The 68,686-nt window shown below is 57.7% G+C and overlaps 2 protein-coding genes and 1 non-coding gene across 11 annotated transcripts in view; all 3 read left to right on the top strand.

Annotated features, from left to right (window-relative positions):
* Nucleotides 1-22,896: 22,896 nt before the first annotated feature.
* On the top strand, nt 22,897-48,090 carry SH3BP2 (SH3 domain binding protein 2). The gene is made up of 13 exons (XM_039232106.1): nt 22,897-23,089; nt 24,779-24,891; nt 37,434-37,573; nt 38,756-38,858; nt 39,808-39,925; nt 40,216-40,286; nt 41,290-41,378; nt 41,678-41,746; nt 43,104-43,752; nt 45,059-45,170; nt 45,411-45,466; nt 45,798-46,152; nt 47,471-48,090. The coding sequence occupies exons 1-13, from the start codon at nt 22,937-22,939 to the stop codon at nt 47,606-47,608; spliced, it is 2,166 nt and encodes a 721-aa protein (XP_039088037.1). The 5' UTR covers nt 22,897-22,936; the 3' UTR covers nt 47,609-48,090.
* TRNAE-UUC lies at nt 26,273-26,357 on the top strand. Its single transcript has one exon. It is a non-coding gene; the product is annotated as a tRNA-Glu (tRNA).
* Nucleotides 48,091-59,907: 11,817 nt separating the features above from the next.
* ADD1 (adducin 1) overlaps nt 59,908-68,686 on the top strand; it is an 87,877-nt gene continuing 79,098 nt past the window's right edge. For 8 of the 9 annotated variants that reach the window (XR_005528428.1, XM_039232061.1, XM_039232060.1 and 5 more), the window contains exon 1: nt 59,908-60,053. The gene's annotated coding sequence lies outside the window, so the exon portion shown is untranslated. Of the gene's footprint in view, nt 60,054-60,715; nt 60,896-68,686 lie in introns of all 9 variants that reach the window. The other variant, XM_039232058.1, reaches the window with a different exon arrangement.

Raw genomic sequence — 68,686 nt, forward strand, 5'->3', positions numbered from 1 at the left:
CCAGAGCCTCACTCAGGACCCAGAGTATGTGTGAACCTCACCCCTTCCCTGCGCCTGAGCTCTGGGTGCCCCAAGGTCTCTTGGCTGAGCCAGCTCCTGACTGTCCCTGCGTGTGCAGCCCGCTCCTGCTGGGCCAGAAGCCCCCTGTCCATCATTCAACAATCTTGTTCATCTCCAGGTTCATCTCCGAGGTAGAGACACCAACTGCTCTCTTGTAGGCCGCTGTGTGTTAGGGGGAGAATTTGACTTCAGCCCCGTTGGTCTAAAGTGTGGTTACATCCGGAAGCTTCCATGGCCCCGAAGGAGGTGTTTGTTCAGACTTTGTTAGGAAACACGCCCTGGCGCACTGCTTCCTTTCTCTGCTTCTCTCCCTAAGACGGTGTCCGCGTGGATTGAGAGAGGGAACTCATGGGACACAGGGCTTTGGGGAAGGGGGTGGCTAGCCACAGGGTGGTCCTTGGGTGAGCTTGTTGATGTTGCCTGGTCTCCATGGCGATGACCCTCATCTCCCAACTGCAGGTATCTTCCTGCCCCGGACCCTCCTCTGCCTTCCTCCACCCAGGCCTCCCCATTCATGAGGAGCCTGCGCCCCACTACTAGACCACGCTTCGAGGGCCAGGGCCTGAAATTCCCCAGGCAGATGGCCCTGGCAGCATTCGTCTCCAGCTCGGTCCTGCTGAGGATAGATTGTCCTGCTGGGGTGCATGGCCCCAGGGACGTGTAGATAAGAGTTTGGTTGTGAGCTGAGCAAACCCCTCGAGGAGGTACATACTGGGGACTCTGAAGGTCTCAGAACAGGGGCCCACCTGACATTCCCTCTATGTTGACCGTTCATGCAAAGAACTCAGGGGAACCCAGACGGTGAACCCAGACCTAGCCTTCCAGGATGCCGCAGGGGGTGTTTGCCACGAACAAGGAGAGAGCAGGTCTGTTTCATGGCTTAGCGCACTACGCGCAGCCCTGACATTTAAACACGTGGATGTAGCTCTTCCCCGGGGAGATGGGGTGGAGATGTGCCTGACACTTCCTCGTCTCAGCCGTCCCTCCTCCCGCGGTCCACCACCTACCTCCCTGTCGCTCTGCCCTTGAGGCATCGGAGCCACGGAGCCACGGGTGGGAGAAGCCTTTGATCTGAGCTCTGAGCGCACTAGCTGGGCGGTGGCCGGAGCCAAGGGCAGGAAGCGAGAGTGAGGTAGGACGACCCGGGGCCTTGACGGGCCAGTGCTGTTGTCTGGCCGCATGACCTCCTTGGGGAGGGCTTGCTCCTTCCCCAGCGGGCTCAGGCCGGCGTCCGCACTGCGACAGGGCCGGGTGGTAGCGCTCAGTTAGGCTTCTGAGCAAGGACCTGCAGGAGGTGAAGAGTGAGAGATGCAGATCTCGGAGGGAAGAGCCCTCCAGGCAGAGGGAACAGCTGGGGAAAGGCCCAGAGACTGAGCCTGCGGCCGGGGCTTGGAGCGTGCAGGAAGAGGCTGGGTCCCCAGGAGAAGGGAAAGGCAAGCAAAGACGGTCTGCCCCAAGAGCCTGCAGAAGGAACGCACCCCTGCAGACGACTTGAGTGTAGCCCAGTGAGGCCCATGTCAGACTTCTGATGTCCAGAACTGTAAGAGAATCCACGTGGGCTGTTTTAAACCTCTGGGTTTGCTGTACTTGTTACCGTAGCTCTAGGAAATGCACACAGACTGGGGAGGGGTGTGAGAGGAAGTCAAGGAGTATCCATCTGAGGTCACGGGCCTGAGCAACGAGGGGGTGGCACTGCCCTCACCTCGCATGCGTGCAGAGGCGAAATGACCCGCCAGCCTGCTCACCGTGGCGTCCCCGCCCCAGGCACCGCGCTGCGCGTGGGATGCCCTTGGCCGAGGTTTGCAAAATGAGTGAATGTTTAGGTGCTCGGTAAATATATGTGGCAAGCAGGGGTGAATAATGACTTGAGCTGGGACCTTCCCCCCCCCGCCCCCAGTGTCAGGGGTGGCTGGGGATGGGGGGCCAGGAGAAGGCTTGCACAGCCATGTTCCTTGCCGGTGTCTGGAGCTCAAGCAAGTGCGCGTGGCCCTCCGGGGTTGGGGCCTCCTCTCCAGGGTACTCCCCAGCTCAGCTTGCCCCTCCCGCTGCCTTCCTCCCAGCAGCCTTTGAGTACGGTCCTGCGGCCCCTCCGGGCCCCCCACAGATGCTACATCCCCAGAAGCCCTTCTGGAAACATAGCTTTTTCTCCATCTTGCTCCATTTCCCAGGCATAGTCAGTGCCAGGACACCTTTCCAGACTCTTTGGTCCCAGAGAGTGAATTGAGGAAGGTTCTGATCCTTCTTATGGAAGTGGGGGGAGGGGGGGCAGATAGCCCTGCTTTGGGCCAAGAAGCCAATTCTTGGGATCCTCAAGGTCCTCTTCCAGACCTGGGTGGCAGGAGTCTTCTAAGGGGCTCAGTAAGGCAGGGCTCTCTTAGCCAGAGTCCCAGGGTTTAGGAAGAAGCATTTAGAGGCTGGGCACCTTTGGCAATATCCAGGGCTAGGTGGGCATGGGCGACCGCAGCTGAGGACAGGCAGGGCAGGAAGCCAGTGCAGTCCTGGCAGGCAGCCTTGACAAATGTCTCCTCTCTCTGGTGCCAGCGTGTGCGTCTGTTCCACGGAGAGAAGCCGTGCTCAGCCTGCTCTTATTACATATTAAACACATTTGTATCGGGGCGCCTGGGGGGCTCAGTCGGTTAAGCAGCTGACTTCAGCTCAGGTCGCCATCTCACGGTTCGTGAGTTTGAGCCCCGCGTCGGGCTCTGTGCTGACCGCTCGGAGCCTGGAGCCTGCTTCGGAGTCTGCGTCTTCTCTCTCTGCCTCTCCCCCTGCTTACACTCTGTCTCTCTGTCTCTCAAAAATAAATAAACGTTAAAAAAATGTAAATACATTTGTATTGCGTGCCCACCGTGTGGCTAGCGTGTGCCATGGGCCCTGCCCCTGGGGAAGCCACCCTATTTGGATAAGGGTGATGTGGAAGTGACCTCGCCTGTGAAGGTGGTGCCCATGGAGCCCCAGCCTGTGCCTTAGGTTATGGGTCTTGGCTCTTCCATTCCTTGTGGGAGTGTTTTCCTCCTTCCAAGGACCACCCTCCACCCCTACCCCACCCTCCACCCTCCACCCCTAACCCCACCCCTGCCCCCAACAGGGGAATGTCTGTGTTTCATCCTGAGACAGAGCCTTCTTCTTGGCGACCAGTAGGGGTATTGGCTGATATGTGAGGTGTAGGGCGATAACCAAGCTGCTACCTGTCCATGGAAGTGTTGTCTGTGAGTTAAGATGTTCAGCGTGAAAGCTTAATGCTGATTAGGGTTATTTTTAACAAAGATTTTTGGAAACAGACTGCTGAAGACAGACAAACCATGAGTGAAGACCTTGGAGTGTAAGTCAGGTCCCCAGCAGCCAGCGGGGCTCCTCAGGTGTTTGCTGGAGCTGTGGGAAAGCTTCTTCTTTGGTGTAAAGTCCCTTCAGGTGGGGAGAGCCCAAGGAAGATGTGGTCCTTCCCCAGCGCATGGGGAAGTTGGGTTTCAGAGGGAGGGACTGACTCCAGCCTTCGTAGCCCCAGAACTGAGACGGGGCTCCCTGTGTCCTCCTGACACCAGTACCTCACACTTCCTTCTAAAAGGCTGAGATGGGGCGCCTGGGTGGCTTAGTCGGTTAAGCGTCCGACTTTCGCTTAGGTCATGATCTCGTGGTTCGTGGGTTCGAGCCCCACGTCGGGCTCTGTGCTGACTGCCAGCTCAGAGCCTGGAGCCTGTTTCAGTCTGGGACTCCCTCTCTCTCTGACCCTCCCTGCTCACGCTGTCTCTCTCTCTCTCTCTCTCTCCTAGAAATAAATAAAAAATAAAACTTCAAAAAAAAAAGTAAAAATAAAAAAATAAAAGGCTGAGAAATTCATGGCCCACGGGACTTCTAGAAGTGTGAGTACAGTGGAGTTAGAATCAGGGCTGGCTGGAGAAATGGTAGAGAACCAGATATGTTTACAGGGCCCACCCACACCGGGGCCCCTGGACCTCCCCCACCGGGCCACACACTGCAGGCTTCTCTGCTGGACTGGGCTGGACAGAGGGTCCCTGGACTGGGGGCCACCAGACAGGAGGGGTAGAGGGTGCAGCACACATATGCACAATGCTGAACCCCCAGGCCTGCCCCCGCTCCCCACCTCAGTGCGCAGAACCCTGGAATCTGGGCCTTCCCTTCCGGGCAGGACGGCAGAGGGATGTTCTGCAGCGCATCCGATTAGCCAGGAGACCCTGGGGCACCACGTCCGAACGGTGACCGCATGGCAAAACTGGCAGTGGGCGAGCCCCACTCACGCGTCCCGCTCCGCAGCCTGAGCAGCCGGCCAGGACGACCAGACTTCTGAGGGACACCTGTGACGTGGAAGATCAAGAAGAAACTAACGGTAAAGGGTACCTGGGAGGAGACAGGACTATTCTGGAAGACAACTTGGGAAATCCATCACTAATGTCCTCGGGAAGAAAAAATTACAGTCACAGTACAAGAACTGGGCGCTCTAGAGAAGGAATATTCACAGGCTATAAAGAGCTCTTGGAAATTAGGAATATGATCATGAAATTGAAGACCCAGTGGAAGAGCCGAGAACTAAGATTGAGGAAACCTTGCAGAGAGTAGACCAAACAGTTGAAAATAAGAGGAAAGCGTTAGAGAACTCATCAAGGAGGTCTGACATCTGCATGACGGGAGTTCTCAAAAGCGAGAACGGGAGGGAGGAAAATCATTGAAGAAATAATTGAACAACCTTCACAGGAATTAAATCTGAATTTCCAAACTGAAAGGATCTACTGAAGGCTCAAATCCAAGTGTGAGAATAGATGCACACGAAAGGCACAGCAAAGGGGGATTTCAGAACACTGGAGATAAAGAGAAGATCTTTCAAGCACCCAGAGAGAAATAATAGAAACTGTACGAACGACAGGGCTCAGAATGACTTCGGACTTCACAAAAGCAAAACTTGGAGGCAGAGGATGATGGATAAAAGTTCTCAAAATTCTCTTGGGGCACCTGGGGGGCTCAGTCGGTTAAGCGTCCGACTTCGGCTCAGGTCAGGATCTCACGGTTCGTGGGTTCGAGCCCCACGTTGGGCTCTGTGCTGACAGCTCAGAGCCTGGAACCTGCTTCAGATTCTGTGTCTCCCTCTCTCTCTGCCCCTCCCCTGCTCACGCTGCCTGTCTCTTTCTCAGAAATAAATAAAACATTCAAAAAAAAAATTTTTTTAAACTCTTAAAAAAAAGTTCTCAAAATTCTCAAGTTAAGTGCTTTTGAAGCTAGAGTTTTACACTCAACCAAACTTTCAGTCAAGAGAGAGGGTAGAACAAAGATATTTTCTGTTAGCCTTAAGAATGAAAGCTCTTTTTACCAGCAAAAATGGATTTATTCAGGACGAGCAAGCTACAGCAAAATCTTAGGTAAGTCCAACAGACAAGGAAGGGGACATTATTTTATGGAGAAGGAGGAGGAAGTTGGGAGCGGCTGTTTCCAACAAAGGTCTGTTAGAGAAAAGCAGGAGTTTAGGGTGATGAGGGCCTCGCATTGGCTGAGCTGCAATATAGTTGATTTGTAGGAGGAGCAGCGTCCGTCTTTCCCTGATGGAACCTGTAATTGAGGATTTGGCACTGCTGAGGGTTTGAGAGACCTGTAGTCGACAATTCTTCCTATAACTGATGCTGAATATTCCAGCTCCCCCGCCAGCCTTCCCTTCTAGCACCCCCAGACCACTGTTGTGAGGTTTCTTTACATTAGTTTTCACATTTCGGAAACATAAGACCTTAGAAAATGTAGGCCCCAGAACCCTTTCTCAGGAAGCTACTGGAGGGTGCCTTCACCAAACAGAGGGCGGAAGTCAAGAAAGGGGAAGTCGTGGAATGGAGGACACAGGGAATCCTCCGCAGAGAGAGGGACAGAGGGACCGTCAGGGTGCTGGGGCGGGCACATCCCGGGGTGAAGGCCCCCCCAGCTGAGAAGGCGGGGTGTATTGTGAGGTGATAGAATACATCACACACCAGGAGATCTTGGGGGAGGGCTGGACAGTTGACGGAATTTAGAGTTGAATTAGTTGTGAGAAATTAAACAACGTAGAAAAAAAGATGACATTAACTTCAGGGCAAACAAGAAGTGGATCAAGAAAGGAAAAGTTACCGGCACATACTATGTGGCTCAGACATAAGTAGTGTTTATATACTAGCATCATGCTGCCGACCACGACCATTGGTCTGCACAAAACGATGATACAGTGATATCGGAGGCCAGGAAGTGGCAGTGTAAGTGTGTTACTTGGGAATATGGAAGTGAAACCAAAAAAGTGAGCTCAAACTTGCCGTGGAAAATGAGGGGTGGGGGCGGCTGTGTTTTGTAAGAAGACTTGTAAAACTACGTCACTCTACATTACATGCACTTATAACTCCGGTAATGAGTCAAAACTAAATTTAAAACACACACTCAAATGAGCTGCGTGCCCAATTTTGTCTCGTTGGTGAACTGACAGGATGTGAACGTGTGCCTCAAAACCAACTCATTTTTGTGCAGCCCTAGAAAGAGCCCTAGAAGATTCTCCTTGTAATAAGTAAATACCCAGATGTGTCATAGCAAAATTCTGCTTTTACCTGCCCTTAGATATTTCGGTGCCAGGTAAGAGTTTTATCTTCAGGAAGTTAAAAAGAAAAAAACCCAGCCATCTCATTGTTCTCATCTGTATTTATTTCATTGTTAGTGAGGCAGAACGGGTTTAAAGTTGTCTTGGCAGTAACATATAGTTCCCATTTTCAACTAAAGGTAGAAACGTGTAAATAACTCGTAAAAATGCTTTAAATGTTTTTTTTTTAATGTTTACTTATTTTTGAGTGGGGGAGGGGCAAAGAGAAAGGCAGACAGAATCCAGAGCAGGCTCCAGGCTCTGAGCTGTCAGCACAGAGCCCGATGCGGGGCTTGAACCCTCAAACCATGAGATCATGACCTGAGCCGAAGTCAGACGCCCAACTGACTGAGCCCCCCAGGCGCCCCCAAAATGCTTTTTATATTAACCCCTTGCTAATGCATGCGTTTGTCACATATTCCTTTCCAACTTGTGGTTTTCCTTTCAATTTTGTTTGTGTTGTTTTTAACATTCGCTTTTAGGGAGGCACTTTTTTTTTAATTTTTTAACATTTATTTTTGAGAGACAGAGGGAGGCAGTGTGATCAGGGGAGGGGCAGAGAGAGAGACACACAGAATCCAGAGCAGGCTCCAGGCTCTGAGCTGTCAGCACAGAGCCCGACGCGGGGCTCGAACTCACGGACCGTGAGATCATGACCTGAGCCGAAGTCAGCTGCTTAACCGACTGAGCCACCCAGGCGCCCCAGACTTGAGCCATTCTAGGCTGCTGTGGTGGGCACAGGCTGGGCACCGAGCCTGGGGCCCAGATGGCTCCCCCTAACCCCGGGCAGGGATGGGAGCACAGGACGGCGTCATGATGTCCCTTGCGATTCGTGAGTCCCACTGCTTGGCCCGAGGTGACACATCTGGTGGGGTGGCATGCCCAGGCCAGCAGCTGGGGGCCTCGGAGCTGCCCAGCATGGGTTGGGAGGCCCATGAGAGTGGGGACTGAGGGCCAAGTCCACTCGGAAGGGGGAAAGGAGTGGGGCCCCCGGCAGGCGGCCCCAGGCCTGGTGAGACGATCCGGGAGCCCCAGAGGGGCCCAGCTGGGCAGGAAGTTCTGGGAGCCCGGGTGGGGGGGGGACTCCCTCTCTCCCTCCTGTTGGGGCAGGGGCCTGGAGGGCAGCCAGGTCTCCCCTCCTGGGGACCCTCCCAGACTCCCCCGTGTTCCTCTCATCTCTGGTGGAGGAAGGCCTCACAGACCCACCTCATCCCAGGGTCCACTGCTGTTGGGGAGGCCAGCTATCCCCTGACCCTGGGCCGGGTGCTAGGCAGGGCCCCCCGCGGGCGCCGCGAGGCCTTCCCATCCTGAGGGCCAGAGCTTCCCCTTCCCAGGCCCCATGGGCTTCCCCTTCCAGACCCTGGAGCCTTCTGGAGGTCATGCGGACAGCAGGGAGCAGGAGCTCGGCGGGGGTCGGTTTGCAGAGGAGGGTAGAAAAGCCTCCTGTGTACAAACACCCACCTCCTCCACACCACCAGCTCCGGAAGTGGGACCCAGAATAGAATGGGCCACTTTCAAGTTCCAAATTGGGCTCAGGGGGCTGAGGACAGGGGTGGTTGGAGGTAAAAATAGAAACAGCCGTGGGTGCGTGGGCCCGACGGCCTCACCCCCGCAGTTGATGTCTAAAAATAGAACTTCCTAGTGGGGCCAGCCTGACGCACTGTTCTCTGTGGAAAATTCACCCAAACAAAGCCCTGGGGGGCAGACACAGTGGAGGCCGGGGCCTCCAGGAGGGGGCAGCCCGACCGGGAGGGGCGGCGGGTGGGCAGGGAGCCCCACCACCCCAGTCCCCCCCAGGCCAGCAGCGCCCCAGAAGGGCTCCCATGACGGCATCACCCTGCACGTCCCTCAGGCTGGCCCCGCGGGGAACACATACCGACCCCCGCACCCGAGCCAGGCCCCGACCGGGCACGAGGGGCGGCGGGCAGAGCCGATCCGGGCGCTGCCCTCTGGGTGATCACAGTGGGCTGCCCACCCAGAAGTCCACGGACAGGGCGGGCCCCGAGGGCAGCCTCCGATCAGGGCCTGTGCCGGACAGTGCTGGGATGCAGTGTGGACGGACAGGGCCCTGGCCTGGCCCCCTGCCTGGCGCGGGTGCTAGCTAGGAGCTCCAGCGAGGGCTTCGCAGGGGGGCAGGCGGGCTGGGCCGTAGGCGGGCGTGCGCAGGAATGCGGGGGGCCTCCTGGGCAGTGATTCTGAGCTGCTTCTCCCAGGAAGGGTCAGGGGGCGGCGGGGAGACCGGCTGTAGGAGCTCTGGCCCGGAGCCTGGATGAGACTCCCCGTCTCCGCCCGGCACGCAGGCAGCCCGTAAGCCACCGCGTCCACTGCCCACCCTCTGGTCTCCCCCGGCCGCCAGCAAAGGAGGGTCAGGTGGAGTGAGGGAATGCTGGAGGCCGGGCCTGAATGCTGTTGCAACAGGGCAGGCAGACTGCCACAGGGTACAGTGGTACCGCCCGTGGCCTCCACCCAACCCGAGAGCAAGCCCAGCAAGGTGTTCCAAGCCCCTCTCCTCTCTCCCCGTAGCCAGCCTGGCGAGGTAGCGCTCGGTACGACTAAGGGCCACTCCTCGGGTTGGGATGGGTGAGGGTTGATGTTTCCAAGGTCCTCTGGACACAGGGACCCAGTAGGGCAGTTCTGCCTAAACCCGCCCTTTCCTTGCGGCTGCCCCTTGAGGCCTTTGTCTATTCACCCTACACCAATATTTTGAGCATCTGCTCTGTGCCAGGAAGGCACTGAGACCCTGGGGAGGCAGCAGTGACTCAGGCAAGCATGGGCCTGACCTTGTAAGATGACATTCCAGAGGGCTCCAACCATAACCAATAAAAATATGTAGGGATTTAGGGGAAGGGATACACACACACACACACACACACACACACACACACACACACAAGGGTTCAGAGGAGGATGGGGGAGGGAGAGCATGAGGGCGGAGGGCAGCTTTAAAAAAAGAAGTGAGGACAGAACTGTCAGAGAGAGTGAGACTGAAACAGAGACTGAGGGAAGTGGAGAGGTGAGCCACGCGGGAAAGAGTGATGTAGGAGGGAACAGCAAGTGCAAAGGCCCTGGGGTAGGAATCTGTCTGGTGTGTCAGAGGCCCGCCTGTCCTACAGAGCTCCCTCCCCAGCAGCAAGAAGGTCAGTGGGGCCGCTGGGGGTGGGAAGTAGGGACAGAGGCACTCAGAGAGGGAACAGAAGTGTTGTGCAGACACGTGCCCTCAGGGAGGACCCAGGCATTTGCTCTGGGAGATTCCGCAGTGGACAGGCAACATGATCTAACTGGCATTGTGAGTGACTCCCTCTGGTGTGACACGGGATACCGTAAAGCAAGGCCAGAGCAGGAGACCCGATGAGAGAGGATGGTATGGTGAGGGCCTCAGAGGGGTCAGGACTCTAGACGGACAGGGAAGCGTGGAGTAAGAAGAGGAGAGGCGGGAAGAACGAGGCGGGAGACGGGAGGGCAGGCAAAACGGGGTGCCTGCCTTCCGATGTGTTAAATCTGACATGTTTGGAGATGCCCAGGAAGAGACGGCGAGTGGGCCGTGGATCACGAGTGTGTGTGAAGCCTGGTGCTCAGCACAGACGCTGGCGATGTGACTTTGGGCATGGCCAGGGCTCGCGCACGTGTTGACGGGGACTGAGCCCCTTAAAGCTCCAAGGCTTTTGGGGGAGGGGATGACCTGTGGGCCAGCAGCAGATCTTGCCCCTCAGCTCATCTTAATCTGAACCACCCCCAGAATGCAGCTGCCTCTAGGTGTTCTGGGCCCTGGCACAGCCCGCCAAGTGAGCAGCCGAGACTACCCCGGCGACGGTATGGCAGAGGGGCCAACCCTGCTCTCTGGCCATCACCCCATGAGCATGCCCCAGGTGTCACCTGTGTGCCCCTAACGTGGTCCTGCTCTAGGGAAGCCTGCCCGGCCAGAGCTCCCCGCCTCACCTCCGCTCACCTGCAGGGCTGGGCCGGCCTGCACACCCTCCCAGCGAGCCTGAGCCTCCTCCTCACCAGCGCCGGGCCCGCAGGCTCACACGGGGTCCCCTGGGCACCCGGCTCCTCTGAGCTCTGCCTCCTGTATTCCCTGGCACGACAGACGCGGCCTTGAGCCGCGCTGAGGTCCCAGCTGGGATTCCCTTCCACCCCACGGCTCAGAGTTAGACTGGCGAGAAAGCACAGAAGCAGTGTGAGCCCTCGATTCTCTCCAGGGTGGGGGCTGCGCACCCTTCCCTGTTCGGCTGACATGCCTGTGCCCGTGGGCAGTTTGCGTTCCCGGGAGATATTTCTCTGGGCCACCTGGTCTGTCCATACCGTCCGCCACGAGCCTCTCTGCCATCACGCACCTTGGAGCGTGGCATCTGAAGTCAGCCCTGCCCACCCTGTCCCCGTCATGCAGGGGCCGGAGGCATGAGTGTCTGGCTTTCTTCCACTCTGTTCTGAGTCTACCCCTGTCCCCAGCCACTCACTCCAGGAAGAGGTCACTCACAGAGGGCACAGTGATGTCTGCTCTTGTGTCTATCTGCTCCTTCCCACGAGACAGAACCATGAGCAAGGACTTCCCTGCATCACCTTGGGGTCCCCAGGGCCCAGCAGAGAGCCAGCACTTGGTCTGCCGAACTGTCAGAAAACAGGTACGTCGAGCCGCAAGGCAATGAGCCCTCTGCCGGGGGCTGCAGCCCAGCCGAGCCGGCGCCAAGCCTCCGCGTGGAGCCCTGTTCCAGGAGTGAGGTGACCACGTGGGACGCTAACGGGGTCTGACCCCTGCCGCTTCCACACTGCTTCTGCGGGCCCGGAGGGGTAGGATTTCAGAGCCTCCGGGGTCTAAGTTCAGCCCTGACGGCCAGATTCAGCTGCAGGGGGTGGGGGGAGTCACTGACTGTGGCCAAGGTGAGGGACGGTGCTGGGCCAAGCAGGAAGACTATCTACCAACCTTGGGGGCTTTAGGGCTGGGGTACCAGGCCCTTTGCTCGCACCTATTCTTCCCCCAACTTTTGCCAGCTCTCTAGCACATGCCCCTCCATGTCACAGATAGAGAAACCGACTCGCAGTTGGTTGAAGGCTTTCCCGTAGCTTTACTGCCTCCGACCACCCCCTCCTTAGCTTTGCACCTTCCTCTCAAGCGGTCCTGCCTTCGTCGTGGTCTCTTCCTGGTGGGCATGGGCCTGGCCACTTGGTTTCCCGGCCTGTCCCACTCCCAGGTGACTGCTCTGACCCCAAGTGTGTCTCACCAGGGAGCACGTGAACTGTTGCAGCCAGGCCTCCCCTTTCTGGGGCTCCGGACCCGTTGCCGGCAGCTCAGGGACAGGTGGACAGCGAATGTCTAAGCTCTGTCCAGTTGCAACTGGACACCCCGCCTTGTCTGGTGACATCTCCTTAAGCCCTCAGAGACCTCAGCATCGGCGTGACCTAAACCCGGCCCCTGGATGATGCCCATGCCTGTGTGGTTCAGAGCAGCCAGTCCAGCCATCTCACCCTGCTGGACTCTGGCCCTTTGTACTCAATGCAGCGCAGAGAGGCAGACCTTGGCCTCCCACTTGGGCAAGACCCAGCCTCTCTGGGCTGGCCTGCCCTGCCCCACCAGCCACTTCAGGCCCCCAGCCAGATCCTGTCCTTCCTCTGCTCACAGCTTCCCAGGCTCTGGGACCAGGGTCCAGGCTCCACTCCTCGTGGAGATGAGCCCCACCTCCTCCCCCTCCATGCCCTAAGCAGTGAGCCCCTTCCCAAGAAGGCTTCACTCACCTACAAGCTTGCAGGCTTTGTAACTTCCTCCTAGAACACCTTCACTCTATCTACACCGCTCACATTGCCTACCTGGCCCTTATGGTTCACCGTCCCCACCCCCCAAGCAGGGGAGGCTATTCCTCCCAGAAAGGCCTTTCCCCTATGAGACCTGCCAAGTCGCCTTCCTCCACTAAGCCTCTGCCTCTTAAACAGGGTTATTTGTGTCTAAACCTGGACTGTAATCCCCATCTCTTCCTCAGCTGTTAGGAGTGGCTTTGTTGGTTGGGAGCTTCCCAGGAGGCACAGTGAAAAGTACCCTGTTTTCTGGGCCTCACAGTGTTGGAGCCAGACCCCTGGGCCTTGGGAGTCCAGAACTGGTCCAACGGTTGTGTCTTGGTTTGGAAGCCGCTGGAAGTGCCCCGGAGGCTCTTTCCCGACAAGGGCAAGGTTCCAGAGGCTCAGCTCCCAGCAAGGCCTCCTCTGCCAGGAGGGATTCATTCTGTATCTCCGCCCCATACCTCCTCATCAGACTCAGATCTATGAGTCAGGGGTCGGGTCGGGGACATACACCACCTCCTCCAGCGGGGTCGGGATTGTGGGGGGTGGGTGGGGCAGCGTCACCTCCAGGGGGGCCACTGGGTGTCAAGGGCGGTCTTGAAGGAGGAACAGAAACGCCGCTCATTCGTTCACTCACTTGCATTTACTCAGCACCTACCGTGTGCTGCGCGCGGACGGGGTGTCCACGCCCGCAGCGGACACCTCACAGGAGGCGGAGGTGGGGGAAACGATGGGGGTCCCTGCACCGCGAAGTCTGCAGCCCGGCCACGGCCACTCACCCAACCTTGCCCTCGCCCTGCCCCCAACCTTGCTCTCGCCCCGCCCCCAGCCGCCGCGCGGCAGATGGGGGCGGGGCCCAGAGCCTGGGAAGGCGGGGCCAGGCTCGCGGGGCGGGGCGGGGCCGGGCTCGGGGGGCGGGGCTGGGCTCGGGGGCGGGGCGGGGCCCGGCGGGGCGGGGCGGGGCCCGAGTGCCTGGCCGCGGGTCCGGCGGGCGGGAGCGCCTGGCGGCGGAGCCGGGAGCCGCCGCCGGGACGCAGGGCCCGCGGGCCGGGAGCAGAGCCTCACGGGTAAGGCACCAAGCGGGGCGCGATCGAGTCCCCCGGAGCGGCCGGGGTTCCCGGGGCCAGGGTCCTCGGCGCCGCTGCCCGAGGAAGCGCACGGGTTCGGGGGCGCGGACGGTGTACCCCGGAGGCCTAGGGGTGGAGGGCGGTTGCGTTGCGTCTCTCCCGCGGTACCTCTTTTCGTTCTGGCCCCTCCGCCCCCCCCGCCCCGTTCCCCAGGCCCTGGGGGCTCGCTGGCCCCGCAGCGTCCCCCCCGCCTCCAGGTGACCCACCAGACCCAGCCTCCGAAGGCTCAGAGCGGGAATTTGCTCCCACCTCCTCCTTGTAATCCAAAAGGTGGGAGGAAAGCTGCCTTTTGGAGCTGATTCACACTGAAGTGTCAGTGACTGATAGATCCGTGGCCCTGGGGAGTCTGCGAGTCTTATTTGGGGGAAACAGTGAGTGTCAGAGAGGATAGCAGGGCGGATGGGAGAGTCGGCCCTTCCAGCAGCACAGCACTTTCCTGCTGCTCCGGGCCTCTGGCTTCCCCTGGGGAGGTGGTGCTGACCGTGGCTTCCCCTGAGTGTTGACAGGGACTGAGCCCTACTGCCCTGTGTCAGTCTGGGGCCCGTGGTCTCTGCCACCCTTGGTGAACGAACTCCAGCGCCTCACATCCCCCTTCTGTGCCTTCATTTGTTCATGTGCGCCTGTGGGCGGGTGGCCAGGCTAAGGAAGCCGCCCCTCGGAGCGGCTCTGGCCTGGGACGAGGGCCCTGTGTGGGCTGCTGGGGCGCCCGTGCGTGTGACAGACGTGTGATCTTGCTTATGAGGCGTCAGCCAGTCCCCAGCACAAAGGGGCGCAGAAAATGTTACTTGCAGTGACAGCTATGATGGTGATGCTGACATGTGCAGACTTTTTTCTCAGTAGTTGGGGGACCAAGGGGACATGGTGAATCCTGGGGTGGGAACAGGATCCCGGGTTCACCTCCAGCTCAGCACTGACGCCGTGCGCCCCCTGGGGTCAGCCCGCTGTCCTGTCCACCCCGGCTCTGCCAAGGCAGAGGAGGGGGCTGGGCCCCATCGCCTGCTGGAGTCTCCTGCAACCGTGTCCTTTGCCCAAGACGCCCACACGGGGCCCCTGGGGATGAGGGCGCCGCTCCCGGTGGAACAGGGCGCCAGGGTGGTGGCTCTGGCCTGTAAAGACTGTCAACCTCTCCTCCCCAACACCCCCCACCTTGGCTCTGTGCCCCATACTGGAGCACGCCCCGGAGGAGAGAGCAGGCAGAGGGTCAGGCCAGTCCCTGTCTGCTGTCTGGGAGGAGGGTGCTAACGGGCCCTGGCCCTTTTAGGGAGTCCCTCAGGCCCATGGAGTCAGGAAAGAGCCCCCCAAGGAGTCTGGCCTAAGAGAGAGAGAAGGCGGGTTGGTGGGATGCAAATCTGTTTTGTCCCTTTGTGTTCATGTGGACAGAGGGAAGTGAGGTGCTGAGTTAGCCCCTGCCGCCGCCGCCCCCCCGCGTGGATGCTCGCACGCAGGCAGCCCTGCAGATGGGAAGCCTGAGGAAACACAGACAGACATGTGGCCCAGCTTGGTCGCAAGGGGCTGGGTCCTGGGTTTGAACGTGGCCGTCTCGATTTATCAGCTGTATGACCTCGTCCGGGAGGTTTCCCGTTGCTGAGTCTTGGTCTCCTCATCTGTAACCTGCGGCAGTGAACCTCTCCATCCAGTGGGTGGTCCGTGTGTCCGAGGGGCTGGTGGTGCCACATGCTTGGTGTCCAGTGACTGTGAGCCATTGGGGGTACTTTCGCTGGCCCTCCAGACTGGACCACTGGAGCAGCTGGGCCACTTCTGCTTGGGCGTAGGGGTCGGACCAGGCATGGAGAGGCTGGGGCAAAGGGTAGGCTCTGCTTGGGTCTTGTGGCAAAGGCCTGAATCTGTGAAGAGTGGCCAGGTTTAGGGAGCCACCAGGTCCTCCTGCCTTCTGTCCTTAAAGCTCTGTGCTGAGATACCCAGGGTCAATGACTGGCAAGCTAGTAGGTGGCCTCAGTAAGTCCCAGGCACAGGCATATGTGGTCCTTAAATACCAGGTAGTGCGGCCAGCCTGGGGCACCTGGCTGGGGGAGGTGGCCAGTACAGGCAAGGTTTGTAGTCAGAAGAGAGGGGGGCTGCTCTCTGGGCCGTGGTGGACAGCCATGGAGGCAGGGACAGACTGAGCCAAAGGCTGGCAGTAGGGAGGCAGACCGGTTTGACCAGAGTGGCCTGGTGTGTGCCAGGTATGGTGAGGGCATGGACAGGGCAACAGGTGAAAGGGCAGAGGGGCTGGGGGAGGGAGGACGTGCGGAGAGGGACTCTCAGAATGCCCCCCAGGGTAGGTGGCCTCTCTGTAGAAGGCCTCTGGATCTCTCCTGTGGCCCTGACCGGCCATTCTCGGGCTGGAGCCAGCCCCACGTGTGGACCCAGTAAGTCACAGAGGTGGGGGAGAGAACATTTTGGGCTCATTATAGCCTCCGGGAGGCAGCGCTCAGGACCACCTTCCTCACCGCCTCTGCGGGGCCTGAGGGGGGGGGGGGGGGCTGGACAGGATGGGACCAGAGGGATGGAAGTGCCTCTCAGCCGCAGGCTGGGAGACTGAGCCTCCTTCATGATGCTCTGATACTTCCGGACAGAAGCCCCTGGCGCTGGATCACAGGGACGGATCTGGCCTTGGGGGCCAGGCCCCTGAGCCGCACTTGATCGCCAGGAGCAATGCAAGTGAAATACATGCCAACTTGGGTCGGGGAGGAGCCACACACTGTGCTTGAGGTGACTTCTAGCTCTGAGGCCACCTGAACGGTTAGCCTCTGCTCAGCCTGCCCCGGACTGTAGCCCGCGCTGGAACCTGCAGACAGGCCTGCCCTTCCCTGCACCCCTGGCCCACGTGGGCTGGCCACGCCGGGTTCTAGCAGCCTTTGCCAGCTGGTCTCCCGGGATGGGGTGAGTGTGCTTGGTTGCCAGAGGCGGTGTCCTGAGGAGGTCAGCCGGGCCTAGGGAGCAGGTACCCGTGCGGTATCCACACCTCTGGCCCCTGCAGCCGTGTTCTGATTCCGAGAAGTGCCCTCTGTTTCCTTGTGAATCAGATGTTTATTGCACTGAGCCCAGGGTGGGGATGGCCTGCTGCCAAGCATGCCTGTTCCAGGCCACTGGGTGGGGTGTGGGTGCCTGCCTGCTGGAGCCTGCAGAGGGAGCGAGGTCCCCGCCCCTGAGTCTGAGGTGGTGGTGATGGTGTGTGCTCCCCTGAGGGCGGGGACTGAGCCAGCCAGGCAGGCTTCCCCGGGGGGGGGGGGGGGGACAGAGGGGACCCTCCTTCCTCGCACAGGGGCAGGCTGCGTCCACTTCAGGTCTCAGTGACTCCCAGGACTTTGGTCCTCTCCATGTGAAATAGGGTAAGACCAGTTCCAATTCCTGGTGTCCTTGGGAAAAGCAAATGAGATGCTGCCTAGGAGCCCTCACGGTGAGCATCTCGAGGCCTGTGAGGGGCCCCATCAAGGCTGCACTCCCAGACCCCAGGCCAGAGCATTCCTGCCCTTGACCTTGCACAGACTGTGCAGCTCCATTCTGAGGGTTTCCTCCAGCCTTGCCTGAGGTGATGTTCTAATTCAGCAGCCCCTTTCTGCAGTTGGAAGGCCACATGTCCCCGTACCCTGGCTGCCCTTGAGGCCCCGCCCATGCCCCGAGCTTTACTAGGAGCCAGTCAGGCCCCTACCCTCTCTGCTGGCTGTCCCCAGCAAGGTGGGAGAAGGTCAGAGCTAGATCTTGGGGCCTGGAATGCCAGGATGGGGCCTTGGCTTGGTCCCACAGTCCACCTGGGTCTCTGGCTAGGGGCCTGGGCCCTTGCCCCCTGGCTTCGGCCTTTGCCTCTGGAGCAGAGGTGGACCCTTTTAGAAAGCTGCCGTCCCCAGCCCTCTGCCCCTCTGCATATGCTAGATAGTCTGTGTACCGCGGCCTGGTCAGCATGGGCCCCGGGAGTAGACAGGCCCGCAGGTGGAGGGCAAGACCTGCTGGCAGATGCCAGCCCTGCCTCTCTGTCCCTCAGAAGCAGTTTAAGGGAAGGAGTAAGTGTCTGTCCTGCTTGCTGCTTAGGGGACCCTTTCTGGCCCCTAACTGGGTGCCTCCTCTGGGCCTCCAGGTCCATTGCCTGGTCACCGTGTTTACTGGGAACTCATAAAGGACAGGGTGCCCACGTAAGCCTGGCCCAGAGGGAGCGTGAGGTGCATGTAGCCCCCACCATGGGGAGGTTCCACCGTGGAACATCCCAGAAACTCCCGAAGGCCTCAAGTGCTGGCGGGCTGGTGGCACGGGGGGGAAGGGCAAGGCAGGGCAGGGCCAGGCCCTGTTTGAAGTTGGCTTGTTGCTACCTGCCTGCACTTAACTGTGCGCTCTGCGTCTGAGACGATTGTGTGCCATCAGCCGGGAAGCCTCTGCTGCCCCGGTCGGCGGAGTTGCCAATCAGATAATCACAGGTTGTCGTGCTGTAGCCTCGCTCAAAGGTTTCTGTCATTGCCCTCCCCACCCCTGCCCAGCTGTGGGTTCCAGATGCTCTCAGTGGCCCCAGCAGGGTTCAGATGGGGAGACTGAGGTGGAGTATCCTGGGCCTCCCCCCACAGTGGAAGCCGTTCCTTTGTGGCTGTTCCTTCCTGGAGACGTGTATTAGGGCCAAGATTGGGGCCGGCCTGAGCTCCCCTGAACTGCAGGCCACTGTGCGAACCCGGGCTTTGGGTCCCAGGGAGCCAGTCCCCGAGGTGCAGTTGGCTGTGCAGCCAGCAGGAGAGCAGTGCGAAAGGACCCAGAAGCCCCAGTGGACAGGTGTGAGGACCACAGCCTGTGTCAGAGCTGGAGGGAGGCGCAGGGGACACTCGGCGCCTGCCTTGTCTCCTGAAGATCGTCCCTCCCTAATCCAACTGCTTCCTTTTCTCCTATTTGGGGCCAGGAAGGGCCAAGCTGTTCGCGCTGGCTTCCTGGGTCCCCTGATGGCCGGGCAGACGCGGCGCTGGGGGCCTGGCCCCGACAAGCAGGTCAGGGGTCAGCTGGGTGGGCAGGGGACAGAGGGACTGTGTCTCCTACCCCTCAGCCCAGAATGGGAGGCGGCCTGTCAGGCCTCAGGCCCCTAGGAATGCAGGGTGGTCGCCTGGTGCTAGGCGGGAGGTGACTGGCTGTGGGCTGGACGCAGCAGGGGCCTCAGAGCCCCCACAGTTGGTGACAGACCACCAAGGCCTCCGGCCGGCCCACCTAGCTCGCGTCAGAGCCTCAGGCCCCAGCGCCTGCCTGCACCCTAGCCGACGTGAGGACCTGCCTGTACTGTGGCCCACGCTCACCTTCCTTCACGTGGCCCTCCCGTCTCTCCAGTCCGGCTCAGGGGGGATATGCTTCTCCAGGGACCCCGACACTGCTGCCTGGTCGGTGACAGGGCTGGGGCCTCCAGAGCCCTAGCGCTGGCTCCTTGCCACGGCGGCAGGAGACTGGAATAACCCTCCTCCCGGCCCGGTTTGGTTCCGGACCGTGGGCTGCAGCTGCCAGTGGAGGCGATGCCCCCTTCCGTCAGGGGTCTGTCTCTGGTCTGGTGGTGGGGTGCGGGGAGAGCCCCAGGCTGGGAGCAGGTCCCGGGTTCTGGCCCACCTGGGTCAGCACCAGGGGAGCGCAATGGGGTGAGGGGTGGAGCCTGTCTCCGAGGCCCCGACCCGTTCTGGGGTCCTGGGTGCCTGGCCTCAGAAGGCCTTGCCACCCCGGGGCGGGGGGCTCTCTGAAAACAGTCTTCCCACTTTCCTGCAACCGTGACCAGAGGGTGACGTGCTGTGGTTGGCAGTGGCCGTGTTCATCGTGGGGCAGGAAGTTGCTGGGGAAGGAAGACAGTTGAGAAAGAGACCCTACTCCTGAGGGAGGGAGGCCCTGCCCCCAAGCCCAAGCCTCCCAACAGCCGGGAGTGAGGGCGGGGGCGCCCTCCTGGGTGCCTGGCCTGGGGGTGGCCCTGGCCTGCTAGTGGGCAGCCCCCACGAAGGGCAGAGTAGGTGCCATGGGGGGCATCCAGGATGGGGCCTCCTTGAGGGGGCGCAGGAGGGGGACAAAGGGGCCAGGCCGAGGGCCCCGCGGCGAGCTGGTGTGGCAGCTCTAAAGGAAAAGCCTGGAGAAGTCGAGGGGGTGCGGAGGTCAGGCCCGAGGCCATGGGAGGGTCTGGAGCTGGGGTTGGTTTCCATTTTCAAAGCTCCTCAGGGCTGGAGACTCTCCCCCAGGCGCAGCCCCCCTCCGGTAATGGCTGTGAGGTAGCTTCTGCGGAAGCAGGGGGGCTGGAAGGGGGATCAGATGTGTGGGAGAGCTAGGAGTGTGGTGGGGAGAGGGGGTAGCTGACCAGGGCCACCCCCCCACTGGGGGCCGTTGGGGCTGTGGGGGAGGCAGAGCTGGTAAGGCGGGTAGCACTGGGTGCTGACTGCACCTCCCCCCACACCCCTGTGTCGTTTGCTGGCTTTTCTGGCCCCCAGTAGTGTGACCCCATGGCTGTCTCCCTGGGAAGGGGGAAGGTGTTCCTATAGCACCCACAGCGCCGTACCCCCTGCCCCCCCCCCCAGGAGGCTGCCCCAGCCAGGAGGGAGCCTTAGGGTCTGGCACCCAAGGGCTTGGCTCCGGGCTCTGCTGGCTCCCAGAAGCCTCCTTGCCTCTGGAGGCTCAGTTAGACTGAGCGTGAGGTGAGGAGGGCAGGTGTCAGGGCTGGGCAGGCGCGTTGCCTGTGGGGGATCGGATGGAGCTTCTACGGCTCTGGCGCAGGGGTAGGATGAGGGGAGGGTGGGCAGAGGGGAGAGCGGCCATGAGGCTCACACAGGTCTGGGCGCCCTGACCAGAGTTCTCTGTGCCTCAGGAAGGCCCAGCCTGGGACCCTGGGCAGCAGTGGGGTGAACCCCTCTTCCAGCCCTGCTCCAGGCTCTGAGAATCCTAAGGGAACCACACTCCGGCCTGACTATGTGGCATTAGGGGTGTCTTGGGGTACTTTGAGCCGGGGCCGAAGACCAGGCAGGAGCCTGTGAGGTGGGGGTGGTATGAGCGGTCAGGGAAGGGGTGCCAGGTGTGCAGTGTGGTTGAGCACCGGCTGGGTAAGGACCTTGAACTTGAGCCTGAGTGTGATCGCCTTTGAGAACCACCTCTCTGCTGCGGCTCGGAGCCGGGGGTGGGGGTGGGGGGATGGGAGGGTGGGCCTGGGGTGCAGGATCTCACAGGACACCTGGCCTTGGAAAGGGGACAGTGTGCAGGACAGCAGGGTGACTGGATGGAGATCCCCCCCACCCCAGTGGAGGACCAGACTGCTCACAGGGGCAACTGGGGACTGGGCCCCTTTCCCGCCAATCTGGGCCCCCCGCCAGACCCTTTTCCTCCCTGGGACTCTGAACAATGGGCCAGTGTGAGGGCGCTGGGAACAGTCTGGGCCTCCTGTGGGTCTGTGCTGAGGGGCGCGGGCAGGAGCCAGTGGCCCAGTGGCTGTGAGTCATCCTGTCCAGCGCCAAGCCCCGGTTCCCAGGCGGAGGAGGAACACGCTGCTCTCAGTTCCTCTAATGGGGGGCTGACCTCCTCCCCCTTCCCACTTCTGCCCTGCTGTCCAGCCTCTTTCTCTGTCCTCTCTCTGGCTCCCTCCCTCTGGGCCTGTCTCTGTCTCCCTGTCTCTGTCCAGCCAGAGACCCAGGCCTGGGAGTGGCCACGCGTGCTCCCCCCGGCCCTGCCCACTGTAGCCCCGGCAGGGAGGCTGGCCTGTCACCTGGATGTTCCCCTTTCCTGGCCCGTGGGTGACCTCAGAAGGTCGCTGGTGAGAGGGCAAGACCCGGCCCCGGTGTGAGACCTCCTGAGGCCAACTAAAGTTTACTAATGAATGAAATGTGACCAAAAGCAAAAGGCAATGCAATAAAAATTTAAAAACTCAGAAAGTAAAAACTAATCAATAGCATCAGAGAAAGAATGGTTTGAAAATAGCTTAAAAATGTTCTGTTGGGCATAAAAGGATCACAGTGAGTGGATTAAAACAGAAGAAAGATGTCCTAAAAGGCTGAAATGAGCAGAGCGAGAGAGGGGTTTACTGTGTAGATACCTCCTCTGGGTTCTGGCCTGGGGCAGGGTCAGCAGGAGGCCACAACCCCACTGGACAGATGGTGGCCTGGGGCTCCTGGTGAGTGAGGGGTCCGGGGGACCAAGTTTGGGGGCCACACCTCATGACCCTGGGCCCTGTGTTCTGAGCCACTGAAATGTTGTAAGGTGCCGAGGAGCGCCGCGGTTTCCTGTGGTCTGAGGGAGGCCACCGTGGCAGGAAAGATACTAATGCGATGGGTGGTGAGACAGATGGAGTGACCAAGGCCACTGACTGCTAAGGGTCAAGGCTGTGTCCCTGGTGGCCCAGCCCAAGGTGCCCTGGCAAGTGGTTGCCAGTGTGGCAGGCAGCAGGTGTCCTCGCAGAGTGCCCATGGTGGCTGATCCCTGGTCTCCAGCGCTGGCTCCCGCGAGGAGCAGGGGGCTCATCTCACTGGCTGCCTCCTCTACCCGCATCCCCCCACCCCCAGCGTCAGTTTCATGGCCTTGGCATCCCCGCTGTGTTGCCTTGTTGCACTTTGCCCTGCAGGGTACTGAGATCTGGGCTGAGCCGGTGCCCTCTACCCTCAGAGACCCTGAGACCCAGGGCTGGGGCAAGTGCCTGTCTCAGAGTTGCGGCGAGGTCTTCTTTGGGCCTCGGGGTACCATTAGCAACAAGCCCTTTTGGGGAAGGAGGAAGTGAGGCTTAAGGTGTGAAGTGACTTGTACCAGGTCCCTGGTCCAAATCAGTGAAACTGGGACCGGAGCCTAAGCCTGAATGGGATCCTGGCCTGGGACCTCACCTGGGGGGCAGGCTGGAATCTCATCCACACTCCCTGGGCCCATGGCCCTGACAAACAGCTCTGAAACAAAACTGCTTTAGTTCCTCTCGTCTGAAGGTGCGTGTCTCCTCCTACCCCAACCCCAGGCCATTTGCACAAGTTGCTTCCTATCCAGGACACCCCCCCCCCCCCCCCCCCCCGCGTGGTTTCCGTGCTTGGCTACTTTATGCAGACGATTGCTCCAAGGATGCTGGCTGATGTGTCACCATGTCTGGGTGGAATAGTGGTCACAAGGATGTGAGTCAGAAGTGGCTCCCTCCCCAGCCATCAGGATCCGCCGCCCCCCCCCCACCATGGAAGGTGGGGCTGGCTTGGATCCTGGGGTGAAGGATGTGGTGTTTGCCAGCAGGTGGCAGTGCCCTGCCTCCCTCCCCAGTACCAGGAGAGCTTGGGGGTTGGGCTAAGGCTCTGTGAGGGAGAGACAAGGACTCCCCTCCCCCCCCCAGCCCAGCCTGGCCCAGTGGTGGACAACACTTCCTGCTCGCAGTTTTCTTAGCTACCCAGTGGGGTTCGGCTGTGGCTCTGTAGGGGCCCCCCTATCTGACGGAGATACCGCTCCTGGGATGTCTCGCTCCTTCACTTCATTTGACTGCTGCCCGGAGCGCCTGGCCTCCGTGGTCCTCACCCGCCGGAGCCTGCCAGCTCTCAGGACAGCCAAGTCACCGCCGGAGACTCTGAGGCTTCGGCCTCTGCTTCTTGCCAGACCTTGTTCTGGGGTGAGCACCCCCCCCGCCCCCCGCAGGAACTGACAGCGGTGAGCCAGGCTCAAGCTGAATGTCTCCCGACGGGGCTGTCCCTGGGCTTTGGACGTGAGTTTGAAACAAGCAAACCCTGAGCCCATGCGGACAGGGTGGCAGGCGGCAGCACGCCGCACGGTCTGTCCCGCCCCGCGTGCTGCAGCCCCCTGCCCAGAGCCCGCCTCCCGTTGGCCCCTGGGCTGCTGTGTTTTCTGCCCAGGTGGGAGCCATTGTGGAGCCCTCCCCTCCCTTCGCCCCTCTTGAAGGCGCCTCAGCAGGAAATGGCAGACAGGGCGGGTGGGCGAGGTGGCTCTGGGCTCTGGGTGCCCTGGGCGGTGCCAGCTGGATGGCTGTCCTGCGGCCTGCTGCGCCTCCTTTCCTCACTGGGACAGCAGCGGGCTGCTTACCTGTGAGTGGCTGGGGACTGCATAGGCCCGGGGGCTGGCGCACTGGTGCTGGGTGGACACGCAGGCTCCTGCCCTGGCCCTGGCTTGGCCTTCTGTAGCAAGAGGGGACTACAGGAAGGAAAGCATCCCAGCCTTCATGACCCCCTGCCTTGGCCTCAGCAAGTGGGGAGTTTGTCCCCATGGGATGTACGTGTGACACGGGTCCCCAGGAGGGTCTGGTGGATGGTAGCCTCTGTTCCTGAGGAGGCCGGTGGCAGGAACCAGGCCCTCTGCTGGAGAGGCAGGCCTCGCACCCAGCACCAGACCGGCCTTCTGGAGCCTTCCGCTGCCCAATAGGATGGGTGCTCAGTGAGCGTGTGCTGAGGGAGCCAACGTGGCGTGGCCTGGGAAGGCCGGAGGGGAGCAGGCTGGATCTGGGTAAGTCTTGCTCTCTGTGGGTCCCTCATCCGGCCAGGGTTCAACTCACCTCCGACCTCAGAGGAGATGGTGTGTCTGTTTCTGGGCATCCCGACGAAAACACAGATCTCTTGTCTCCCACGTTCCCTTGACCCCTGACGGGTCAGCAGCGGTGCTGGGCGGCGTGGTCAGCCTCGGGCCCGGCTCACCAGGTGCTGCTGGGGGTGAGGGTGCCTGTCTGGCCCCACGTCTGCCCCGTCAGTGACTGTTGCCAGCCTCACGTTGGGGACGAGGACACAGGCTGGGAGAAGCCACCCTGGGGAGGGGGTCAGGCCCTGCTTGGTGGGCGCCAAAGCCCCTGTTCTGGGCATATGTCTTGCGGCCAGAGGCCCCCAGGGAGAAGTGGGGGTGCTCGAGGCAAGGCGAATGGTTCGATTCAGCAAATGAGCATCCTGGGCTGGGCGCCAGGGGGAGGGAGGGGCACCCGGCTGGCCAGGGAGGGGCTGCAGTGCCTGCTTCGTGCTGGACACATCGCAGGAGGTGGACATGAGGAGTGACCGTCCTCTGTGGCTGATGTTGAGGGAGGGGCCGGCCGCCCCCAGAGGGACGGAAATGCTGAGGTGTGGGATGGGAGGGGAAGGCTGACTCTTAAGGAGCTGGGAGAGGGCCCCTGCATGTAGTTGGAGGTCGGGGGGGTCACCTCCGGGTGCAGTTCCCAGCACGATGGGAATGGGGCCAGCGGTGGCCAGGGAGACTGGCGTGGTCAAGGGTCAGAGCCCCCGGGGCAGGAAGGGAAGGTGCTGCCCAGCTTTGCGCAGGTGGTTTGAGCACACGATCCCCCTTTCCAACATGGCCGTGCTGACAGCGTTGCCGACGGAACCCCAGCGACCCGGTGCCCCTGGAGCACCCCTGCCCACCAGCCGTGCCAGACGGTCCACGGGACAGCCCCACACCGCAAGTGTCAGCCCCATTCTCCAGGTGAGGAAGCTGAGGCACAGAGCGGACCACAAGTTTAGGAGAGGGGACGGAGCCAGGCCTGTCCCCAAGGAAGCCTGTGCAGTAGCCACCGTGCTGTCCCTGCTTACCAAGGAGGCAGCCACGGGCAGGTGGCACTGAGCGTCCCTTTTGGGGGTCGCTCTTTGGGGCAAGGCTGACGAGAGGCAGGCCGCCCCCATGGGCACGGGCCGGGAGCTCGGGGCACACATCAGCGCTCTGGAACGTTACTTCTCAAGCAGTTAAAGGGCGCAGGCTTGTCCCTGTTGTGATGAACCGAAGCGTGAATCCTGAGCACCTCTGCTGGCTCGCGGTTTGAGGCAGGAGAGTGGCTCAGGCCAGTGACGATGCCAGTGTGGCTCGCCCCAGACCCGGCCTGCCCCTCACCACAGCCCACCGGCCACCTCGTCCCTCGCTCAGGGACCTTGGCCCGGAGCTCCCGCCATCCTCCCTCCTGCCTGCGTGCTGCTCCTTCCTGGCCAGGCCCCAGCTCCCTCCTGGGGAGCCCGGCCCTTTCGGGGGCTCTGCTGGAGAGAGCTCTGTCCTGGGCATGAGCCTGGGGGCACCCCTGACCCCCTGAGGGCGCCCAGCTCTGCTCAGCCCGCTGCCATGCTTGGGAATGTTTGCCAGAGGCAGAGACACCAGACCGGTTGGGGGGGGGGGGGAAGCTCCAGGGATGCATGAGCCTCTAGAGTCTTCTCTGGGGACAGAGCTGGAGGGTCAAGTGTCTCATAGTAGAAGCCCCGCCCCCACCCCATCCTGGCCCAGAAGCCCAGGCCCCAGGGGGGCAGCCATGCATGTGGGCCTCTTTCTGCACTTCTCTTAATTTCTTCTGCCCTTGGACACAGGAGTGGCTGGGCCCTTCCTGCCTCTACCCCGAGACTTTGGGGGCCTTCTTGGTCCCAGTGTGCCGCTGTCTTTCTGGGGACACTGGCGGGCTCCAGTGTGTCCACTTCATCTCTGTTTTGCAGTTAGCAGTCTTGGACACCTGCTCATTGTCCAACTACCCCTCATCTCACCAAGGAGATGGACCTTGGCGGCGGCCACACTGGACATGGGTTCTTATTTAGGGTCAGAGTAACTCTAAGTACGCTCTGGCTCTGAGGGATGGCCGAAGCGAGTGCTGGTTATGGCCACGTGAGGGGCATAGCCGTGCGTGTAGACACGACTGAACCCATCTGTCCATGCATCCATCTGGGCCCTGCTGTGGATCAGTGGGAGTCAGCAGGACCCAGGCCAGTGGGGGGGTGCTGGGGATATCCGTGTGACATTCTGGTGCGTCAGGCTATGCCACTGACTAGGAGATTTCAGAGAAGGGTGTGAGATTCTAGATGGTTCTGTGTTCAAAGGATGAGGGAACAGGGGCGCCTGGGTGGCTTAGTCGGTTAAGCGTCCGACTTTCGCTCGGGTCATGATCTCGAGGTTCGTGGGTTCGAGCCCCGCGTCGGGCTCTGTGCTGACTGCCCGCTCAGAGCCTGGAGCCTGTTTCAGTCTGTGACTCCCTCTCTCTCTGACCCTCCCCTGCTCACGCTGTCTCTCTCTCTCTCCTAGAAATAAATTAAAAAAAAAAAACATTAAAAAAAAAAAAGGATGAGGGAACATTTGTTGGAGAAGATTAGTTGGCAGGTACTGGGCACGGGGCATGGTTGATGGGCCTGTGTGGTAGGCCCAGAGTCAAGGGTTCAGGGCAGGAAGCAGGAGACAGACCCCATATGCTTGGCCAGGGACCCAGTCTGACCTCTGCTTCGTGGTGGCAGCGTGCGAGGGAGGGGCTGGCCAGGGCTGCGAACCAGAGGCAGGAGGTGGGCCCAGCAAGTGCGGTGGATCCAAGCTGGGTGAGGCATCCCGTCCCCTGCTTAGGGGGTAGGAGGTGGTGGGCCAGGCCCTTAGTCTGTGCACAGCCTAGGAGGCCAGCTCAGGTTTGCTCCATCCGACTGGATGCCTGGAGGGGGCGGGGGCGCCCACAGAATCAACCTCTCCCTGCAGGACATGCCCGGGCTTTAAGTGAAGTTGGTCCAGGGAAGGGACTTTGGAGAGTCCCTGTGTGTAAGTTTCCTAAGGCGATCCTAACCCAGTACCACACCCTGGGGGCTTAAAACAACAGACTTTTTTGTTTGTTTTATTATTTATTTTTTGAGAGAGAAAGAAGAGCATAAGCAGGGGAGGGACAGAGACAGAGGGAGACACAGAATCGGAAGCAGCTCCAGGCTCTGAGCTGTCAGCACAGAGCCCGATGTGGGACGTGAACTCAGGAACCACGAGATCATGACCCGAGCCGAACTTGGACACTTAACCGACCGAGACGCCCAGGCGCCCCAAACAACAGCCATTTACTCTCTCAGAGTCCTGGAGGCCAGAAATCCAAAATCCAGGTGTCCGCACGGCCTTGCTGCCTCCGGAGGCTCTAGAGAAGATCCCATCTCCCTTGCCTTTTCCAGCTCCTGGTGGCTGCAGAAATCCTTGGCTGCTTTGGTTTAGGGCCACGTGACTCCAATCTGTGCCTCTGTCTTCATGCGATCTTCTCCTCTATCTCTTCTTTCTCTTATAAAGACACTTGTCATTGAATTTAGGAGCCATCTGGCTAATCCAGGATGAGCTTCCTAACTATATGTGCAAAGGTCCCCCCTTTTTTTAATTTTTATTTTTGAGACAGAGAGAGACAGAGCTTGAGCGGGGGGCGGGAGGGTAGAGAGAGAGAGGGAATCACAGAATCTGAAGCAGCTCCAGGCTCTGGGAGCTGTCAGCACAGAGCCCGACGTGGGACTTGAACCCACAGACTGCGAGATCATGACCTGAGCCAAAGTCGGCCACCCAACCAACTGAGCCACCCAGGCGCCTCATAAAGGTCTCTTTTCCAAATAAGATCACATTCTTAGTTCCTGGGGACTACGACTTAGACGTATCTCTTTGGGGCCTCCCATGTAGTCCACTACGCTGGGTGACTCTGGGCGGGCCCTGTCCTCTACATCACCCGCTCCCCCTGCCCAGTACCCCCCTGGCAGCGCTGCTCTGGAAGGCAGTCTCCAGCCTCAAGTATGGAGAGAAGCGTGGGGTTCAGAGAAAGGAGGAGGGTTGTGGCTGGGGGTCCTGGAGCTGGCCCTGCGAGAGACCCAGGGCTGGGGTTCCGTTCCTCACCCCTCCGTTCTCCGGCCGTCAGCCTGGCTGGCGCCAGCGTCTCTGAACGGCGGTGTCCTCGTGGTCAGCGCAGGTTATGAGGGACCAGCTTCGTGGGCGCTGAGCACACGGGTGAGGCCGTCTCTGTGCCCGGCGGCAGGGGTGACGCTGTGCCGGGCGTTTGCCTTGTTCCTGGGCAGGCTGCAGACCCCAGGAACCCAGAGTGAAAGCTCTCCGTGTGTCTTTCTTCCCAGGCTGACCCGTGGCTCCTGCTGGCCCCGCCGGCTGGCTCCCACCCACCCTGGTAAGTGCCCTGGCGCGGTGGGCTGGTCCCCGAGCCTGGCACTTTGAGGCACCGGCCCTTGGGGCAGGGGGAGGAGCTGCAGCTGGGGGAGGGTAGGCTAGAGACCACAGGGGTCTTGCTGGTGGGATGTGGCGTGGGGTCATTTCCGTGGCTCTCCCTAGCACGCCGTGGAAGGCCACGGAGCTGCCGTTATCGGAGAGCCCTCTGCTTTCTGGAATATAAATGGCAGTGTTCTTCGATGCGAGGCTAGAGTGCTGCCTCCGGGGGTAGGAGGGCACATGGAGAAACTGAGGCCCAGAGAAGAGGGGCCTGCAGAGGGCACAAAGCAGCCCAGGACTCCTGACCCCCACCTCCGGGGGAGACGGAGGTTGGAGAAGGGGCCGACGCGGCTCTGACCCTAACGGGGATCCCATTCCCGTCATGGCCCTCTGGCCACTCCTGCCTCTGCTGCGTGTAGGTGCCTGGGGCCCTCAGGGCACAGGACAAGGGGAGGCTCCGGCTGCTGCCTTGACCTCAGGCCTTCCGTCCGTCCAGGAAGGGGTACATCCAGGGAGTGCTGGCTGGCTCCCGCTTCTCGTCTTGGCAGCTTCTCAGCCCCGCGCCTGTGGCCCGGCCTCCCTGCGCTCGGTCACTCTGTTGGCCCTGGGTTCCTCCCCACCCTGGGGTGTTGCCCTGAGCCCCCGTCCCGTCTTTGACTTCCTCACCTCATCCCTCCCGCCTGGCAAACTCCACCTCCCGCTGTCAGGTCCAGCCCCTCCCCTGGAGGTCTCCCTGATCTAGTGCCTGCTGGGCATGCCAGCTTCTCTTGACCCCTTAGCCCCTTGAGGCTCAGGCCCCCGCCTTGGCCCAGAACTGCCCCATTGGCTTGTCCTGGCTGGATCATGGCCCGGGGCTCCTCAGCTGCTATTTTATCTCAACCCTCAGCACCCATTTCACAGGAAGAAACTAAGGTTCAGAGGTACTAAATAGATTGAGGCTACACAGCTGGCACAGGACAGAGGTGGGCTTGCTCTGGGGCCCTCTCTCCACCCCGGGCAGGCTGCAAAGGGGAAGAAGAGACAGAAACTCTCCTCTAACCCTCCCCCTTGCTACCATCTGTCTGTCTGTGTCTGTCTGTCATGGCCAGCTTTCTGCCAAAAGCACAGTCTGCCCTTGGCCACTAAAGGGCACCGAGGCTGGCCTAGGCTTGGGGAGGCTCAGACACCGAGGTCAAGCTCCCCATCCTCTAAGAGATAGCAGGTGGTCTGTGACCCCAGATAGGTCACCAGGTAGCACAAGGGCCTTGGCAGAGATCTGGGGCGGCAGATGCCGTGGCAGAGGTATGACCTTGAGACCCAAGCTCAGGAGAGGAGGGCCAGGGGATGTAGGGGCTCAGCACTGAACAGCCTGGGCTCGAATCCCTGCTCCCCAACTTTTGGGCTGTGGATCTGGGCAGGTGAGGAACCCCACCTTGGTGGGCAATGTAGGCAGGGGAGGGCCCCATTCTGAGTGGGACCCGGGTCCGGATGAGGCAGTGGCAAGAGCCCGCTTGCCCAGCTTTGCCACAGAGGCCATGCCTGCTGGGCGGGTGGGGGAGCCTGTGATAGAGGGGGGCAGCACGGCAGGGAAACGCCTGGGCCGAGCTGGGAACCTGGGCCCTTGGTCCCTTGGTGTCAAAGGGCAGAGAGGTGGCTGTAGTGAGCTCCCTGTGTTGGGTGGAAGTATCCGCTTCTTGGGGGGAAGGAGCTTCTGGGGCCAAGGGGACCCAGTGTGACATCCCAGGGCTGGGAAGGGGCTTCTGTGGGTTCCTGGAGAGAAGTCAAGTATGAAGAGGTGGCCACAGGAAGTGAGTGTGGGGCATCCGCAGGGCGCTTCCTCCCAGGCGACAAAGCTGGCCTTGCCCCGGGGCCTGGAGAGCTGTGGTCTGTGGCCGCAGTAGGACATGGGGGCAGTGGTCGGCTAAAACCCAGCAGGCCTAACAGCGTTGGTGGGTGCAGTCCTGGGCCTTCTGGGCCTTAGGACCCGGGAGGGTAGAAAGCAGGAAGTGCTCACTAGCCGGGGCTGCCCAGGGACCCGGCAACAGGAAGTCTCGGTGGGGAGGAAGCCTGGCGGTCACGGGCCCCAGATGCAGCGGGCGGCTGTCAGCAGGAGGGAGCTGTGGACGCAGCCACCAGGGCAGCGCCCAGGACAATGCCGGGGCATCGGGCCTTCCCCGCCTGGGGGACACGGGCTGCAGTTCCGCCCTGTGGCCCCTGAGCCACATGGCCTCCCTGGGCCTCAGGACACCTGCCCCCAGGCCATCGACAGACAGGAGGAGAACCATGTGCTGGGTCAGTGCTCTCAGGTCAGTGCGGCTGCCCCGGGACCCGGGGGTGGGAGGTGGCGCGGCCCCGAGCCTGTGGAAGTGCCCTGGGAGGCTGAGCCCTGGACCCCAGAGGCGATAGGCTGTGTAGAGAGCCCTGCTGATCCGGATGGGACTCAGTGGGAGCCCCAAGAGGGAGCCTGCTGCTGGGACACCCCTGCCCCACTGTGTGCTGCTCAGCCTGCAGCTGGCAGGGAGGTGGGGGGTCCTGTGTGCGCACACATTGAGTGAGTGTGTGTGTGTGCGCGCGCATGTGTGTGTGTGTGTGGAGCATGCTTGGGAGCCTGGCATGGAGCAAGGGGCTGGGGGGCTCTCCTCCTGAAGCCCAGGTCTTGCCCCTTCCCTCTGGCCGGCTGCTCCCCGCCCCTGCAGGAGGTGTTTGGTTTTGATTCTCTTATGGAGAAAGATTCTGGGAAGAGAAAGGGGGAGGGGAACAAAAAGGGGAAAGAGGAAAACGGAGGGGCCAGGTGTGATGAACTGCTTGCCCACTGCCACTGGGGAAGTGGCTGTGCCTGGAGAGTCCCCCAGCGTTTACTGGATGTGTAACTTAGGGCAGGTGACTCAGCCTCTCAGACCCTCTGTGTCTTCATCGGTGGCGTGGGGATGACGCTGGTCCACGCGTCAGGGGGTGTTGGGATGATGACGTGGGGTGATCCTTGAGAAGCACAGAGCCTGGCTGATGGTGAGAAGGATGCTTCTCCCAGCCTCAGCGTTTGAGTCTGCAACATGGGAAGAGAGCACCGAGCCCGTGGGACTTGTGGAGCTGTTGAGCAGAACTTGGCCTTGGACCCGTGCGGGGCTGGAGGGTGGCGATGATGATTCTAACCACGGGGGGTGGGGGGGGAACCACATGGGTCTTGCATGTGTGTGTATGTTATTTACAAGTGAGTGAATGAGTGTGTATCTGAGTGAATGTGAGTGAGCATGTGCAAATGAATGTGTACGTGTGCATATATTTATATGCGCACATACATGAGCATGCATACGTGTCTGTGTGTGTGTGAATGAATGCATTCAGGCCCCTGGGCTCCTCTTCACTGGGGTGGGGGAAGTCCCGGCCTCCCCTTTCCCTGCAGCCCCCACACAGGGCTGGTGTGGTCACCACTGACGGGAACGCCTGACACTGTGGTCACATGAGGCACTGGCCCCCTCACCACAGTCAGGGCAATCTGCAAGCGTCACGGAGGGCTGCAGGGCTCAGCCTCCAGGGCCCCTGCCCGGCTCTCCTGCACGGGCTCTCACCGCGCACACGCACGCGCACATACCGATGTGCACACCGTGACCCGTGTGTGTGCCGTGCGGCTCACAGCACACTGCCCATGGCACTCACATGTGGGCCTGTGCAAGTGGTGACCACACACCCCTGGGGCTCACGGCCCCGTGGTGGGTGGGAGCTCCGGAGCCTATACTTCTGGAACTCCCTGAGGCCAGAGTGGTTTTCACCCGCCAGCTCTGCCCCATCCCTGCTCCTCAGTCGCCTAGAGGAATCTCTCCTGTAAGAGAAGGTCAAGTGAGTTCAGGGGTGGAGACCCGGGCGTGTGACTGAGGTGCCTGCCTTCCCAAGATCACAGGCCGTCGGGAAGGCCTCATGGAGCCCAGCAGCCACCACCATGCTGGCCCCCCTGCCGCGACCTTCGTGTCAGAATCCTCTGAGGCCCTCTGAGCTGCAGGGCACAGAGCCAATGCCGGCGTGGCAGGCCCCCTGGGGGGCCTCAGCACCCTCCTCGGTAGGGAGAGATGCCCTGAGGAGTGTCGAGGGGCTCGGAGGACTGGACTTGCTGCGCTCACTGTAAAGGAGAGGAAGTGGAGGAGATCAGGCCTGGTGGGATTTGAACCCAGGCCTCCAGCACTGCCCCTGACAGCTCCCACCCGGGGTGGCTCAGCGGGTCCCCCCAGCAGCACAGTGAGGGGCCCCTACTGCTGCCTCTGCCCCTGCAGAGGAAGGGACTGAGGCTTCCCACCCCCATGAGCCCATGGAATGAATGAGTGGAGTTAAACCATCAGGGGGCGACACCGCAAGCGTTGAGGAGGCAGCCGGGGAGGCCGGGTTGGCCAGGAATGTGGGAGTCTCTTGGGAGCTCCCCTCAATTTTCCCGGGCACCAGGGGAGCTGGAGTCTTGGAACTGGGCTGAAAGTCCCCCAAATCTGTGTGGTCGCCACAGCCACCATGGCCCATCGCCACCCTTGCCCTCAGCTACCATTTCCTTCCCTTTCCCTGCTCCAGTCTGGCGCTGGGCCCACAGCTGCAGGGCGGGCCCAGGTGGGGTCGGAGGGTTTGGGGGCCTCGGGGTGGTTTCCCCCTGGGTAGTCCGTCTGGAGAGGAGCTGAGGACGTCGGCACCTGTCCCTGCAGCGAGGACGTTCCTCGGGGAGGTGAAGGTAGAGCACGACCAGATTCTGTCACCACCCGCTCTTCACACCCAGGTTAGTCAGCGGCCGCCTGAGGGAGCCTTCCTCCTGCCCACAGAGAGGCTGCGGCCCGGCAGGAGTGAGGCTCTCACGGCCTGCGCCTGCCTGGCCACTGAGCTGGGCCCGAGTGCGGCCGCATCCTGCCCTGGCTCCTCCCCTCCAGTTCCCCACAGGCCTGGGGCCGGGGGAGGGGGCGGTGGGCTCCGCACGTCCTCACGGTAGCTGCCCCTCCCCCGCACACGCGCCCGCCTCCTCTCAGCCCGGGAGGATGCGGTACATCAGGGTGGGGGGGGGGGGATAGTTTGGCACTCTGTGCCTTCCACGCAACTGCAGTCCCCACCCCCCACCAGGGCTTGGGGCTCCCTGGGTGCCCCCTCTGTGCTGGGCCTGAGCTGCTGAAGATGGGGCACAGTGACAAGCCGGTGTGGTCAGCGTTAGGTGGAGGGCAGCGTGTGCTAACGCCACAGAGAGACACAGGACCCCGAGAGGTCAGGGAGGACCTGAAAGAGCGAACACCTGAGCTAACTCTCGTTTTTGGATTGTTCGTTGCGGGCATATAGAAGTACGGCTGGTTTTTGCGTTTTGGTCTTCTATCCTGCCAGCTCGTTTGTGAGTTCTAATAATTGTTTAGTGGGTTCTTTGGAATTTTCTGTATACATAACCATCTAATTGTGAATAGCATTATTTCTTCATTTCCAATCTGGATGCCTTTTATTACTTTTTCTTGCGTAATTGCACTGGCTAGTACCTGACGCACAAGGTTGAGTGAAAGTGGAAAGAGCAGACGTCTTTGCCTCGTCCCTGTTCTTAGGAAAAAGCTTTCAGTCTTTTACTCTTGAGGATGATGTTGGCTGTGGATCTTTCATAAACACCCTTTACCATGTTGAGGATGTTTTCTCCTATTCCCGGTTTGTTGAGTGTTGTTCTTATGAAAAATTGTCAAATTTTTGTCAAGTGCTTTTTCTATGTGTGTTGAGATGCCCATGCGTTTTCTGTCTTTTGATTAATATGATTTAATTAGATTTATTACAGTCACTGAATTGTAAGTGTTACGCTTGCCTTCCTGCAATAGCTCCCACTGGCATGGTGCGGAGCCTTTTCACATGGTGCGGAGGGCCATTCGCTTGTATTTTGGGGGAGTTTCTGCGTCTACAGTCATAAGGGAAGTGGATCTAGTTTTCTTGTGGTGCCTTTGGCTTTGGTGTTGGAGTAATGCTGGCCTGATAGAGTGAGTTCCTTCCTCTCCTGTTTTGGGAGAAGTTAATGAAGGATCGGTGTTCATTTGAACCAATTCTTTAGGGCAGACTTAGTTCAGTGGAGGCAGTGGAAACAGTGTAGACTGCAGCCTGGAGGTGGTGCTTGGTGGTTTGGGGTCTTGGATTGGGGAACTGCAGAGTCTGGATGGCACAGGTGCGTGGGAGGTGGAGTGCACAGGGACCCCTGAGAAAGACCCATGGGGGCTGGTTCTGGAAGGCCCTGGAGCTCTGGAACCCGTGGTGATGGGAATGGCTTGTGTGGGTGGGGGTGCTGAGTGACGGTGATGAGGGGTACTGTAAGCAGGGGAACTGACCCAGGTGGTGGGGACTGCCCAGAGGTGGTGGAGAGGAGCAGGGGAGGTGGTGGCCTGGAGGACTGAGCGTGCTGCCAGGGGAGGGATTGGTAAGGACACTGTGGACGGGGACACACAGATGGGGTGGAGCCTCTTGCTGGAGCGGAGGGGCATGGAGGGCCAGCCAGGAAGGCAGGGAGTGGTGCCCGGTGTGTAGCTGGGTGGGCGCAGGGCCCAAGCTGTCAGAGCTACCTTCTGCCCCGGCTGGCCCATTCCTCTGCAGGGTGTGGGGGGGGGGGGCGCAGAGGAGGTAGATGCTCGGGGGTGGGGGGCAGCAGGCCATCACACCCCCCAGCCTGAGGGTCCCCTAGGAGAGGAGCCCACGTCTACTGGACCTCTGACCCCTGCAGGGAATGCAGGGGTGGAGGCGCATGGCTGTGCAGGGGTGAAGCTACTTGCCGCAAGAGGACCCACAGACCCATGCCGGGCCCCAGAGCCTGCAAGCCACACCCGCGTCAAGCCCACCGCAACCCTCGGAGGCGGGGCGGCCCTCACCCCCGTCTGCAGACCCGCAGACGGAGGCTCAGGGAGGAGCAGCCCGGAGCCCGGCCGTGTGTGTGCGCGGTGACGCGGGCGGCCTGCTTCGCTTCGCGGGCGTCGGGAGCCCGGGCCGTACTGTAGACGCCCGCTTCGCGCCCCGCGCCCCCGTCCCGCGCGGGCAGGAGGGCAACCTGCGGCCCCGCGCCGAGCGCCGGGCCCCCACCTGCCGCGCCCGCCCCGCCCGCGGGGGGAGGAGCCGGGGGCCGCGGGGGGCGTGGCGGCGGCGGCGGCGGGGCGCGCGGCATGGCGGGCGCGGGGCGCGGGCGGCGGGGCTGGGGCTGGGGCGGGCGGGGTGCGGGCGCCGGGGGCCCGGGCGCGGGGCCGTGTCGCTGCGCGCAGGGGAGGCGGCCCGCCGCGTGGACGCCGTGAGTGCCGAGCCCCGCTTCCTGCGGGAACAAAGGCGGGCGTGGGCCGGGCGGGCGGGGCGCGGGGCTCCGGCCGGGGCCGCGGGGGCCGCGGGGGCCGCGCCTTTGTGCCCAGCCTCCGCTGTGGTCGGTACCCAGGCCGGAGGGGTTGGTTCTGTGCAGAGGGAGCCGGAGGGGGGCAGCCTGAGGGACCCGGGCGGGGGCGGGGGCGCAGCCCGGTGCCTGGGGGAGGCGCACACTTGGTGGGGGTGCCGGTTTGCCCGCAGCAGTGGTTTTCTTTGTGTGTGTATTTGGGAGCGGGAGCTGGAGTGGCAGGGGTCCGGCGGTCGGGCCTGGGTCTAACGCTCTGACTCAGTGGGACACTGACGCACACCCAGTTCAGTCCGTCTCCACTAGGGCCCCGGGAGGGACCGGGGTCAGTGGGGGCAGGCACAGGCAAACCAGTGCAGGGTGGGGCCTGCCCCGAGGGACCAGTGGCCGGTGGGAATGAGTGGGCCTTGAGTGCCTCACAGAAGAGGGGACTCAGGACCTGGGTCTTGAAGGATGGATAGGAGTTCTTCCTGTGAGAAGGGGTAGTGGTCAGTCATTCCAGGCAGAGGCCAGAGCCTGGCATGTTTCAGGGAGAACGGCTCAGGTGAACAGAGGCTGGCCCAGGGTGAGGGGCGATGCTGGCGCTTGGATTGTCAGGTCCTGGGGGCCGAGTTAGCCCTGAGGCAGTCAGCCTGCCCCTGGTGACTGTGCGCTGCGTGGTCCCTGCCCGAGTGATGTCCCGGCTGATGGGGAGACGGGGTGGACGGTCATCATGGCCACTACCAATAAGGGCGTGCTGTGTGCCAGCTGTGCCCACTCTGTGCTTCCATTCTGCAGTTCCAGCAACTGAGGCGTAGGGGTCCCCCAGAAAGCCAAGCCAAGATGGGAACTGGGGACTCTGGACCACCTGCTTTCCTGCTTCCTGGTCTCAGGGCCTTAAGGAAGGGATGGACGGAAGCTGGCTAAGGGCAGGCAGGAGCGGGGGGAGGGGGCATTTGGGGGCCATGCCCCTCACTCCTTCCTTGCTAAAGGGTCAGAGATGGTGGAGAGGGTGCCCAGGGCTTGGCCCAGCCCCTGTGCTCCTTAACTTTGTTAGGCTGTGGCCCTACTCATCTGGAAGGCCTCCCTGGCGGTCCCCATCATAGGTTCACGTAGCACTCAGGTTTGCGGGGGTCATGGCCCAAGGCCTGACTTATCCAAGCCAGTGATTTCTTTTTTTTTCTTTTCTTTTCTTTTTTCTTTTTTCTTTTCTTTTCTTTTCTCTTTTTTTCCTTTTCTTTCTTCCTTCCTTCCTTTCATTCATGTTTAATTCTTCATTTTGAGAGAGAGAGCAGGAGCAGGGGAGGGGCAGAGAGGAGAGAGAGAATCCCAAGCAGGCTTGGTGCTGTCAGCACAGGGCCCAACACCGGACTTGAAATTATGAAACGTGAGGTCATAACCTGAGCAGAGTTGGACGCTTAATCAAGTGAGACACCCAGGCCCCCCTGGGCCAGTGGTTTTTTGAATTCACTCACAGTGGTACCACCACTTCCGTGGGGACTTGAATTCAGTAGGTGTGTGCCGGATAAACCAGTGACAGCGAAGGGACGCACTCAGGTCTCAGGGTCTTTGGGGCTCAGGTGTGTGGCCAAATAGACCAGGGGCCAGCTTCCATCTGGAAACCTGAGGCTTTCCGAAGTTTCCTCACCCCTTGCTGTCTTGAGGCTTCATGCTGTCTCCAGCAGCTTGGCAGTATCTCCCACCGCATGCCCCCAGCTGTGCCGTCATCTGTCCCCCAGCCCTGGCTAAGACCCGTTTCCTTCCCTTTTTATTGCAGCTTCATGGCGGCCGAGGAGATGCACTGGCCGGCCCCCATGAAGGCCATTGGTGCCCAGAACTTGCTGACCATGCCCGGGGGCGTGGCCAAGGCTGGCTACCTGCACAAGAAGGGTGGCACCCAGCTGCAGCTGCTCAGATGTGAGTCCTCTGGGGGCTGGGGAGCATGATGGGAGGATGTGGGAACGGGGCTGAGCCCCAGCCTGGCTACCCTCTGCCCTGGTGGACGTCTGTGGGCAGGTGATCTGCCTCTGAGCCTCTGCCTCCTTCAGAGGCTTCTGGTGGTGGGCCGTCCAGAGTTTGCCTTCCCTCCATGTGGCCGGCACCCCTTGGGGGGGGCCTGAGGTCAGTCTCCCCATTCCCCAGGACTGTGGGACGATCTGGGGTGCTACTGCAAAATGGAGATAGGAAGGCCGCTTGGTGCGTAGTGCTGACCATTGGTGCAGGGCAGCAGCCAGGGGCTGGGACCCTGGTGGCCTGCTTGCTCTGGCCTTGCGCCATCCCCTGGGTGTTCAGTGAGTTGGTGGTCACTCGGTCCTCAGTGAACCCACCTGCCAAGACCCAGCTGTGTGCTGGACCTTCAGAGCTGTCTGAGGCCAAAGCTCTGGTCCCTTGGACAGCATTTTGGGAGAGAGTGGGAGCCCGGGTCTGGGAGATGGCCAGTCATCAAGACATCAAAGGCCAAAGAGCATCAGGGCCTTGGCTGTCCCTCTGCCCGGGCGTGAGCTCCCCGTGACTTTGTTCCAGCCGCGCCCTCTGCCATAGACTCCCAGGCGCTGAGCTGCCTCACAGAGGTACCCAGGCTGGGCTGTCGGGCTCTGCATGACTCCAGTTGGTCTGCTCTGCTCTTTGGGCAGGGAGCCTCCGAGGAGAGGCTGTGACTGATCTGCCCCGAGGCCTGGGAGGGACTGCGTGGGGACAGGACAGGAGTGTGGGGTTCTCAGACTGACAGTCTAGCCTGGTGTTCGGATCTCCCCCAGTGGCTCTTATTGGCAAACTCTTTGGGCCTCTTTGCCCCACCCTCACTCCGCCTTCCTTCCTAGGGCGGAAAGAGGCGGCCATGGCCTCTGGCCCTGGCTTTGCCCTTCTTTGAGCCAGCCTCTCCGGTCGGTTGTGGTCTGCCCCTGCCCTGGGGCTGGTCAGCATGGCTGTGGGTTGTTTACATTTGGGTTCCTTGGGAGGGGCAGCATGCCAGCCCAGCTTCCTGCCCTTCCATTTAGTGGGGTTCAAAGGCAGGAGGTGTGGCCCCCAGAGTGGGGTCTGCCCAGCCCCCTGCCTCCCCCCACCCCGGCTCACCCTCTGCCCTTGCCATCCTGCCCTCAGGGCCCCTGCGCTTTGTCATCATCCACAAGCGGTGTGTCTACTACTTCAAGAGCAGCACGTCGGCCTCCCCGCAGGGCGCCTTCTCGCTGAACGGCTATAACCGGTAGGTGCCCGCTGCCCGCCGGCCCTAGCAGAGCCCCGGCCAGGCCTATCCCGGGTTCCCGCCCGGGGAAAGTTCCAGCTCTCCTGAGATGCTCACACCCCACCCCTCTGGATCGTGTCCAGCCTCTTTCACTCCCTCTCAGCCTCTGTGTGGCCTTCTCACAGTCTCCCTCAGGCCTCCCTGGCTTCGGCGCCGGCCCCCCCCCCCCCAATCCGGGCCTGGGCCAGTTCCTTGCCTTACACATGCCATGGGCTGGGTGTGTCCAATGAGTGCCTCCCTGCTAATGGGCAGGTGGGTGCTGGGCCAGAGCCTTCTGGATGGGGATGCTGGCAAGTGAGAGCCCAGTAGCCCCAGCTGGGACCGCGCTATGGTGTTGGGGGCCTGCAGAGTGGGGGTGAACAGTGACCCCTGGGCTCTGGGTCTAGTGTCATGCCATGGGCCCTGCACCCTGTGGCATTAGACCATGCCTCCCACTTCCTTGCTTCTGAGGACCCAAGGGTCCCATGGTGTCGGTGACACTGAGAGTGACTCGAGGCCCTGGCTTGTGCCCTGGCCACGAGCTTGGTGCTGGGCCTGAAGGCCGGCCCGGGCACTGCTGAGGAGGGGAAGAGCCCGGGGGCCTCGCGACTCCTGACGGGGTGTTTCCTTTCCCCAGACACACCACCCTCAGCCCGGTGGGTGTGCACCCTGACCCCAGGGGATGGTGCAGATGGGCACACCTGCCCCGAGTGCGTGGCCCCATGGGCTCCCCCGTGGCCAGGGGCCTGGTGGGGCTGAGGTGGGCAGCGAGGGTGACGTGTCCTTGGTTTGGAGCCCCGCCTGCTGCTCCCAGGGTGACCTCCCTGACCCCAGAGCCCTGTGTGTGTCCTTGGGGGCGTGCTGGGTGCCGGGTGCCGAGGCCCGCCAGGCTGTGCTGCTCACGCGCTGACTGCCGGCCCTGTGCCCTCAGGGTGATGCGGGCAGCGGAGGAGACGACGTCCAACAATGTCTTCCCCTTCAAGATTGTCCATGTCAGCAAGAAGCACCGCACGTGGTTCTTCTCCGCCTCCTCTGAAGACGAGCGCAAGGTGAGGCCGTCTCCAGGGGTGGGGAGCTGGCAGGGCCACCCTCCCGGCCCTGGGGGGACGTGGGGGGCAAGGTGTGGGGTGGGTGCTGCTCCTCGGTCTTCCTCCTCGCGCCATGGCCTGGCTCCGGCGCCACGCTCTCGGAAGCTGTGTCGGGAAGAGCCCTGAACGGGCTGAGGCGAGGCCAGAGCCCCAGGAAGGCCGCTGGCCAGGGTGGTGAGGCCAGGCGGGGCAAGGGAGGGGCCCCGGCCCAGGGCGGCACCGTGCCCACCGCGACCCCGCCTCACCCGCAGGGCTGGATGGCCTTGCTGCGCAGGGAGATCGGCCACTTCCACGAGAGGAAGGAGCTGCCCCCGGACACCAGGTGGGCCTGGGCGTGGGGGACGTGGGCAGGGTGTCACCAAGGCCGCTGGGCTTCACGTGTGTGCCTGCCTCCCAGCCGCCGGGGGCCTGGCCCAGAATCCCCTTCTCGACGAGTTTTCTCAAGGAGCCAGCCAGGCTGTGTGTGTGTGTGTGTGTGTGTGTGTGTGTGTATCCTGGAGTGTGTAAGTGAGTGTGCCATTCAGGGGCTGTGTGATTTTACCTGCCCACCCAGAGGCCCAGCACACATGGTAGCTCAGAGCTGTGGCTTCCCAGGCCCCTGACGGTCACCCTGGCGTGCTTGGGCCTGAGACCAGAGTGAGCCCCCCCCAGCGCTAGCTGGTCCATCCAGGTCTCGGTGACCTCACCTCGGTGGCCCAGCAGGCAGCAGGGGCCCTCTGGTCAGGAACAAAGACCATCCTGTCTTTTCGAGCTGAGGAAACTGAGGCCCAGAGGGGGCTGGGGACATCTGAGGTCGTCCCAGAAGTGCCTGCCTGCTCCCAGAGCTCCTGGCCCTGAGCCCGTGGTTGGTCAGGGGAGGCCCCGTGGCCTCCAGCCCCTGCGCCTGTTTTTATCACCTTGTGTGGAGCATATTCTTGTGTGTCTTTTTTTTTTTTTTTTTAAGTTTATTCATTTTTGAGAGACAGAGACAGAGAGAGCGTGCACTCATGAGTGGGGGAGGGGCAGAGAGAGGGAGACAGAATCGGAAGCAGCTCCAGGCTCCCAGCTGTCAGCACAGAGCCCGACACGGGGCTCGAACTCGAGAACAGTGAGGTTATGACCTGAGCTGAAGTTGGACTCTCAACCGACTGAGCCCCCCAGGCGCCCCCACGTCTTTTCTCGCTGTGTGTTTATGTGTAGGTCCTGCTCTGTGTACACGTCTGTGTGTGTCTGTGTCATGTTTGTGCATGTGTTCACACCTGTGTGTGTCTCTGTACGTATGTATCCATGTGTGTGGGTGCAAAGGACTCCCCCTGCACGATGCTCACCCCTCCCCAATGCTTCAGTGACTCCAGCTCGGACACAGACAGCTTCTACGGGGCGATCGAGCGGCCTGTGGACATCAGCCTCTCTCCGTACCCCACGGACAATGAAGGTGAGGCCTGTCTCTGCAGCCCCCACTCCGCCCCCACCCTGGGCCGCTGGCCGTGACAGGACCAGCCCTTCCTCTCTGGCTGCCGCCAAGGAGCGGAGACGTATCTGGCTGTCCTTGATCTGTCTGCCTGTCTTCCCCAGGCAGCCTGGGTCCTGGGTTCACACCTGGCCCGCCTGGTCCTCTCCCTGTGCCTCCCTGACTCTTGGCTGCCGGTGTTCAGAGGGCACCTCCCTGCCACCCCAGCCTGGGTGCAGCGGGGCCTGGGCCACCCTCAGGCTGACCCTCTGTTTGCCTCACAGACTATGAGCATGAGGACGAGGACGACTCGTACATGGAGCCCGACTCCCCTGAGCCCATGGACCCCGAAGGTAGGGGGGTGACTTGTGAGCCTGGGACGCTCGCGGGGCTGGAACCTGGAGCAGAGCCTCAGTTTCCCTGTTGTGTACACTCTGGCGGGCTCTGCTCACCTGACCCTCCAGCCTCGGCAGTTAGCCTGGGATGGGGGGTTGGGGACTTACACATAGTGAGCTGGGGGCAGTCCTAGGGGCTGAGAGCGGGGAAGGAGGGACACTGAGGAGTGGGCGGGGCCGGGGCAGGCAGCCTGCCACTTACCCACCCACTCCCACCCAACCTCCCCTCCCCGGCAAGAGAGACAGGCTTGTACGAGGCATCGAGGCATCGCATGTATGCGCTACAGCAAAGCGTAGGGCCAACGGGAGAGGGCTGTGCCCGTCACTCACTATCCCTTCCACTGTCCTGGGGACTTGGGACAAACCCTCAGCCCCCGGCCTCCCTGTGTCTCTGCCTCCTCTCCTCCAACGACCTCGTCTTCTGCCCACCTCAGCCCTGAGTCCCTCTCAAGAGAAGCAGGTCCAGCCCCTTCCCTCCTACCGGCCCCTCCCTTTGCGGCCACCACCAGGCCTCCTGGCACAGAGCCCACGGCTCCATCCCCAGTCCCTGTGCCCCACCCCTGAACTGTGGCCACTCGTGGCTGGGGGTGAGCACGCGGGGCCTCGCCTCGCCCCAGCCGTGCACCTTCAGGGCCGGTGCTCTTGCAGACCTGCCTGCACGCGCCCTTCTGAGTGCTCCCTGCAGGCAGGCTTTCCCTCCCTGTCCCCAAAACCTTCTTACTAGGGTTCCAGCGACTTCCCCGTCCCCAGATGCAGCCCTCAGCACCTGTGAGTGGAGCCCAGCCTGGTGCCAGGCCCCTGCTCCTCAGCCGCCTCGCTCGGCACTAGGTGCCCTGTGCTCTAGATCCCCCGCCTCAGTCAGCCCTGTACCGGCCCCCTGATGCCCATCAGCACGACCCCGGCCGCCCTGGGGCTCAGGCCTGGCTCCTTCCTCTCCCACCAGTCTCGCACCGCGAGACAGCCGTGTCACAGCCTGCTGACTCTGGCATCTCCATCCAGCACGTCTCTGAGCCCCAGACCCGTGCCCACAAGGCGTCTCGTAGCGCGCACACACACAGCCCTCCCCTCCAGCCTGCACCTCCGTGGGGGGAGTTAGAGCCTCCCCTGGCTGACGTCAGGTCCTAGGAGTCCGCCTTGCCTCTTCTCTCTGCTTCCGCTTCTGGGACCTGATGGCTCCTGATGTGACATCTAGGCCTCTGTCGGGCTGCTTCCGGGGGGGTGGGTGAGGCAGGCCGGGCCGTGCGGGTGGTGGGTGGTGTTGGTCCAGCGGCCAGCAGCCACCCTTGCTCACCGACTGGGTCTCGTTGCTCTGCAGACACTCTGACCCACCCGCCGGCCTACCCCCCGCCTCCTGTGCCCACGCCCAGGAAGCCAGCCTTCTCCGACGTGCCCCGTGCCCACTCGTTTGCCTCCAAGGGCCCAAGCCCTCTGCTGCCACCGCCGCCCCCAAAGCGTGGCCTCCCGGATGCTGGCCTGGCCCCTGAGGACTCCAAGAGGGACCTGCTGGGCCCGAGACGGCCCGAGCCTGGCCTCAGGGTGCCCCCTGCCTCCCGGAGGATGAGCGACCCCCCGCTGGGCAGCCTGCCAACCGGGCCCAGCCTCCGGAAACCCCCTTGCTTCCGTGAGAGCCCCAGCCCGGAGCCCCGGGTCCCCAGCCACGGGGCTGGCTCTGCCTCCAGCTCCGCCGGCGTGGCCGCTGCCTCCTCCAGGAACTGTGACAAGCTCAAGTCCTTCCATCTGTCCCCCCGGGGGCCACCCACGCCCGAGCCGCCCCCGGTGCCGGCCAACAAGCCCAAGCTCTTGAAGACGGCTGAAGAGGCCCCCCCAAGGGAGGCGGCCAGGCCCGGACTCTTTGTGCCCCCCGTGGCCCCCAGGCCCCCTGTGCTGAAGCTGCCCATGCCCGAGGCCGCCGGCCGGCCCGCCGTCCTGCCCAGGCCAGAGAAGCCCCCCCTCCCCAACCTCCAGTGAGTTCACTTGGCCCTCGTGCCCCTGGGGGGCCTCCCCAACCTGATGGGTCCTCCTGCCGGTGCCCTGGCACCCCGCCTCTGGCACCCTGTCCGAGACAGGTCCCCGGCAGCCCTGGCACAGGGGGGAAGGCTCCTGGACAGCCCCGGCCTGGGTCTGTGGAGCAGTCGTCTCTGCACCTGACCCACCTCGCCCTGGAGGCATGTCCTGTCCAGTGGGCGGTGGGCTTGGAGCCTGTGGGTGCCGGGGGAGCAGTGGGCAAGGAGGGTCTTCGGGGAAACTGGCTTCCCACGTCCCGTGCTGGGCTGTCCGAGGAGCCTGCAGGGGTTAAGGGAGAGGCCTGCAGGGCTGCCCGGCCTGGGGTAGGTGGGAGGGGTGGGAGCTGGGCCGGGCCCTCCCGCCACAGCTGTTCTTCCAGCCCGGCCTGGGGCTCTTGAGCCACCAAGGCTGCCTTTGTGCTCTCCCTGCTTGGGAACTTGCCAGAATGTGGAGTATGTTGGTGACTCATCCTGAGGTCCGCCTGAAGCACTTTCTTTTTTATTGCTGGGCTGCATCAGGGGATGGGTGTCCCCTGCTCCCGCAGGGCCATTGCAGGGCCATTCGTACCAGCAGCCTGTGCTCAAGGATGTCCGGGGCCCTGAAGAGCGAAGGCTCTGGGAGCCACAGGGAGGAGCCTCGTGTGGGCATGCTGACCCCGTGCTCGTTCCCGGAACGCCTTTGGCCTGGCTCTCCCCTCCCTTGGACTCTCTTAGTTGTGCTGCCCGTAGTAGGGTGCCTGGGAGGAGCCTCTTCCCAAGCGGCCATGGTGGTGCAGGCCGGGTCGGTTTGCTAAGTGCTACAGGGCTGCGTGCCGGGGCCACAGCCCAGCAGCCCAGCCCCGTGTGGCCTCCTTCAGTCCTCTCTGAAACCAGAGAGGCTTCGGACCACCTGGCTGCGCGTGTGGGCTCTGTCGCGGCCTCCACGCATTCACATGCATCCATTCTCTGTGGCTTTGGGAGGGACCTGGCTTGGCCAAGGTCACAAGCTGGTTAGCTGCAGAGCTGGTGCTGAGACCCCGGCCCGGGGCCTTCTCCCACGGCGCCCAGAGTACGTGTCTGCGGTGTGACCCCAACGCCAGAGTTCAGGCCTCCGGGACACTCTGGCCGGTGGCGTTGGCAGCGTCGGCGGCCCCCGTCACCAGCCTGTTCCCGTGTTGCAGCCAACACAGGCCTGGCTCAGCTCCTGGGCTGCAGCCCCGGGGCATGTGGGGGTGGCGTGCAGGGGTGTGACACTGATGTCCCTTCCTCTGCTTGCTCCCCTCCCAAGGCGGTCACCCCCTGACGGGCAGAGTTTCCGGAGCTTCTCCTTTGAGAAGCCCCGACAACCCTCGAAGCCTGAGGACACGGGTGCAGAGGGCTCTGACGATGACTACGAGAAGGTGAGGCCATGGGGAGCCCCGGATCCTGGCACTGGGCAGGCGGCCGTGGGCGGGCTGCGGGCCGGGTGGCCTCTCCCCGGCCACCTCCAGGGACGGGCCCCCAGGACACTGAAGTTGCTGGGAACGTGAGCGTGGGCACAGCCCCAGATCTGGGCACAAGGCTGGCAGCCCGCAGGGGGCAGGGGGCCGGGGGAGGGCTGGCTCAGACCCTGACCCCGACTGCCGTTGGCCTCTCTCCAGGTGCCCTTGCCCAACTCCGTCTTTGTCAATACCACGGAATCCTGCGAGGTGGAAAGGTCAGTACAAAACCCTTCTTTCTCCTAATCCCTGCTTTTGCAGACGCTTTTGCCTTTCTGTCCCCCATAACCCGCTTTGGTGCTGGGCAGTCGCTATGCAGGTGCGTGGCCCTGAGCAGAGTGCGGAGGCCAGCCAAACAGCGATGCCATCAGCTCAGTCCCAGTGCTGCCATCACCCTGGGCAGGGCCCTAAGCCCTGCACAGCACCCACTGCTCTCGGGCCCTGTGCTGCAGAATAGCAAGAAGACAAAACCCGCCCCGAGGAGTGGGGCTGGAGGGCCCCCGAGAGGTTGTCTGCGGGTGGGGTGCTGATGTCGCTGTGTTCTTTTAGGCTGTTCAAAGCCACAAGCCCCCAGGGAGAGCCCCAGGATGGACTCTACTGCATCCGTAACTCTTCCACCAAGTCGGGGAAGGTAGGTGCCCTGACAGTCACCCTGCTGAGCAAAGGCCCCCTGGGGACTGCCGCGGCGTGGGGCCTTCTGGCTCTGCACACTCCGGGGCTGACGGCACGCTTTACGGCACGTACGTCACCTCCCCGCGCAGCCTCTTATTTCGCATCTCAACCAGCTCTGTCCTTGGGGTCTCTGCCCGACAGCCCCTCCCCCATCTGTTCTCAGGACCTGAATACCGGCTGCAAGCTGGGAGTGCTGGGGGGCCCGGAACTCTATGGGGCTGGGTTGTTTTTTGTTGTTTACTTTTTTTGAGAGAGAGAGAGAAAGAACATGCTCCGAGCAAGGAAGGGCCAGGGAGAGGAGAGAGAGAATCCCAAGCAGGCTCCCCCCGTCAGCCTAGAGCCTGAGGTGGGGCTCCATCTTATGAACCACCAGATCATGACCTGAGCCTAAATCAAGAGTTGGACCCTTGGGACGCCTGGGTGGCTTAGTCGGTTAAGCATCCGACTTTGGCTCAGGTCATGATCTCGCGGTTCGTGGGTTCGAGCCCCGCATCGGGCTCTGTGCTGACTGCCAGCTCAGAGCCTGGAGCCTGTTTCAGTCTGTGACTCCCTCTCTCTCTGACCCTCCCCTGCTCACGCTCTCTCTCTCCTAGAAATAAATAATAAAAAAAAATATTTAAAAAAAAATAAAAGAAAAAGAAAAGAACAAGCTCTCAATAACTATCGATCTAGAACTTAACTCCATTTTATATCTAAACTCAAAGAGTATTCTTCCCTCCCCACCACTCCCCCACACACAGTTTTAATAGGCTCTGAATTTTCCAGGAATCCAGCTGCCAAGTAATTAGAGGGAAAATTATCATTTACTTGTTTGGAAATGTACCAAGAGTTGTTAACAATTTCAGAAAAATTCCAACATTACTCATGACGTTTGAGTCACTGACACAAACAGCTCACCCACCAGAGCTCCGGACTACTTCCTTCTGTCGTTAGTGAAAATACATATCATATTATCGCCTGTTGCTTTCTTCTATCTCCTGTGTGTGTATTCCAGTTAGGGAATCCATTATCATCATCATTAATATTATTAAATTAAAGCTGTGGGTATGTTATAGCATAAGGGGTGAGATTAGTGGATTCTTATTTCATCCTTTATCAGATTTTCAGAGTTGGGCAACTTGAGCCCTCCTCTCTCTGCGTCAGTTTCGTCATCCGTGATAACTAAAAACTACTTCCTTCACAGAGCCTTGGAGAATTATATAGTGAGTTACCACTGTGAGTACAGTGTTTATATCTGACACCTAGGGTACATCAAAGTTAACTATTACTAGCGTCATATTATTAATGTAGCGTCATATTATTAATGTACATGTGTGAGCTTAAGAGGTATGTTTAACATTTTTGAGGTAAAACAAATATATCAAATATTGTCATAAAAGTGGGAGATTTACGTCTCTTAAAATTCAGAACAGACATAGATAACCCAGTTAGGAAACTGAAGGAAAATTGCCTTCAGCGAGAGATATGATTATAAATNCCCCCCTGACCCTGCCCTCCCTCCCCTTCCCGGGACTCGGCCCCCCTGACCCTGGCCTCCCTCCCCTTCCCAGGACTCCAAGTTCTACCTGGAGGGCGAGCTCCTGTTTGTGAGCGTGGGCAGCCTCGTGGAACACTACCATACCCACGTGCTGCCCAGCCACCAGAGCCTGCGGCTGCAGCGCCCCTACGGCTACACGAGGCCCAGGTGACCCCTGTCACCCCTGCTGCCCGGCAGAGACACCTGCTGGGGCGGTGACCCCGGGTCCTGCAGTCGAGCTGGGCTCTCCCGGGAGCATGAGCTGGAGTGAGCACGTGCTCTGATCCAGGGCCTTGTGGAATCTGCCGGGCCAGGCCCCACTCAGCAGGCTGGGTCCCCGGGGCTGGCCAAGCTCCGGGCTCCAGAGGATAGGGGGGCTTTCCTGTCCCTCGCAGCCCGCCCTGTCCCACCTCCCAGGAGCCCAGGGCCCCAGGACCGAGCCCCGCCTGGGCTTTGTGGACAAGAATTCCGGTCACCCCCACCCCTCCCCGCTCCCCCAGCACACTGACCGGGTACTGGGTTGGGAGCTGGGCAGGGCTGGGGCACTTGGGGTTGGGGCAGGGGCTGGCCCCCCAGGACCGACACCCCCAGGAACGCTAAGACGCAGGCTCCAGGATGGGCCGTTGATATACAATAAAGCACACATGGCCTTTGCGTCCGTGGCTGGGGCTTCGTTGGAAAGGAGGGGGTGACCAGCCTCACTGAATGCCCGCACCCACATCCAAGTGCGGGCTGCAGCAGCCCAGCTTCCGGGACGCCTAAGGGGTGCTTGTCTTCCGGGGCTGAGGCCCCTCGATGACTTGCTCTGGGTGCATAGCCGGTAACAGAGCAGGACCTGACCTTGGACGGGCTGGATTCAGAGCCTGTACTCTGAAGTGCCACAGGTCAGGGGCAAGGCAATGGGACTGCAGAGCTAAAAGGTGCCCACATGTACAGGCGGGTCATTTGCAGGATTAACAGACGGTCACTGGGAGACAGCTGAGCGCACACGGGCCAGGGCAGGGGGATGTGCCCGGGTGGGGAGCTAGAACCCCACTGAGGGCTCCAGGAAGACTTCTTGGAGGAAGTGATGGCTACAGGGGGGCGGGAAGAGTGGGCCCTGAGTCGGCTGAGTGGGTGGAGATGGTGGTTCCCAGATGCAACACCCAGCTCAAGTCCAGCCCTCCCTCCCCCTCCCTTCCTGCTATGGAATCCCACAGGTGCTCCCCCGCATGGCCATCCAGGCTGGCTTTGTGTGTGGTGTGGAAACAGACCCTACTTAGGGTCGGGGCTGGCAGGGAGGGACCCCAGGGTCGTCAGATCTTCTCTGCACCTTATGTTGGGAAAGAAGTTTGCTGTGTGAGATCCAAACCCAGCACAGCACTCACGCCAGGCCAGGGATTAATCATCCGCTTTGCTTGGACTTCCCGCCATGTGCCCCGGGCATGTTTTGGGGGTGGGGAGGCTGGCTGTGGGGGAGGGGTGGGGAGGCTGGCTGTCAGAACCTGCAGCCCCAGGTTACTGAGAGGTGCCTTCTAGGGACACTGTCTATGTGCGACTCTGGCTGTGTAGCTGCTTCCCCTGAAGCCTGCCAGGGAGGGGACAGCACAGGCACCGTCCGTGCAGGCCACCTCCCGCCTGGGAAGGGGCAGTCCCTTCGGCTGCGACTCTTGCCCCTCTCAGCACTCGTGTGGGGAGGCCCACGAGGCCCACCATCCCCACCGTGGCTGCGGCCCCCCTTCCTGGAAAAACGGTTCCGTGGGGCATGGAGCAGAAGAGCTGTTTGCAGTCTGTGCCTGGAATTGCCCTGTGGGTGATGCGCTGCAGGGTGCGGGACCACGTGTCCCCGCTGTGGGGCGCGGGACGCCTTGGCGTTTCCTGCGGACCTGTGGCCACATGTCCCCACTGCAGGGTGCGGGATGCCTCAACGTACTTAAAGACCCCTGATGGAAAGTCTGGGGGGCTCTGGGGCCCAGAGCCTGGCGATAGGTCCTCTGCTCACTTGGACGAATGAGGCCCGTCCCCGCCCGAGGCCCACCCCAGGGACTGGGCTGGCTTTACCTCTCCTGGGCCCTACGCCTGCTGGGGACGGGCTCCCACCTCTGAACCGACCGAGGGGCCCAAGCCCTCAGTAGTAACAGTGTGTGTTTGGGGTGTCTGACGGGGCTGCAGGCATGGTCTTCAGCATAAAGGAGGGGCCGGGGGGGGGATCCACTCCCTCCTGAGACCTGCTGTGAATGTTCCATTCCTCATACAATGTTGGAGGGTGGTTATTCCAGGCACGGAGCCCCATGGGTACTTGACATAGTTTGGATGGAGAAGCTGCTGCTATGTGCCTGTTTTATAGGAGAGAAAACAGAGGATCAGAGAAGCCTGGATTCAAGTTCCAGCTCTGCCACTGATTGCCTTGTGACCTGTCCTTTGCTGCTCTGAGCCCAGCCCCCAGCCCCTGGCTACCTCTCCGTCCCCCCTGGGGGCTTCTGATAGTCCTCTGGGGAGTCTACACAGTTCTTGGGTGTGCCCTGACCAAGCTGAGGGGGCCACAGCCCTGGGGGGAACAGACCTGGCCTGTCTCCCTCTGCCCTGCCCTCTGGGCCCAGTCAGGGGGATAAATAGGAGGCCTGGGACCTGCTCCAGGGGCTAGCCTGCTTCCTCATCTTACAGGTAGGGAAACTGAGGCTCAGAGAGGCTTCATTGCCTTGTCCGGCATCATGGTGGGTTCAGAGACCGGTCCAACTCCCGGCCCAGACCCTTTGGGAAGTTCTCCAAGTGGAAGACGGAACATGGGTTTAGTTTTCTTACAGTTGATCCCAAAGAGTGCGGTGAGCTTCTCTACCTTCGGGCAATAGGGACTCCCATCGTAAAGGGAGATGCTCTTAGAGCCAGAGGACCTCACAGAGCAAGTGCGGAGTTGCTCTAGTCCCTGCCCCAACTCTGGGGCGCGTTGCGAGGACGCCCCCTTCTGGTCCAAGGAGGTGTCCCCGCCCCCGCCCCCCTGTAGTGACGGGCCGCTCCGATGGGGCACCAGGGAAGAAGAGGCAGCTGCTCGGGGCCAAGGGGGTCCAGAGGAGCCGAGTGTCCAGAGGAGGGCAGTGAGGGGAGGGCCTCCGTCTCTGGCCGTGACCCCGAGGCACGGAGCCCCTCACCAGGCTCCTTGCCATGTCTAGTCTCCTGTGTCTGTGCCCACATGCCCTATCCCTCCCCCTGGAAAGGATGGCCTGATGGGGGTCCCGGGGGAGGGCTCCTGTCCGGGGGGCAGTGACCCTCGAAGATGGTTGGTAATGACCATCCCCCATTAAGCTCCCTTCTGGCACATTCCCACCAGAGGGAGTCTTGACGCACAAAGCTGACCCCAGACACATCTGCTTCCTTCAGACCTTCCTTTGCTCCTCACGAATCCTTAGAGGCTGCCTAGCAGCTGCCCCTGCGTCACCCTCCGGCTTCAGCCCTCGCCATGCTCTGTGCTTCCCCGAGCTGAAGCGTGCTCCTTTTTTTTCTTTCTTTTCCCATAGAGTAAAACACACACTCAGAAAAATGAGCAAAACACACATGTGCAGCCTAACAAATCACTATGAAGTGAACGTCTTTACGATCCCATCAAGAGGTAGCCTGTCTGGCGTCCCACGTGCCCCCCGTCACAGCACCACCTTCCCTGTCTTAGCCCCCTGCCCTGGCTCTGGTGAGGCTCATGTTCTTGTTTTGCTATAAAGCCTTCACTCAACGGCACATCCATTGCAGTGATTTCCTGTTTTTGTTATTTTATGGAATGGAATCCCACTGATGAAAGCTTTGACATCTGGCTTCTTTTGCTCGCTATGTCTTTGAGATTTGTCCATGCTGCTGGACATAGCTGTAGTTAAAGTTCATTGCTAAAAACTGTTCCATTATGTAAGTGTACCATAGTTCAGGGACCATTTTATTGTAGATGGACATTTGGTTTGTTTCCAGTTTGGGGCAATCCCAGACAATGCTGCTAGCAACAATCTTTTCCGTGGGTCATGAGTTTCTCCGGGTTATGTACTCCGGAGGCTCACTCCTGGCTTTTAGGGGATCGGGGCCTTTAACTGTTTTCCAGGAATTTTACTGTTCTAGTTTACACTCCCACCAGCAGTAAAAAGATAGTTCCCTCAGTTCCACAACGGTGCCGACACTTGGTATTGTCAGATTTTTTTTTCATTTTTGTCAATTTGGTGGGTGTATAATTATGGCTTTAATTTGCATTTAGCTGATTACTAATGAGCTTAAGCATATTTTCATGTGTTTATTAACCATTGGGATTTGTCTCCTATGAAGTGTCTATTTACATATTTTGCACAATTTTCTGTTGTTCCTTTTTCTTGTTAATCTATACAAATTCTTTATGGAGCCTTGATATTGTCGGTAATGTGTGGTGCAAATATCTTCTCCAACTCTGTAATTGTTCTTTTGCTTATGGTGAGAGGTAAGGGTTCACTTCTATTTTTTTCCCCATAAGTTTACCCACTTCTTCCGGCACCGTTTGTTTATAACCTGCTCTCCCCCCACCATCTGCAATGCCACCTGTGACATGTCCGTATATACGTAGGTCTGTTGGACTTTGTTCTGTTCCATTTGTCACTCGATCCCTTGCCAATAGCAGCTATCTTAGTTGCTGTCACTAGATTATGTCTTGTTATCTGCTAAGTCCTCACCTTATTGTCTTCGTTGAGAGTGTCTTGGCTATTGTGGCCCTTTCTATTTCCATGTGAATTTTTTCTCCCACTTTCTTTTTCACATAAGTTTTAAAGTCAGCTCATCAGTGTCAGTAATAACTCAGCTGATCTTTTTAAGTTTATTTATTTTGAGAGAGAGCGAGAGCACTCATGCACAAGCAGGGGAAGGGCAGAGAGAGAGGGAGAGAGAGAATCCCAAACAGGCTTTGCACTGTCAGCAAAGAGCCCGACATGGGGCTTGATCCCATGAACCGTGAGATCGTGCGTGACCTGAGCCCAAACCAGAGTTGGATGCTTAACCGACTAAGCCACCCAGGCATCGCTCAGCTGATCTTTCTGATTGGAAATTCATTATAGCTGTAAATCGGCTTGGAGAAAATTGACATCTTTACAACACTGAGTCTTTTGACTCATCAACATGGTCTACTTCACTATTAATTTGAGTCTTTTTTAAGGTTTGCCAATAGGATTTCATGATTTTGTCCATTATGATCTTGCTCAGGTTTTGTTAGATTTGATTCATAGATACTTTATATTCTTTTAGTCTATTGCAAATTGTACATGTTTTTCATTTCATTTTGTTTCTAGCATATAGGACATACCTTTTTTAAACTGAAGCAGTATGTTCATTTGCATCTAATGTAATTAAATCTATCACCTTATTTTGTTGTGTATTGTCCTATCTGTGTTTATGGGTTTAAGTTTATTTATTTTGAGAGAGTGAGCCTGTGAATGGGAGAGGGGCAGAGAGAGAGGGAGAGAGAGAGAATCTCAAGTAGGTTCTGAGCTGTCAGCACAGAGCCCGACTCAGGACTCAAACTCCGGAACCATGAGATCATTACCTGAGCCAAAATCAAGAGTCAGACCCTTAACTAACTGAGCCTCCCAGAGGCCCCCGTAGGGTTTTTTCTGCTTTATCCTTTTGGATTGAACAGCTTTTTTTTTTTTTTCAGTCATTCCACGCCCCTCTTCTAGTTTGAAATTATACAGTCTATTTTCTATTCTTACCTGGGTCAGGAGTAATACTTTTACCTCCAAACAGCACAAGGACTTTGGGTGACTTTAGCTCCATTGATCTCCTTCATTACTTGATAACATTGTTGTATGTATCTAATTCTATTGTTTAATTGTCTAATTGTTTATTGTTTGTTTTTATAGCTCCCATCCAAAAGAAAAATAAATAAAACGACTTCCATCCAAGACAATATTTCTTTTTTTTCCCTTGGAAAAGGAAGTTATATTAAAAAAACTTTTTAGGGGCATCTGGGTGGTTCAGTTGATTAAGCGTCCAACTTCGGCTCAGGTCATGATCTCATGGTTCGTGGATTCGAGCCCCATCGTCAGACTCTGTGCTGACAGCTAGCTCAGAGCCTGGAGCTGCTTCAAATTCTGTATCTCCCTCTCTCTCTGACCCTCCCCTGCTCACACTGCTTCTCTCTCTCTCTCTCAGAAATAAATAAAACATTAAAAAGAAAGAAAAAAAATTTTTTAATGTTTATTTTTTTTATTTTTGAGAGAGCAAGCACGTGCACAAGTGGGGGAGGGGCAGAGAGAGGGAGACAGATCCGAAGCAGGCTCCAGGTTCTCAGCTGCCAGCACAGAGCCTGACATGGGGCTCAAACTCACGAACCACGAGATCATGACCTGAGTGAAGTCGGATGCTTAACTGAACCACCCAGGAGCCCGAGGAAGGTGTATTTTAATAGTATAAAAACTTGTATTATGATAAAATATATGTAATACAAAATTTACCATTTAACAGCACAGTTCTTTGGCATTAAGTACATTCACGTCATTGTGAATCATCACCACCATCTATCCTGAGAACTCTTTTCATCCTGTAAAACGGAAACTCTGTCCCCATTAAACAACTCCTCATTCCCCTCCCCTACCCCCTGGCTCCCACCATCTGCTTTCTCCCCCTGAACTTAACTACTCTGACACACAGCTGACTGGGTAGCTCGGCTGGTTCGGTTCCAGTGTGATGCTAATAACACTAAGGTTGAGGATTCGATCCCGGTGCGGGCCAGTACTTCCTCCATGCTCTCTTCGGCAGCACATAGACTGAGATGGGAATGATACAGAGACTAGCCTGGAGCTGCGCAAGGATGGATTTCACCACTTTGCGAACCTCATATTAGTGGAATCATGTAACAATTTGTTTTTGTGTGTCTGGCTATCTCACTCAGCACAGTGTCTTCCAGATTCATCTGTGTTGTAACAGGTGGCAGGATTTCCTTCCTTTTTAAGGCTGAATCATATTCCATTGCATGCATGGACCACATTGTTTATCTAGTCATCTGACAATGGCCACTTGAGCTGCTTCCACCTTTTGGTTATTGTTAATAATGCTGCTGGGAACATGGATGTACAAATATCGGTTAGAGTCTCTGTTTTCATTCTTTGGAGGATATGCCCTAAAGTGGAGCTGCTGGGTTATGCGGCAGTTCTCTGCTTACCTTTTTGAGGTAAGCTTACCGTTTTCCACCGTGGCTGCACCATTTCACGTTTTCATCAGCAATGCACAATTTCTCCACATCCTTTCTAACATTTAGTCTTTTCTTTCTCTTTTTTATGACAGCAATCCTGAATGAGTGTTAAGTGGTATCTGTGATTTTGATTTGCAGTTTCCCAATGATGAGTGATGTTCGGCACGTGTGCTTATTGGCCATCTATATATCTTTGGGAAAATGTTCAAGTTCTTTGCCCATTTCTTAATTGGGTCGTTTGCTTTTTCGGTGTTGGGTTGTAGACGGTATTTTTCTTTTGTTTTTTTTTTTTTTTAGTGTGTATTTATTATTGAGACAGAGCGTGAGCAGGGGAAGGGCAGAGGGAGGGGAAAACACAGAATCTGAAGCAGGCTTCAGGCTCTGAGTTGTCAGCACAGAGCCTGACACGGGGCTCAAACTCACAAACTATGAGATCTTGACCTGAGTCGAAGTTGGACGCTTAACCAATGGAGCCATCCAGGTGGCCCTTTAGATAGTATTTTTTAATATGCAATTTTCTTAGATTCGATTCTTTAGGAGCAGAACCTGAAATGGGACTCCTGTGCAAGTGGTTTATAGAGGGAATGTTCTCAGGATAAGCTGAACGGGGGAACCAAGACGGGGCGAAGGAAAACACAAAAGATGGAAGCGGTCTCAGCCGGAGACTAGCTTCAGCCTGATCCCACGGGGAGCGCTGGAGTATGGTTGGTCCTGGTTTGAGGTGCCCCTGGGTCAGGAGTTATTGGCTATAGGCTGTCCAAGTAGGGAGATCATGTCCTGCACAGGGCGACCCTGGAGGCAGGGCTCTGGGGCCATTAGCAGCTGACACTGAGCACCCGGGCAGGGCCTGCTTCCAGCACCAAGCCAGAAGGGAAGCTGGACAGGGCACCCACGGCGACGACTGGGTCCACCCCATGGACGCTCCTACCTACTTGTTTCTCACATTAAGTTCAGTCCATTCAGACATAGATTCTCCGGTGTTCCAGTGGGTCAGAGTATTGGGGGGACTTTCCGAGGGGGGGGTAGAGGGATGAACTGTAGCCCCCCATTGGTGCAGTCGCCCCCACAGGCCACAAATGAAACTCACCATCTCCCCTTTTTACCACGTGGTTTAGATCTTCACGGCCGACACCTCGGGTCTCCCAGGTGGCTCCTGCCTGCGGGTCTGAGCTCCTGGGGGCCTGTCCTTGCCAGGGCATGTTGCCAGGCTTGCTTGTTTACAGTTTCTGGGTGGGGGAGCACCAAGAGATGCCCACTTCTCTGGATGCCTGAGTGCCAAACACATTCCTACCTGCCCTCATCACGTGGCAGGTGGCTCTACACACTCCTAACGCTGCGTGCGGGTCAGGTATCCTTACCAATATGGTCACTCCCTTCTGTGCCCACTGATCTACTGGCACAAATTGTCCCACGTGCTCATGTGGTAGCCACGGTTTCAACATTACTATGCCCCTGGTAGAAGTGTCCTTTGGTAACACCTAGGATCTCTAAGCTCACAGCACTTAATGTTGCAGAACAGGAAGCACAATTCCTGTTGTAGGTCACTGGGTATTGTGCCCATTAGGGGGAGAGCCTCATGAAGTGGTTATTGATATAAAATACGTACTGCTTCCTGGAGGCTGGCACCGCACTTCCCACCTGTCATCTCCAAGGGGGAGCGTCACCTGGATCTCCCTGAGGTGAGCCCTTCACTCTAGTACACCATCGACTTCTAGATGCTGCGTTTTTGGTGGGGATGGTGGGTTCCCGGTCATGTGCCCATTGCCACACTCCCTTTACCATAAAGCAGGTCCTTTGGTAACTAGGCACTTATGTGGGATTCCATGTCAGCAAAGTGGACACTTTGTGAGCTCGGTAGTGGTGCTGGCCGAAGTATTGCAGGCAGAAAAGGCAAACCCACATCCGGATCCATGAATTGTTGCTTTTTCTAGGACAGAAAGGATCCAATGTAATCAACTTGCCAACAGGCAGCTGGTCGACTCCTTCAGGGAGCTCGGCCCTGGTCTCTGATGCTGACGGGTTACATCTGGCAGTGGCAGTAGATGGGTCAGCCTTGCTTACAAGGAGCCTGTGCTGTCAGACAGGTGTAGCCTCCACCTGCTACCACGATTGCTTCATTCAGGAGACCGCTGTGCCAGCAATATGGGGGCAGAGCACAGAGCCTGGCCGATGCTCACCGGCCAGTCCATTCTGTCTGCTTGTCTGTGGTGGACGCTTGCTGGCGCACTTTAACATGCAATGCACACATCTTCACTCCGTGTGCCTGTTCCCAAAGGCCCACTCACGTGCCTTGTCCTCAGACCTTTTTGTTCCCGAATTTTGAGGTTGCCCCTTCCAGGCTCCTGACCAACCAACCATGTGCCACTGTCCATGAGTCCCAGCCACATCTCCTGCCGCACGAAATGAACAGCTTGTGAACAAAGTTCACTGCCTGAAGCGTTGCCTAGCGACAGGACTGCCCCTTAGCAGTGTCTTTCAGAGCAACTGCTGAATGGGGACGTAGTGTGGCAGCAGGCCATTTTCAGCGCATACCAGCATATTTAGCCAACCCTCCTATGAACCATGCACATGCTTTTTGCTCCTCTGTCACTGTGTCACAGGGAATCCCCCTGACGCAACTGGCGTGAGCTGATAGATATTGATGCTACAGTGGTAGGTGACATAGGATCTGGACCTCTGTGTCTACATCAATCTATCCAATCGTGGACCTGCCACTTAGATTTTGATGGACCCCCTGACTTTATGTCTTGGTAGCATGATGCAGCCAACTGATGGGCAATGCTGGCCTCACTTTTCATGTCTCATAGAAACATTCCATTTCTACCAGAGTCCAATAGCAAGCCAGAAGTTACTTTCTGAGTTGCTCATATCTGTGGATTTGTAGTCTTTATCAAATTTGAAAAGAAATTCCAGCCACTATATCTTCGAATAATATTTCTGTCTTCTTCCCACCCCCCATCCCCATTACACATTTATTGGGCCTCTTGAAATTGTCCCACAGTCACTGCTGTGGGGTTCATTCTTCTCAGGCTCATTTCTGTGTTTTATTTACTTTCTCCCTGTCTTCCAGTTCACTTTTTCTTTTGCTGTGTACCACCTGCTGTTAATTGCATTCAGTGTACCGTTCATATCCGATATACTTTTCACATTTAGAAGCTTGATCTGGGTCTTTTTTGTCTTCTCGGTCTCTAACATTCTCAATCAACTTCTACTCCTCCCTCCCTCCCTTCCTCCCTCTCAGCAAGCTCTCACTGGCAGCTCTATGAGCCAGGCCTTGTTCCTGGGTGCAGGAGAAACAAAAATGACTGATACAGAGGTGCCTGGGTGGTTCAGCTGGTTGTGTCTGACTCTTGATTTCAGCTCAGGTCATGATCTCTTTGCAGTGAGATCACCCCATTCTCCCCCCTGGCTCGCACTGGGAATGGAATCTGCAAGATTCTCTCTCTCTCGCTGCCCCTCCCTCACCTGTGTGTGTGCACAAGCGTGGTCTCTCTCTCAAAAATCAATTATTCAATCAACCAACCAATCAATCTCTTTAAAAAGAAGTAACGAGGGTGCCTGGGTGGCTCAGTTGGTTAAGCATCTAACTTCGGCTCAGGTCCGTGATCTCACAGTTTGTGAGTTCAAGCCCTGTGTCAGGTTCTGTGTTGACAGCTGGGAGCCTGGAGCCTGCTTTGGATTTTGTGTCTCCGTCTCTCTGTCCCTCCCTCGCTCACTCTCTGACTCTCTTAAGAAATAAATGGGGGGGCGCCTGGGTGGCTTGGTCGGTTGGGCGTCCGACTTTCGCTTGGGTCATGGTCTCGCGGTTCGTGGGTTCGGGCCCCGCGTCGGGCTCTGTGCTGGCTGCCGGCTCAGAGCCTGGAGCCTGTTTCAGTCTGTGGCTCCCTCTCTCTCTGGCCCTCTCCTGCTCACGCTGTCTCTCTCTGTCTCCTGGAGACAAATAAAACATTTAAAAAAAAAAAAAAAAAAAAAAAAAAAAAAAAAAAAAAAAAAAAAAAAAAAGAAAGAAATGGGACAACTGGGTGGCTCAGTCGGTGAAGCATTGACTCTTGGTTTGGCTCAAGTCATGATCTCACGGTTCATGGGTTTGAGCCTTGTGTCAGGTTCTGTGCTGACAGTGCACAAGCCTGCTTGGGATTCTCTCCCTCTCTTTCTCTGCCCCTCCCCACTCGTTTTCTCTGTCTCTCAAAAGTAAATAAACATTAAAAAAATGACATACATAATTGTAGAGTCTTGTCTGGAAGTACTCCAAGATCAGGGGTCACTGACATACACAATATGTCTGACCCTTCTGGGGGCAAAGCCAAGGAGGTCCTTGCTGGGGAGGACCTGTTCCGCTGTTCTTCCGCCTGCCCAGTGCTGGGCCTCAGCTTCCTATGGAATAAAGGGAACAAGAAGCTCTGCCTCCCTGTCTCCCGGGCCTTTCGGGGGTGCTCAGATGAGACAGCAGGAGGGAGAGGTTAGGAGGTGCTGGCCTGGCCTCTAGGCTAGCCTCTGGGTCACTGGCAGGTGGCCTGGTCTTGACAATGCCCCGGCCTACACCCATTCTACTGGCTCTGCGGAGAATGGTGCTCGTTCATCAAGCGTCAGCGGGCCAGGCCCTGGGCACCAGGTAGCCACCCTGTGTGCGGTACCTTATCACCATTCACAGACCGCGCGTCCTGACTCCACCCGGCCTGGGGCCCCGCCCACTCCTCCGCGGGGGTTCCGGACCGAAACTAGCCCAGGGCAGGGCACAAGGGGCCGAGTCCAAGGGTCCGTGCGCTGGAGGCGTGCGCCAGGTGGAAAGGGAGCGGACGGCCTCCCCCCGGCCCCCCAAGCCGGGAAGGGACAGTTTGGGACGGCTGCTGCGAATCCCGGCACCTGGCCCGCAGGAGGCCTTCCCGCGGGTCTGGCCCGCGACAACGCGCGCGTGCACAAGCGGGTCCGGGAGAGCAGGCGCCGCTGGACAGCCGGCCCACTTGCGTCCGCGACGAGGCCTGTGCGGCCGTGGCCCACGGTGCCGACGCAGCTGCCCAGCCGGCCAGGAGTGGGGACCCTTCCCCTGCGCGTAGGGGGCACACCCGGCCGCAGCCGCTGGGGCCCCTGCGGTCCAAGGCGGCCGCAGGCGGGGCCTCCGCCCTTACCCTCCCCCTCACAGCGTGAGTCCCACCCCCTCTGCACACGCCCGCCTCACGGTCAGCCAATCGCAGGCAGCTTTGCTGGGCGGTGCGGGGCGGGCTGGGCCTATGGGGTAGCGCGTCGTTGGGCTGCGGTGCCGCAGGCCGCACCCAGCTCCGGCGGCGGGGGCAGCGCCGGGGGCTGAGGGGGCGGAGAGGCCGGGCGGGCCGGAGCTGCGGGCTGGGGAGCGCGCGGCGGGCAGGGGGCGGAGCCCGAGCCCCAGCCCGAGCCGGAGCCGGAGAGCGGCGGCCGCACTCGGACCTGGGAGCCCGTGCGCTGCCTGCGATTCGCCTCTGAGGTGAGGCCCGCGCAGGGGCGGCGGCGGCGGCGGGGCCCGGAGCGCGGCGGAGCGGCCCGGGGCCTGCGGGGCCTGCGGGGCCTGCGGCGGCGGCGCCCGAGCGGCGCGGGAGGCCGGGCGGCAGTGGGGGCCTCCGCGGAATGTGGGGGCTGCGCCGGGCGGGGCGTTGGCGGGTCTCCAGTCGGGCGCGGGGCCGCGCTGGCAGGGGAGGGGGGGGTCCCCGCCGTGCGGTCGTCTGCGGCGACCGGGTGCGGAAGGGACGGCGCTCTGCACATGCCGGGCCACTCGGGCTTCTCCGTGGGAGCCTCCGGCAGCCCGCCTGTGGGCTGGGTGGTGGGCGAGGGGGTCCGCGAGGACGAGGAGGCGCGGGACCCGACGCTGGGCCGGCGGGTGCCCGCGACGGCCGGGTCTGTGGCCTGCGGCGCCGGCGGCTCCGGGCTTGGGCACGGTCGCGAGCATCCGGTGCCGCCCGGGGGCTCTGGTGTTTTCGCGCACGACGGGGTCCGCCCGCCAGACCTGCGTGCGGACGGCGGTTACGGAGGGGCTGTCGGTCATCGCCGTCCCCCCTCGCGGTGCTCTCGTTTTCGCTCGTTTGGGGGAGGTTTCGAGGGCTTCTGCCTTTAACAATAACATTTGTTTGTACTCTTGTAATTACGGCTCAGGGTGTTTTGTAGGTGATTTGTGTTCACTTCTTGCATACCTACCTCGAAATAAATATTTTGGTTAATTAACCCGAAACTGCTGGTGGCGTGATCATATACTTTTATGCCTACATGACCTGAAACAACTTGCGGTTAAATTCCTAAGGATAAAAACACGTCTGGTAGCTGTATGCATTGCTGGTAAGTTATTACAGAAAGATTTTTTTTTTTTTCATGAAAAATGCATTGAAATCTTACTGGGCACAAAAAATAGGCTTGGTCCTGTCTCTCTCCTTTGCAGAACCTCAGTAGAGGCCTCCAGTGGAAGCGAGCGCGAGTGGAGGAGTGAGAGTTCGGGGGGCACCAGAGAGGGGGGCGCATCTGCCCCCGGGGTGAATTGTATCAGCGTCACATTGTCGAGTCCAGTCTTCAATGAAAGGGCTGATACTAGTGAAGTATCAATTATTTTTTAAAATCCAAAATTTTAATACATCCCTCGATTCTGATTGTGGGGAAAACTAGAATAGTAAAGTGTTTTTTTGTTTTTTTTGTAAGTTTATTTATTTTTGAGAGAGAGAGAGCGCCAGCAGGGGAGGGGCAGAGTGAGGGAGAGAGAGAATCCGGAGCAGGCTCTGCACTGTCAGCACGGAACCGACTCTGGGGTTGGACTCCCCGGACTGTGTGAGATCCCGACTTGAGCTGAAACCAAGAATCTGCTGCTTCACTGAGCCACCCAGGTGCCCCCGTGAAGGTGTTTTCTAAGGAAGTGAATGTTTTTGGCAGTCAGAGCTGCTTTTCAGAGTTTTGATGTGCTTTGCAGCAGGGCAGCTGGTATGATTTGTTTTTCCTGCTTGTCGGTATGTTTAGATTATAGTCCCAGAGGCTCACTGAATGCCGTGAATCTAAATTCTACCCAGTTTCCAAAAGGTGAGATAGTTTTCTTCTTGAAAGTTAATTTACACAGCTGGTCATTTTCTCCTTTACCTCTTTGACATTATCTGGTACAGACAAGGTTATGTTTGGTGTTCAGCCTCACGTTGCTGATTTTACCATAAAGAGCATTTCTGTAGATAATAGTCCCCAGTTCGTTGAAGGAGTCATTTTATTGTCAGAAAAGCAAGTACTGAAGTCATTTGAAAGATACTTTAAAGAATATTGTTAAAAAAACACATACCCAGCCAGTGTTAAAATTTACTTTGATTGACTCAATTTTTAACAGTTTGATAACTAAAGATGTTTTTATTATATGAAACTCAACGTATAAATTGACGTATTTACTTTACATGTTTAATTGTTCTCGCGCACGTGTAGAGACAATGGTGTAGTAATTCCCTGCTTACCTTTATTCAACTCCCAACAGTTATTGATAGCCGGCCTTTTTTTTTTTTTTTTTAAAGTTTATTATTTTTTGAGAGAGGGAGAGAGAGGATCCTAAGCAGGCTCCATACTGTCAGCTTGGGACCCGATGAGGAAACTCTTGAGCTGTGAGATCATGACCTGAGCCAAAATCGAGAATTGGGCGGTTAACCGACTAAGCCATCCAGGCGCCCCAGTCTTTTAGAGAGAACACGAGCACTGGAGGGGCAGAGAGAGAGGGAGGGAGAATCCCAAGCAGGCTCTGAGCTGTCTGTGCAGAGCCCTCCGCGGGGCTCCCTCTCACAAACCGTGAGATCATGTCCTGAGCTGAGATCCAGAGTCAGCTTAACTGACTGAGCCCCCCAGTTGCCCCTCGCCGGTCTTTATCTGTATACCCCAAGCCCAGATTTCATGTCATTTTAACTTAAATATTTCAGTGTTTGTATTTACATACCTTTTTTAAAAAGGCAGAAACAGGTAGCACCGTCGCAGAACATGAATCATTTCTCATTACCTTCCTGTATCCAACCAGTGTTGACATTTTCTTGATTGTCTTACAGTTTTAATAACGTTTGAATCAGGATCCAAATGCGATTTATACAGTGTGACTTGTTTTAATCTGTAGGTTCCCCCTCCATCTTTTGTCTTCTCTCTTGTGATTTATTTGATGAAGCTCTGTGGTTTCTCCCGGGGAGTTACACCCAGGCTGGATTTTCTTCTGTACTGTAGTGTACACAGAATTGATGGTAAACTGGTAGGTAAGTCAAAAGATGTGATCAGATTCAGGATTTATTTTTGGCAAAAAAGACTTCATAGGTTAGTAGGCAGATTATGATTAGTGGTCTTATTAGCAGCACTCGATGCTCAGGGCCCAGCGTCATTATTTTATTCGGTTTTGGAAAATGTTCATATTTTAATGCTTCATCGTTTATTAGCTGGAATGCTTCAATAGAGAGAAATGTCTCCATAATTTGGTTACCCCGAAGTTTAGCTCTTTTGGGAAGAGTAGGATAAATGCTTAATTGCTCTCCATTATTTACTGGTTCTCAAAATGAGTTGGAATCCTCCAAAAGTAGCCAGTGAGTTGTGCGTGTGTTTGTGTCTTTGTGAACTCACGGATTTGAATGTGTTTGATATGGTTCAATCCATTGTAGACATTGTTCTTGTTGATGCTGAGATTGTCTAATCTTTGTCTAACAGGTATCTATTCAGTTTGGCTCCTAAATCCTTTAAAGAAGACTCTAAAGTCTTTGGTCTTCATTCTGGTGTGACACACCCCACCAGGCTCATCATGTACATTTCTGTCCCAAGCCCTGGAATCATCCATTTCTCCAAGGGGCCTTGGTTTCTTTTAGTGAAGAACAGCGTTTAGTAATGATAGTCTGTGTCCTGGGGTAGTTCTCTGCTAGGTTGGTCACTGTTTTTAGGTATTTTCAGTGCCCAGACCACAGGTTACTATACGGAGATCTACTTAACCTTCTTGATCTTACACCTGTATCTTTTTTTCTTCCAAGCCAAACAGCTTGATTCTAACTACTCACTGTTTTATCCCATACGGTACACATTTGAGTCTCAGAAGAAGAATACAAAAACTGCCATTAAGTAAGAAAAATGGAATTGTTTTGCATCTCCATGAGGGATATAAAGTCAAATTAGTGTATTTTAAAGCTGCTTAGAGGGGTGCCTAGGTGGCTCAGTTGGTTGAGCGTTAACTTTTGGTTTTGGCTCAGGTCATGATCTCATGGGTTCGGTGGTTCGTGGGTTCAAGCACCACGTTGGGCCCTGTGCTGACTGTGCAGTGCCTACTTGGGATCCTCTCTCTTCCTCTTTCTCTGCCCCTCCTTTCCCCACAATAAATAAGTAAACTTAAAAAAAAAAAGCCACTTAGAATAATTACTCTGATTTTGCTGCTACTGGGTGCATAGTTTTTTTTTTCTTTCAATATTTAGAGATTGCTTTTTAAATATTTTATTTTATAATTAAATAAAATATTAAAGAGCTTTCACAGTCAGATGTGTGAAACAAGGTATAGGCAAAGAAGCTTCCTTTGTCCCTTCATCTTTACCTAGTCTCTCTTCCCTGTAGATAATCTTTGTACATTGAAATTTCATAGTTACAATCACACTTCCTCTTTGTTAGATGGATGGTAGTAGTCACATCTCTTGGTGCCTTAAAGGTCTCTTTTAGTTGTGATAAAATGCATACAACATGAAATTTACCATCTTAACCACTTGTAAGTGAGCATCTCAGCCGTCTGTACAGTCGTGTTGTAGCACAGCCGTCACTGCTGTCCGTCCCAGACCTCCCTCCTCTTGTGAAACTGGAACTCCGCGCCGTGAAGCAGGAGCCCCGCCTTCCCCCTGCCCTCAGCCCGACTTTGCCCCTTCTGTCTCTGATTTTAACACTCTAGATGCCTCATATAAGTGCAGCCATGCAGGGTTTGTCCTTTTGTGACTGGCTGGCCTCCCTGAGCATTGTGTCCTCCGTGTTCACCCACGTGGCGGCAGGTGGCAGGGCGTCTTCTTTTCTTGAAGACTGAATAATACTCCGTTATGCAGATACACCACATAAGTGCTTTTAAATGAATACTCAACATAAAAGTCTTATCCATTAATGACTTTTTTTCCCTTATACCATGAGGTAACAAGAATTTTCAGTACCTTTTAAGTTATCGTATCGGAAGGAGATACTTCACATAGGTTTGATGTCATACTCCGAAATTCGGATGACTAGACTTAAGTCTTTATTTGGTGGTTGATGGCTACAGATATCAAAGACTTCAGTTTTGCATTTGTCTTATTTTAAATAGCTGCCATTTCAGCCTCTCAACTACAGCAGTGCTGTTTTGTGTTGGTTTCAGCAAAGTCTGATTCTGAGATAGAATCATCTAACTCCTATTGACACATGAGTCCGTTGGGAATTTGTTAACATGACATTGCAGTAGTCCGTGTTCCTCACCTTACCTGTTGTTCTTTCACCTAATATCTGTGTGTAAGTTCACTGAACTCTGAGGTATTTAAGCTTTAAAGTCTAAAATATTAGACCTATAGATTCTAAGGGGGTGAAAAACAGTGTCCATAGCTGTAGTCATGAATGCTCTTTTGCCACCATCACTTTGTCAGCTCTGCTTCCGTCATGCATCCTGAACCAGTCCTGTCCCATCTCCGCTGTCACCACCTGGGGCCTGCAGCTGTCACATCTCCCCTGGACCAGCAAGCAGCCTCCAGCCGGTTTCCCTGCATTCTTCCTACCCATTCTCTACATTTCAGCCAGGGTGATTTATTCGTAATATAAATTAGATCATGTTCCGTCTTTCTTGAAACCATTCAAAGACTGATAAAAGTGGTTGCCTTTAGGGACAGGGGACTGTGGCTGAGGGATGGGAGGGAGAATTACTCTTGATTGGATAAGCTTATATATCTTCAGGTATATGTTTTGGTTCATGTAGTTGGATTATGTACTCACAATAAAAGAAGTCATCTCATAAACAAAAACCCAGTGACTTCCCGTTATATTTAACAACAGAATCCAAATTTCTTATCATGGTCTCTGAGCTCACTTTCTGGCATTGTTCTGCTTGCTCGTTTATGCTGCATTTACAGTGGTTTTCCTGGAGCCCTGCTCTTCCCATTTAGGGAATCGCACACTGATCCCTTTGCGTAGAGTGGACACTTTATGCCACTCTGTGTAGCTGCTCTTTCTCTTTCAGGTCCCTGCATAAAAGTCCTGGGAAGAGACTCTCCCTGTCCTGCTGCCCTCTTTCAAGTAGGTTTCCCCTGTTACTAACTCAGATACTTCATGTGTCCTTCACTTTTAATGATTTCTTTGTTCACCCATGTTTTTTCTTCCACAATAAAGACTCTTTATGGAGGTAGAGAGCACATTTATCTGCTGTTTAAACTGGCCCTTTTGTGTTTTTTCTAGAATGAGTTCTGAGTCATAGACTAGACCATGACATTTCCCTGCTTAGAGCTTTTCCGAAATTCCCCCTGGTCCATAAATACCGAGCTTCTGGGCCAGCCCTTCCAGGTGTGGCCTCTTCCCATATATGTCTCAGATTTATTTCTTCCGGCACCTTGGCTTTGCTTCCCACTGTGCTCTGAGCTGGTAACCAGGCACATAGTAGGTGCCCAGGAAATGTTTGTGGAATGAATGATTTAAGGTTCAGTCTCTAAGTCTTTGGGAAATTAAGTCACACTCTTAGGAAAATGATAGTTAAAAACATAAGGTCATAAAGCTTCAGGGAAGGCTACATAAAGAAGGTAGAGTTTAGACTTACCCTTGAGAGCTAGGTACAGTGGGTAAAGGGAAAATATTCTGTGAAGGAGAAAAGAAAGGTTTTTTTTTTTTTAAATTTTTTTTTTTTAATGTTTTATTTATTTCTAGGAGAGAGAGAGAGAGAGAGAGACAGCGTGAGCAGGAGAGGGTCAGAGAGAGAGGAGTCACAGACTCCGAAACAGGCTCCAGGCTCTGAGCTGGCAGTCAGCACAGAGCCTGACGCAGGGCTCGAACCCACGAACTGCGAGATCATGACCTAAGCGAAAGTCGGACGCTTAACCGACTAAGCCACCCAGGCGCCCCGAAAGGTTTTTTTTTTAAGATTAAATTTTTTGTCACCGTTTTATGGCTGTGGTTTAAACATGCAGGAATCCCTTCTAGACCTGAATTCCAACCTTGGACCAGGTGCTTCAGATGTATCCCCCATTAAGAATCACTCTTCTGGCCTTGCTCTTGGAACAGTGCTCCCCAGTTCAGCAGTGTCGAGTGGGCCCAGGACCACCATTCTCTGCAGGTGGTATAACTTCCACCTTGGATGTGTGTGACCTGTGAAGTGCTTCTGGATTTTCCATTGAGGTTTGTCCTCCTCTCTGTTTAAATGAGCGTCGAAAACCAGGGGTAGGATTTCAATTAGCAAGACAGAATTTCTAAAATCGAGCTTATAAAGTAGAATTTTCATCTTTTTAAGTGCTTGCTATATGCCAGGCGTTGTGCTTTTACGTGTTACCTCATTTAATGCTTACAACAATCCTGTTCAGTGCTGATGAGATTATCTTTTTTTTCCCCAGATGAAACACTAAGGGAGTGTAAGTGATGGCCAAGGTCAGACGGTTAGGTGGTGGAGCTGGGATTCAGACCCAGGGTGTCTGACTCCACCGATGATGCTCTTAACCGCCGGGCTGTGCTGCCTTCTTATGTCTTGCCAGGCCTCACACTGGACGCACTTGGTTAGAACTGTTGGTCCTGGTGTTGCCCGCGAGGGCAGGGCTGTGCCTCACTGCTGTGTCTCCTCCACATCTAGCCCGACACCTGGCACGGAGCACGTCCTCAAGACATAGTTGCCACGTTAGCGATCTGTGGTTATTTTTTAAAAGCTTAGTCGTGAGGAGTAGCGTTCATGGCAGATTGTTAGAAGTGGTGTGGCCTATCTGTCCCCTTAAAGCCGTGCTTGGCAAGTTCTCGGCAAAGGGCCGGATGATAGGCGTTTCAGGCTTTGAGAGTTACAGGTCTCTTGCAACTACTGAGCCCTGCCGTTCGTTGTTGCAGGAAGCAGCCGTAGGCAGTATGCAAATGAAGGTGCGAGACCCTTCTAATAAGGCCATCTTTATGGACACTGACATTTGAATTGATTTGCATGTCTATCATCTGTTCTTATTTATGTTTAACATTATGCTTTTTGCAACCTTTAAATATTAAGCGTAACTTGTGGCCCTTATCAAAGTATCTGGCTTGGGGGTGGGGGTGGGGATCATCATTTGCTGATTTCTGGCCAGAGTCTAAATTTTATCATTAGATTGAACTAGATCTCTGTCTCCAGAACCGAATTGTTTTGTCTGCCAGTGGCCTGTGTTCTGTGCACCCGTTAAGGAACTGCGAGAAACAGTGTTCTGAAATACCGTGTCATACTGGGTGTCGGACAGTTGTTGGGGGCCTGGCTGTCATAATAAATGGAAACCAGACTGTTGTTGTTTGTTTTCATGAAGAAATCTGCTTTGCTCTTCTTTGAATAGAATTCTCCACTTTATTATTCTGGTTCTGTCTCAGAATGAACTTTTGTATTTTATGTTTTCCCTTTAATATATTTCAATTGTGCTTTAATAGAAGCAGCTATTTGGAATTAGAAAGACCTGGTTACACTTAGCTGCATAATTTTCTTTGCCAAATTAACCTTGTTTCCTGAATTGTAAAACGGGAGCTATTTCCTACTTCATTTGACATGTTTATGGGGATATAAGGTAAGTGAACTGGTAGCGTTACACCTGGCCCAGAGGTTGCAGCGAATTCTCTTGGATGCGCTCCCAACACATACTTCCCTCCTGCCTTTGGGTGCACAGCACTGCACTAAGGAAGCCGACGCCCAGGGCAGTACATCTGACGTAGCCAGAGGAGATGAGGTGTTTAAGAAAATGCAACGCGTGCAATTCACAGGTACTCTTGCCACAGAGCTTGCTACACAGAGGTGTGGATTTGAGCCAGAAGCCTTGGAACGCAGAAACCATTAGGCTAAACCCTTTTAATTTTTACTTTTTCAAAAGGTGTTGCTTCACTGTGTTTTTGCTTGCATCATTTCCTGCAAGAAATCTGCTGTCACCCTAATTTTTGTTCTTTTACGTGTAATGTCCTTTTTCTCTGGCTGCT

The sequence above is a fragment of the Hyaena hyaena genome, unplaced genomic scaffold (genome assembly GCF_003009895.1).
Source record: "Hyaena hyaena isolate Hyena2069 unplaced genomic scaffold, ASM300989v1 scaffold_63, whole genome shotgun sequence".
NCBI lineage: Eukaryota > Metazoa > Chordata > Mammalia > Carnivora > Hyaenidae > Hyaena > Hyaena hyaena.

What these genes read in the sequence shown, in the direction of transcription:
- SH3BP2 (XM_039232106.1), top strand. Translation starts at nt 22,937, where the DNA reads ATGTCTCGCTCCTTCACTTCATTTGACTGCTGCCCGGAGCGCCTGGCC. An exon ending in GAGCTGCCCCCGGACACCAG is followed by an intron (nt 40,287 to 41,289) that starts GTGGGCCTGGGC and finishes CCAATGCTTCAG; the next exon opens with TGACTCCAGCTCGGACACAG. An exon ending in GTACCCCACGGACAATGAAG is followed by an intron (nt 41,379 to 41,677) that starts GTGAGGCCTGTC and finishes TTTGCCTCACAG; the next exon opens with ACTATGAGCATGAGGACGAG.